The sequence below is a fragment of the Rosa chinensis genome, chromosome 2, assembly GCF_002994745.2.
Source record: "Rosa chinensis cultivar Old Blush chromosome 2, RchiOBHm-V2, whole genome shotgun sequence".
NCBI classification, from domain to species: Eukaryota; Viridiplantae; Streptophyta; class Magnoliopsida; order Rosales; family Rosaceae; genus Rosa; species Rosa chinensis.
This window is the reverse complement of record NC_037089.1, coordinates 19,038,312-19,110,400: the sequence shown is the minus strand read 5'-3', so window position 1 is coordinate 19,110,400 and position 72,089 is coordinate 19,038,312. Positions and strand designations below refer to the sequence as shown.

General features: G+C 46.1%; 1 protein-coding gene and 1 pseudogene across 1 annotated transcript; one reads left to right on the top strand and one right to left on the bottom strand.

The window, feature by feature from the left end:
• Window positions 1-14,758: 14,758 nt before the first annotated feature.
• Window positions 14,759-19,571, top strand: LOC112186013 (putative disease resistance protein RGA3). The gene is made up of 3 exons (XM_024324367.2): window positions 14,759-15,970; window positions 16,277-19,049; window positions 19,204-19,571. Exons 1-3 carry the CDS (start codon window positions 14,762-14,764, stop codon window positions 19,209-19,211), a joined length of 3,990 nt encoding a protein of 1,329 aa, XP_024180135.1. The 5' UTR covers window positions 14,759-14,761; the 3' UTR covers window positions 19,212-19,571.
• An 81-nt stretch (window positions 19,572-19,652) lies between these two features.
• Window positions 19,653-66,277, bottom strand: LOC112186014 (annotated as a pseudogene).
• Window positions 66,278-72,089: the final 5,812 nt, after the last annotated feature.

Below are 72,089 nucleotides of genomic sequence, written 5' to 3'. Positions count from 1 at the left end.
GCGTATTTAAAACAAAAATGGACTAGTGCATCAACGCTAGTCTTTTATCTTCTGTAGTGCAACTTGGCAACCTTTGGGCCGAACCCAAGGGTTTGCCACACAAAGCTATAGTAGAATTCCATACTCCATAGTCGTCGAGCTCAACTGCTGATTTCTTTCCAAGTCACAGAAGCTTCAGCTGCTCAAAATTGGTTCTACCCTTATATGAACAGAAAAATTCAGATTCTGTCCATTCTTTCTCAAAACGTAGCTGGTCAAGTCTTTGACGAGGGCAGTGATTTGGGTTGGTCATCGAAACTTGAAAGTACTAGGTTGGATATCATTTAAGCAGAGGAGGGTGAATAGGCTTAGATGAAAACTATGCTCAATTTTAATTTGAATAAAATTACCAAACTGTAGTAAGGGGGTTGCAGATGCCTATCAATCTCTGCGATCCAGATTTTGCGTTTTTAAATTCAACCGTGAAGAGAGCAACACATTAAACAAGCATAATGAAAATAAAGAAAACAAACAGAAGAAGTTTGCTGACGCAGTAAAACCCTCGAATCGAGGTAAACAATTGCGGGCCGTAACTCTTGAAGGCCAAGTGTAATGTCACTCACTAAGTGAATATGAACAAGAAAATCTGAACTTACAACCAACGCGAATAGCTCTGACCTCGGCTATTTCTCACTAGACTCCTCTACATGAACACCACCTTGTTTTTCTCCACCTTCAGAACTACTTCCATTCGTCTCTCTAACTTTGACACACAAACTATGCATGCCAGTTCCTCCCAACTGACCTCGTGGGGTTCTCGAACATGCAGATGATATAGAAAATTACAGAGTAGCACATGACCAAAGATGTAAACACAGAAAACCCACTTACAAAAAAATTTATATAAATAAGGACATGAGCCCAGACCCAAGAAGAATAGAGCAGGCCTAATAACTGATTCTTCATGTGCAATTACAAGTTAAAACAAGTTCTTATTAAAAATTACTACGATGCCATAGAGTAGACTCTCTCTCTCTCTCTCTCTCTCTCTCTCTCTCTCTCTCTCTCTCTCTCTCTCTCTCTCTCTCTCTCTCTCTCTCTCTCTCTCTCTCTCTCTCTCTCTCTCTCTCTCTCTCTCTCTCTCTCTCTCGGCCACCAGTATCGTTGAGCCTTCCACCTCTTTCCTCACCCAAGATCGTCTGGGAGCTCCGATTTCGTTACTACTGGTAACGGCTGGGCTTCAGGCTCGCGGCGTCGCCTCACCCAAGATCGTCTGGGACCTCCGATTTCATTACCACCGGTAGCTGCTGGGCTTCAGGCTCGTGGCGTCGCCTCACCCAAGGTCGTCTGGGACCTTCGATTTCATTACCACCGGTAGTGGCTGGGATTCAGGCTCGCGGCGACTTAGAGTAGCAAAGCGTGCGACACCGAGTTTCACAACACCAGCGGTTCTTAGATCTATTAAAAACTGGAATCAAATTCGATCCATTTGATGTGTTTATTGTATGGGTGTTTGGATGTTTATGGTGAACCTATGTATGTGTGTGTTTATGCATTCCAATTCGTACAAATTAGCTGGATTGGGTTGACTTTGAGTAAAGAAATTTGTGTTTTCATGGTTTGCTGAATTGGTATGAATTGATTTGGATTAGGTGTGTTTAGCGTATGTGAAGCAATATGAATTTATTGGGATTAGGTGTTCAATCTGGAACCTAGATGTGATTTGTTTTCTTGTTCCTCCATCAAAGTTATCGCTGACAATTCTCTAAAAGAAGCTTTTTTTGGATTTGGCAATAATTAGTAATTGATCTTTGCTTCTTTGGAACAGATTTGAAACATTTTGTATGATTTACAAGCTGGTTGCTTTTATTAACTAATTGAGACAAGTATGAACATGAGTACAAGCAATATGCAGTAGCAGAACACAAGCACAAGTGTAGTAGCAGAACTGGACAAGTATGAGTGCAGCGAGTGTAGTAGCAGGATTAGATCAGTTAGTAGTAGGATTAGACGATGACCAGTGCAGTAGCAGAACACGAGTGCAAGTGTAGTAGCAAGTGGACGAGTATATGTGCAGCGAGTGTAGTAGCAGGATTGGATGAGTGCAGTAGCAGAACATGAGTACAACTGTAGCAACATAACTGGACTAGTATGAATGCAGTAGCAGGATTGGAAGAGTGTAGTAGCAGAATTATGCAATGACAAGTGTAGTAGCAGAACACGAGTACGAGAGCAGTAGCAGAACTGGACAAGTATGAGTGCAGCGAGTGCAGTAGCAGGATTAAGCGATGATGAGTGCAGTAGCAGAACACGCATACGAGTGCGATAACAGAATTGGATGAGTATGAGTGCAGCAACAGGATTTGGAAAAAAAAAAAATTTGGATTAAAGAAAATAATTAAGATTTAGTTATCCATGCATGAAGGTTAAAATTGTAAATGTTTTATTGACACATGGCAACAAAGTAACATAAGGGATTATTCTTAGAGAAAAAAAAAAGTTACATATATAAAAGGATTGGAAGTGAAAAGAAGTAGTTAAGAGTAAAAAAGTAAATTAGCTCATGACATGTGGCAAGTGAAGATTAAATTGTCCTTATTTGTAAGATTTAATTCTTATAAAGGGATTAGAAGTCAAAAGAAGTAATTAAGGGTAAAAAAAGTAAGTTAACTTATGACATGTGACAAGTGGAAAACACATTGTCCTTATTTATAAGATTTAGTTCTTATATGTTTAATTCAATCTTTAAAGGATGTATTTGTTAAGTCATATTTTGTCAATAATTAATATGTAATTTGTTACACTAATAATTCTCAATGAAGCTCATGAGTTTTTCTATGAATAAAAAAACTCTCTCAACTAACAATGGATGCACAATATGATCTTAAGAAGCGTGGGAGAAAGAAAACTCTTTTCTCCTATGTGCAGTAAACATCCTAAGACATCAAGGGAATTTAAAACTCTAGACCTAATTGACTTCTATTAGGAAAGAAATATTCCTAAAAAATATCTAGGAAATAGAAACTAATTTTTATCCCTAAATAAAATGCTATGCATAACTAATCAAGTCAATCTTGCATATGATAACTCGTCCATAATTGCAAACTAACATTAATCACGCATGTATACCTTTTAGACTACTTCGGGATTGAAACACGTACAATCTTCAATCCATTCAAGCAATCACATAAGAAATTAACAAACATGTTATATGAGATGAAATTAACAAACATACTATATGAGATGGAATGAATGAATTACCTTTTCAGAGAATCATCTAGGATCAGTTGGGGTCTTGATCTTCATATCGTGATTCAATCGCTTTACTCTTTTCTTCAAATACTCATAGAGTTCTAACCTAAGTCTAAGACTCGTTGTTTTGTATAGGGAATGCCAATACACCAAATTTTTATGCTAACTATACTTGTGATGATGACGTTCTTTTTCGTTCTGGCAAGTGCTTGGTTCCTTCTTAAACTAATTGTCGCTCAAATGCTTTGGTTGGTTTGAACTGATCAGATTTAGATGATGAAGTTGAAATTGGTTTTTGGAATACAAAACCAATTGCATTGCTGTGCAGGTCTACATATGTGTATGTACATTGATATATTTTCCTTTGGAAATTTTTTAATAACGGTACACGACAAATAGTTGACTCAGAATTTCGGTACATTAAGTTTCAAACAATCATTTCAGTACATGAACTTGAAATCTCGACCCAAAATATATACATGCCGTTACATTCTCCGTTAGTCTTATGTAATTATTCATTTTTCAAAGGATAATTTTGTATTTGCTCTCTCTCTCTCTCTCTCTCTCTCTCTCTCTCTCTCTCTCTCTTTCTCTCTCTCGCTGAAACAAACTAGCTAGCAGCCTAGCACTTTTCATCTTCCCAACTTAGCATCGTCCCATTGGCCTGCAGCACCGCCCTGCCTGGGTCCCGATCCATAGTGCACTTCATCCCAAACGCCTCACTTCTCCCACACCACCGGTCTCAACACTCCACCCACAAATCCACCATGGTCAACACCAAACCTTAAGCCATACGCCAAATCGTCGCCAACCACCAACCAATGATCCATTAATCTCATCCCCTTTCCCCTTAACGGTGACATGTTCTTGCCCAGACCCAAGGATGATCTGGTCCCTCTCCGATCTAAAACCCATTCTCTTAAAAAAAAATAAAAAATAAAAAAATAAAAAAATTCCTACAGCAGCTCCGAGAAAGTGTCAAACTCTTCATCAAGTTCATCCGGGTCGACCGTATCCTCCTGGGAGAGCCAGAGGTCCATTCCAGCCAGTATCTTGGGCCTGAACTTGTAGCACCAAACCCCAATCAGAAACACATATAGAAACCCAATCGAGATTATCAAATTCGGTTACCAAACCAGAACCAAATACAACATGTGCACCAAAATCGTCGTCACCGAGTTCCTCCACCTCCGTATATCATCCAACCACTTCGCTAACTTGACCAACCATGCTAGCATTTCCACGATCCGAAACCAATTCTCTTTGCTCTTCCTCATGCTCCACGTGTACGAGTCAGCATCCAACATGTACCGCACTACCTCCGGCCCTAACAGAGGCTTGGAGCGCACGAGCCATGCGGCTACCATGGCCGGTTTTGCTATGCTTGAATGGGGGAGGAGGAGGGGGGAAGAGAGAGAGAGAGAGAGAGAGAGAGAGAGAGAGAGAGAGAGAGAGAGAGAGAGAGAGAGAGAGAGAGAGAGAGAGAGAGAGAGAGAGAGAGAGAGAGAGAGAGTTTGCGGGGTTTGAATGGGACGAAAGAAAGAGAATGATACTCTTTTTTTATTTTTTATTTTATTTAAATTTCTCTCTCTTCATTAATTTATAATATTAATAATCAATTAAGGGTTCTTGACCCAAAGCATCAAAATAAACAAAAAATGTCCACTTACCCTAGCAACAAATTTTTATTCTCAGTAACCCAAAATGAAGCAAAATGACAATTTAGCCTTAATCTAATTAATAAATTACACTTGATGCCACTCTTCTCTCTCCCCGATCTCTATCAGTCTCTCTCTCTCTCTCTCCCCCCTCCAAAATCCGATTCCGATTCCACTTCCTCGAAGAGCGCCTCTTCTCTAATTTGAATCAAATCTGGTGAGTCGAGGAGTGCCGCTGGAATTTTGATCCTCTGATCTTCGATGTGTCGAGGAGCTGCATTAGATGGCTTCAAAACCTTCCTCACTAGCGACGACCGTGATGTTAACGTAGTTGACTCCGCAGTCGCACGGCTCTTCTGTTCGTCGGCGATCTAGGATCCGAGTTCTGGCAGAGGCAGGAGCCAACCTCAATCACAAGGACGAGCCTCTTTAGCCTCAATTCCATGGTAGCCCACCGCAGAACAATAATCTCCTGCGAGATTTGGGTTCGATTTCAGGAAATTTTGAAGCGGGGATCCCCTGTCTCTTCATGTCTGGCCAGCTCGACCGTGGGCTAGTGGTGTGGTTTAGATATTCCCTGAGCCAGTCTCCTCCTTGAACAGCAAGAAGTTGTGGTCGGTTCTGAGAATCTGTTTGGAAGGAGAAGATGGAGAAAGAGAAACTGCAGCCGCCTAAATCATTTTTTTTACAGGTGAGAGAAGTCGACGGCGAGATCCGGAGGTGCTTCTAACCAGTGGTTTTTGTCCGTCTATTGGGGAGAAATAGGTGTCTATTGGAGGGCAATAGACATTTTTAAATTGATATAATCACTTCATTTTTTTCTTTAAACAAAGTTTTATTTGTCTAAATTTAGGGAGATTAGTTCATATTCTGGCAACCGAAAGTTTTATTGGGGATAATAGACATCTATTAGAGGGCAATAGACGTCTTCTGGGGGGCAATAGAAGTCTATTGAGGGGGCAATACATGGCTGATAGACGTCTATTGGGGGTAATAAACATTTCCGGTGAGGTTTTCAGAAAAGTCCGGTGGCCGGTGACCTGAATCTGGCGAAAGTTGGTCTGAATCCAGCAGCCTGTGACAGGATTCCTGCGGTTGGTGACCAGAATTTGGCTCCGGCGAAGTCTCGTATGGTTTTCTCTCTCTCTCTCTCTCTCTCTCTCTCTCTCTCTCTCTAAGTAACAAAGGGGTAAGGGCAAAATAGTATTAAAAAAAAAATCTTAATGAGATATTAAGGAAGATCTTCTTAGAGTGTTTTGGGTAAGAGGGAATTAAAAAAACTTAATGGGGTAAGTGGGAAAAAAAATATCTAAAAATGGGGTAAATGGACAAATACCCATCAATTAATACTAAATTAAGAAGTGACTGATTTGCCCCTTAAAGTTTGACGGAAATCACATTGACTAACGGATAATGTAATGGCGTGTAAGATTTCAAGTTCATGTACCAAAATGATTGTTTTGAAACTTAATGTACCGAAGTTCGGAGTCACCCATTTGTCGGGTACTGTTGTTAAAAATTTTCCTTTTGTTTAAGGAAAACTGAATTGGGAGAGAATTGAGTCGTGCTTTCATTGATAATAGGGGCCTCTTTATATAGAGGATTACAAGATATAGAATCAGAGTTGTACAAGGAAAGATAGTCGTACAATTAATCAGATATCTATGAATATCTCTTATTCTAAACCTTATTATAACTAGTTCAAGTAATCTAGAGTTTGGGCCATACACATATTCTAGATTTACTTGAACACTCCCCCTTGTAAACCCCCAAACGTGGTGCTCCTCTCGTTGCCTCATTAAAAACCTTGCCGAGTAACAAAAACCCTGTGGGACAAAAATAATCTTAGTCGAAGGGGAAAAAGAGCACAACACACCCTTCACGTTTCAAGACCATACATGTAGACATCTCCCCCTGATGACTACGGTCATGGGAGTTCGGATAACTTCCGCAAATGATGCTACCAACATGTTTCTCGAAAGTGGAATTTAGGCAATGACTTAGTGAGCAAGCCTGCCGCACTGTCCTCAAATTGAACCTAGTTCACTTTGATCTTGAGGAGAGTCTGTTATTGTTGATTATGCTCGGTGTTGTCGTTTTTGATGTAGCCTTGCTTCATTTGTTCAAAACAAGCAGCATTATCCTATACGCTTGTAGGCTCATCTGTGGTAGACTTCAAACCACAATTGTTCGAACATGCGTAATTATGGATCCAATTCATATACATTCATGAACCACTTTGTGAAGAGCAATAATCTCTGTATTGTTCGAAGATACAGCGACTAAGGTCTATTCTGTAGACCTCCAAGATATCACAGGCTTTACCCATGGTGAACACTTAAACAGTCTGGGAATGACCTTTGTGTGGGTCAGAGAGATACCCAATATCAGTAAAACCTTCCAAAACACATGTCGTTTTGGGATGAGGATAGTAGATGCAGGCAAGTGTTGGCGGCGTTCTTGGTGTGTGATGGGTCCAAATCCATCGTCTCTCTATAGAGATAGAACAAGCCTATATTAATCGTACATCGATCTCAAGTACCGAAGGATATTTTTTACACCAATCCAATGGTGTCGCGTTGGCGCAAAGCTATATCTAGCTAACAAATTCATGGAAAATGAGATGTCCCGTCTTGTGCATTGAGCTAAGTACAATAATATGCCTATTGTACTCAAGTAAGGCACTCCTGCCTCTAGCACATCTTCGTCATCATCCTTTGGACGAAGAGGATCCTTTTCAGGATCAAGACTACAGACGATCATGGGGGTGCTTGAAGGCTTGCCTTTGTCAAAATGCCTAAGCATCTATCAACACGATGCTGAAGTTCCAAACCGAGATATAATCGTGTTCTCCCAAAATCCTTCATCTCAAACTTAGATTTCAAGTGTTCAACGGTTTCCCTGAACTCTTTAAGGGCTTCCAATGAAGATCATGTCCAACATGAACCGCGATAGAATCTGAAACTTGTTATGGAAACGCGCGGGCTTATCCCTTCTCAATCAGGTAGTCACTTTAGTGAGCGTTTCAACCTTTTTGTAAACGCGCTCCGTGGTCTAGAGTCACTTGACTTGGGTAAATGATGTTCACCATGAACCCTCATGTATATTCCGTATCTAGATCCCCATAGAGATACGTAGTAACCACATTTGTAAGCTGCATATTCAGTTATTCTGAAACTACCAAACTGACAGGGTAGTGGAGTGCAATGACATCCATTACGAGAGAATATGTCTCATCGTAGTCGATTCTAGGACGTTTTGTAAGAAGTCTTGCGCCATAAGGTGAGATTACCATCTCTTTTTCTCAACACGCTTTCTAACGAAGACCCATTAGTCAATAGGTTTTATGTTAGGAGGTGTTGGCATCACTGGCTCAAAAACCTTCCTCTTCGTTAGAGAATCCAACTTAACATGGGTCACATCTTTCCATTTAGGCCAAATTTCTTTACGTTGGCATTCATTCATCAACGGAGCGTGGTTTGATATCACTGGACTCAACAAACTCATGCACAACGAAATGCGCAACTACATCATCAATTATGATGGAGTTTCTATCCCACGTCTCATGTACACTACTGTAATTTTCAAATAGCTATATATTCTCAGGAATAGGTTATGACGTTGAGGCATCCCCCAACGATAACCATAATCCGGAAGATTTTCATGAGACAGATTTTGAGTCTTGATGATCAAAGGATTGGAATGTGCCAAAGTATCATTCGAACCCACAGGCCTCCCACGCATCCTAGCTGGGGCCATGACCTGTAACGCCAGAGTGCCACTTTCTTTGGTATTGGTGCCATGCCTACCTCCGTGTAGGGTGGCTCTATGTCATCTCGTAGGGATGTCCTTCCTTGCAAGCATATTTGTAGCAGATGTGTGTGATCTAGTCACTTTAATAGGGATCGAGATGAGACATAGTGGGGACAGGCTACGACAATTCCTGTCGTTCCTGTTGAACATTCGTGTTCTTATCTCCCCCTAACGACGGGAAAACTGCCTCCTCAAAGTGACAACTCGCAAATCTAGCGGTAATGAGATCGCTTTGCAAGGGCATTAAGTGGCAGACGATTGTCTGAGTCTCAAATCGTAGTCGCCCATTGGTTTGTAAGGACCTGTCATAGTGTGCTCTGGCGGCGCAATTGGCACATAAATGGCTCACTCAAATGTACGTAAGTACAAAATACTTGTACCCAGTCACTAGCTGTAACGCAGAAATATATTGAGTGGTGGTGGGTCGTAAAAGAATTAGCATAGTTACATGCAATATTGCATCACTCCAAGCAGATATAAGGAGATTGGTGCGCATTACCAATGTCCTGACTATCATCATAGTCGATTCCGCGAGACCATTTGGGTGTGTTCATGAGAATATGATGTCCAACATCAGTCCCATTGCAATATCCATCGAAAGTCTTCGATGTAAACTCTCTAGCATATTCAAATCCAATTGACTGAATATGATGATTCGAGGAGTGAGCCCGTTATCATATGATATGTGCTAGGAGTGTAGCATAAGCAGCATTACAAGTGGACAATGGCACAACACGTGACCAGCGTTTTTGAGTGTCAACCAACATCATGAGATATTTAAACGTCCGCAAGTTGGTTGAATCAATCCATAGAATCCACATGGGTTCTATGTAAGGAAAAAAATGAGTATTTTCATATCCTTTGCATAGGACGGTCTCAGTCCTAATTTCCCTAAGGAAGGGGCTTTGTAAAACGAGCGAGAGGCTTTAGAAGCAACCAATGAGGATTTTGGTTGGGTATGAGAGTCTGAAATGCTATTTGAAGCAAAGTTGGTGATTGCAACATCACCTGGGGTGTCATCACCATGATGTACGCTATCCATGGTGTCATGGATAAGGACTATGCCAGCCCTAGGCTGGTGGTGGACGGCAGCGGCGGTGGTCACACTTAGTCCAGGAATCAACTTTTGATTCATGCTTCGTTTCACTCGAAAGAAAGGATGTCCATGTGAAGTCTTTAGTAGACGGATCATCATATCATGACTACGATGACCTATCTTGTCGTGACAAAGCCAATATGTGTCTAAATCTAAGAGATTTTCTCTCATAACTTTATTTGATTTAATAGCTCGAATAGTGACATAGAGTCCACTAGAGAGACACATAAACTTCTCTAAGATGCGCTTTTGTTCGCAATCATTAGAGGTATTGCAAAGGAACTCATTCCCGTTCTCTACATGCGTTTTTGCATGGAATCTGTTGGCTATTCATAGGTGCGATTTTCCCTAGGAGCGTAGAGAGTTTCTGTGACAGTAATCAAAGTGTCATTTAGGAATTTGGGCTATTCCATGTCCTTAAATTAATACTAATGACCCAGCCATCATAGTCATAAAGTAATATGCTCAGAATCTAAATTGAGTCATAATGAAAAGAACTTGAAATTTTATCCATAAGCCAACAGAGTACATCATTGTCCCTTAACCATTAGGAGAATCTAATCCAAATGCTAGCTAATGCAAAACAAAGGTAGTCGTTTGACTTCTTTCAGTAACTCCAAAATAAATATGACCAGGTGAGTAGAGAGAAGTCGGTGGAGCAAAGCTCGCTTAAGTACCACTTATCTCAAAACCTTCCTAGACTGATATACTCATTTTGAATGAGCCTATGTGAAGAAAAACTAAACCAATGACATTTACTACAAAGTATATGGCAATTGCCTATTACATCTCTTAAAAAAAATAAGGATTAAATATTGTTTAGTCCTTGAACTTTTACCCAAAAAACACTTCAGTCCTTCGCCTTCTAATTTCACACGTTTAGTCCTTGTACTCTTCAATTTTGGACCAATAGGTCCCTTCCGTTACTCTCCTTCCAAAATCGCCGTTAAATCGTTGACGTGGCATTTCTATAGCCTCAAAATGTCGATTATACCCCCGCTTCCTTTTTTTTAAAATTATTATTATTATTTTTTCTTATTTTAATTTTAATTTTTTTCTTCTTCTTTCTGTTTATTTCTTCTCCCTCCATCCTCGCGACCTCCACCACCCCTAACAAATCCCCACAGCTCTCTCCAACGTCCATCTCTAACCACCTCCCTCGATTGGCAACACTTGCAAACCCTTCTCAATGGCCGGAAAATCCGACGCCTCCATGTTGCCCCACCACTACTACACCTCTATCCTCCAAGCCCATTCTCCAACTTCAGATCGCCTCCTCTGCATCATTCGATCCGGCCAGCAGAAGAAGGCTGAGCGATGGTGATGGCGCCGTAGAAGGGGAACCCAGCTTGAAAAAAGGGCGCTGCAGAAGAGGAACTCAACTTGTGTAATTTTGGTTGCAGATCTGCAGCTATTTCTCACCTTGACCCAATGTCGTCGTCCACCCGATCTAGGGTTGCGATCTCCTTATCGAGCTTGTCCTCCACCGCCTTGGCTACCATCAGCCTCAGCCTCCTCCTCTGTATTTTGCTCAGAAATCGGTGATCGGAGGGGGAAGGAAAATAGCATTCGAAGAGTTGGGTATTAGGAATTATAGGGGATTTGATTTTGGGGTGGGTATATGGCTTGCCTTTGATTTTCTGTTTCTGAAACTTGTGATTTGGAGTTGGGGATGAACTTGTGGGGTTATATGGCTTGCGTTTGTTTTCTTTGTTTATGGGAGGTGATGATGCAGGTGGCGAATGGGGAGGGCAGTGTAGGGGATGCCGCAGAGGAAGATGTTGAGGGAAGGAGAGTCTCTGACCACCGAAACCAGGTTGGATCAGAAACAAGAGGAAGAAAGCAATTGCAAAATGGTGAATATAAGACATGACGAACAAGGTAATGGCGGGAAAGTGCGGAGGGGAAGGCGGACGTCGATGTAGATTGGGGAGGAGATTTCGTGGAGCTGGAAGAAGAAGAGAAAACAGAAAAGAAAAGAAAAATAGAGAAAGAAAAAATAAATATTAGAAAAAAAGTGAGGGGATAATCGACATTTTAGCGCAAATAGATTGACACGTTAGCTATTTAACCGAGATTTTGGAAAGAAAGTAACGGAAGGGACCTATTGGTCCAAAATTGAAGAGTACAAGGACTAAACGTGTGAAATTAGAAAGCGAAGGACTGAAGTGTTTTTTGGGTAAAAGTTCAAGGACTAAACAGTATTTAATCCAAAAAATAAAGACTTAAACATAATTGGCGATCTATTGATCCCAGCCAGATTTGTAGTCTTCAACCCTTAACTCTAGATCATCTTCTTGACCTTCTTGTTCCACATAGTGAGCTTCTCTTGCTTCACAATATGCTTCGTAGGCGGTGACAATTTCTTCACGAGCTCTACAAATGTGTGCCCAATGACCGGATACTCCACATCGAGAACATACATCTCTTTACTCAGACTCCATTGATTGAGGCGTTTTGAAAGCGTCATTTAGATGGCTCTTAATTAGTGTTGGTGGCGCCACCAACATGGCCAGAGGCCTTGCCTCCCTCTCTCTTTCCACGTTTACCTCTTCGGTTCTGTGTTCGTCTATTTTGGCGGTTACCTTCCCAAGTAGAGTGATTATATGGACCAGAACGTCTAGGAGTATCCCTAAGATTAGAGTTACACTTTTGGCGCCCTCTCTTAAGAGCGCAACTATAATTGGATTCTAGAATATACTCTGTTTCCACTAATCTCGAATTATAGTTCTTTACAAGGGTGTTGTCATGTTTTTCAGCGACATTCATAGCTCCAATGAGCTCATAAAACCTTGTGATCCGTCCTGCAATAACATCGATTCGATAGTTATTAGCAACCATCAATGCAGAGACAAGGAAGGTAGAGATAGTCTTCTTAATCAACATCGCATCTGTGATCTCTTTACCACAGAATTTCATTAAGGATTTAATGCGAAGTGCTTCTAAGTTATAGTCAAGAACTGACTTGAAATCACAGAAGCGGAGGCTATGCCATCTCACTTCTAGGTCAGGAAGCAGGAGTCACGGACATTGCCAAATCTTTCTTCGAGTGAGACCCACAGCCTTCTGGGCTCTTCGTCATTCATACACTCGTATTGGAGCGAATCATCCATATGACGAGTCATTAGGATGATGACTTTCACCTTATTTGCCTCTAAGGCTACTCTATTTGCTTCCAAAACTTGAGCTTGCTCAACAGTTAGCATGTCCTAGCTAGGCTCGAGAATTGTATCCAGGATTCCATCGGCCTTGAGATGCTGGCGGACATCACGAACCCACCTGTGATATCCAGAACCAGTTGTTCCCAATGGAGCAAAGTCCAATTTGTTCAGGTTACTCATCTTGAAAGAGAACATGAAAAAGGGTTAGTTTCGGAGCAAAAAAGCTACCACGAAAACATATAAAATTCCTGAGCATAATCGCTTCCAAGAAATTAGGAATTTTTGAGCGTAATCGCTTCAAAGAAATTCAATTCCAAGAGGTATTGGATTAGATCGAAACAATGACGTAAGTGGTCGATCATAGATTCTCTACAAACTCTAAGTTTGGAGATTTGAACAAGCTTCAAGCTTGGAGTGAGCACGAACCCCCGCAGTTCAGCTTAATTAGGTCTCCCCTATGATGAAGAAAGGGGGGTAGAAGAAGAGAGTTTGCAAGTCCCCGAGAAAAAGAAGAGAAAATAAATAAAAACTTCAAAAACGGAAACTTTTAGTAAAAAAATACCTCGAAATAGGTCGCTAGAAAATTTGATCGGAAAAAGTCGCTTGAAAGTGGTCAGAAAAGTCGCCGGAAAGTTGACCGGTGTTGACGTGGCGTTGGGGTCCATTGTTGAAGTGGCGTTGGGGTCTGTGCTGACGTGGCATGTGGGTCCCTGTGCTGAAGTGGCGAATCTGATGTCAGTGGGCCTTGACTCCTTCTGGCCAGTTGACTTCCCCTTTTTTTTTTTTCCTTCTTCTGCCGGTTCAAGATGCAGCAGCAGTCAGGTGGCCGGTTCATGTACTTTTAGGCTGGTTCTGGGAAAAAACCTTTCGGTTCCCGGATTCTGGGATCGAGACGATGCTTGTGGAAAAATTTGGTAGCAATTGGAGGTCTCAAAGGTGGTGGACCGGTGGAATATTTGCTGCGGGTGGTTTGGAGCTTCCGGTGGCCGGTTCGATAGGTTTCCGGCCAGTTCTTGGGGTGGCGCCGCCGGTTCTGGACTCTTGGGATGGAGGGCTTCTAGATGTGCGGCGGGGACCGAAAGGGTTTCAAGGTTTTGTATTCGGATTTAGGGTTTTGGCTATTAGGTTTTAGGGTTAGGGCGTCATGCTGATAACGTATTTAAGGAAAACTGAATTGGGAGAGAATTGAGTAGTACTTTCATTGATAATAGGGGCCTCTTTATATAGAGGATTACAAGATATAGAATCAGAGTTGTACAAGGAAATATAATAGTATAATTAATCAAGTAATAAAAACAACTAAGTCAAGTAATATAGAGTTTGGGTCAGACACATCTACTGGATTTACTTGAACACCTTTTACTTTATGGCATGAATCGGGTTTAGTTTTAGTTGAACCTGGATTAATAAAAACAACTCCAACCCCATTAGAACTTGCCTAACATTTTCATGAGTAGTGCTTGAGATCCCAAAAGCTTATACCAAATCTATGTACTAAATATGTGTGCATATCCAACAAAGTTTTTCATATGCATATTTTTGATTCATATATGTGCATATCAAACAAAGGAGGCTATGGAAAGGAGATTTTGATTGTGTTTTTGTTTCTTGAACCTAGGTACAAGTGGGTGGTCACCCGATGACGTGTTAAGAGATCTGACTACCTGAGGCGATTAGGCATTATGAGCCGTCCGTTCAATCTCGTTAGATTTTTAGGAGAGTCACCGTCACGCTTTGGGAAAAAACTTTTCAGTCAACGAGGTAGAAATGGAGGTTATGGTAAACTTGAAAGCAGGCGATAGATGCATCAACCTAGATACTATTGTCTTCTAGGTCAAGAAGAGGAGAGAAACAGTTGTTTTCTCTGTGATTGTCTCAAGATGCCAGAATCTCTCCTTATTTTTGTGGCCCAGGGAGTGCTGAAGAAGGTGGCTTTACTTGCGGCTCAAGAATTCATGCTTGCCTGGGGATTCAAAGCAGAACTAACCAGGCTCAGTCACTCATTATCCGTGATTCAGGATTTCTTATGTGGTGCTGTTGATCATCAACCAGAAGATCGGGGCATGGCAGTGGAAGACTGGGTGAAGAAGCTGAAAGACTTGGCTCATGAAGCCGATGAGGTATTGGACGAAATCAACTATGAAGTTCTCCGGCGTAAAGTAGAACTACAAAACCAAATGAAGAAAAAGGTACTCAACTTCCTTTCTGCCTCCAATCCCATTTTATTTCGTCTTAAAATGACACAAAAAATTAAGAACATCAACGCATCTTTGGTGGATCTCAAAAGTGAGGCAACTTTCATTGGACTAGTTTCAAAGAAGCACATAGATGCAATCCCTCAAGGATCACGGCTCGACAGAGAAACCGATTCATTCTTTGAGAAGGATGAAAAGATCATTGGAAGGGGGGAACATGTGTCAACGATAATTGAGTCCTTGATCAACCCGAACAATCATGAAAATCTTTCGGTTATGGCGATTGTGGGAATGCCAGGAATAGGAAAGACAACTCTGGCCAAGTCGATATTCAACCAACCTGGTATCAGTTCATATTTTGATAAGAGAATGTGGGTGAGCGTATCCAACACCTTTGAGGTCAATTCGATTTTAAGTCAGATCTTGGAACTACTTGATTCAACGAAGGCCGGTATAACAAGTAGGGAGGCATTGCTTCAAAACCTCCGAGAAAAGTTGACAGGTAAAAGACATTTTCTTGTACTCGATGATGTTTGGAATGAAGATCCTCAGAAGTGGAGCGTGTTGAAGAATTGTTTGTCAAAACTTGATTTTGCCCCGGGAAGCACCATTGTTGTCACTACCCGTAGTGCCAAAGTTGCATCCATTGCGGAAACACTTCCTAGATGCAATTTGCAAAAGCTAACAGAAGATGAATGCTGGACCATATTGAAAAATAGAGCATTTCTAGATGGTAGTGCTCCAATATCTGTTGATCTAGAAAGACTTGGAAGGGAAATTGCCAGAAAGTGTGCAGGAGTCCCATTAGTGGCAAAGGTACGTACCACTGTAATACCATTGTGTAGCTATCATACTTGATATTAATTTTGCCTTATATGTTTGAGATCTTTCTGAAAACTTATCCCAAATTAGCTCCTTATAAGGTGTAATTTTGCTGCTCACTCTATGAGTCTTTCATGATAACAACTTTATTAAAATAAACCTCCAAGAAAGTAGCAGAGAGTACTACAGCACTTTGCATCCAGTGAATATAGTGTTGATAGAGGCATAGAACCATTGTTGTTTTGTAGAAATAAGTCTTTATTTAGGTATTTAGGTATTCTAACCCTCGTATTCCAATAGGTTTCTGGAAGCATGTTGCGTTCTAAACATAGTAAAGCCGAATGGTTGTCAATTAAAGAAAGCAGAATATGGGACTTGCAAGAAGAAGAAGATAGAATCATGTCTGTCTTAAAGCTGAGCTTTGATAATTTGAAATCTACATCTTTAAAACAATGTTTTGCATATTGCTCGATATTTGTGAAAGATTTAGAAATAGAAAGAGATAACTTGATCCAACTGTGGATGGCTGAGGGATTGCTCCATCCTTCTCCGGATAATATTGATGCAGAGATGGAGGATGTAGGCAATGATCATTTCAACACTCTATTGGAAAGCTCCTTATTTCAAGATGCTACAAGGGATGACTATGGCCTTATTACCAAATGCAAGATGCATGATCTCGTGCACAATCTTGCGGAAGAAGTATTCAAATCTGAGTGCTTGATCCGGGACTTCAATGAGATAGATAGTGAACATACGATACGACATGTTGCAAAGATTCCTACTTCATCAGTAGAAAGATTGCCAGAAGGAAGTATTAGCAGATTCCGTTCACTGTTTTTGAATGACAAGGTCCGTAATAGCCTCTATGAAAGGCTTAGAGATTTACGCATCTTAAACTTATATGAGGCTAATATTCAGGAGTTACCAAGTTCAATTGGCAAGTTGAAACACTTGAGGTATTTAGACGTCTCCAAAACAAGAATCAAAGCACTCCCCACATCTATTGGCATGCTCTATAACCTTCAGACTTTAAGAGCAAGGCATTGTGCTCTTAAAGAGTTTCCGAAAGAAGTACAAAACTTGATCAACTTGCGACATCTTTACTTCAGTGGGTATAATGAAATTCCAGTTGGGATGGGGCGATTGACTCGTCTCCAAACAGTATCCTGCTTTACGGTGGGCAAAAAGAAGGGTCATAGATGTGAGGAGTTGGCTAGCTTGAATGAGTTGAAAGGCCAGTTAATTATATATAGTCTTGAGCATGTACGGGATAGGGAAGAAGCTGAGAAAGCAAAACTGAAGGAGAAGAAAAATTTGCGAAAGTTGAGATTTGTATGGACAGAAAGTAGGCAGATGAACAACAGTCATGAGGATGTACTTGAAGGCCTCCAACCGCATCCTAACTTGGAAAGCTTGGAGATCGATTGTTTCAGGGGTGATAATTTTCCATCATGGATGATGACTAGGTCGTTGCAGCTGAACAATTTGAAGAATATTCGCTTACGCAACTGCAACAGATGTGAAGAAGTCCCAATACTCGGACACCTATCAAATCTAAAGCATCTTGTCATTACTAATTTGAGGAACTTGAAATGTTTGGGAATTGAGTTTTATGGTAATTATTATGTTAGCGATGCAGCTGCTGCAAGTATGGAGCCAATTATATTATTTCCAGCATTGAAAACACTAAGTATTGGTAACTGCTATCAGCTAAGTGAATGGATGGAAGCATGGATGATGCCATCAGGAAAAGTAGTCGTTTTTCCTTGCCTTGAGGAACTATCTGTAACATATTGTCGCAAGTTGATAAACGCTCCAAGTCATTTTCCCTCTCTCAAGAAATTGATGATATCATACGTTGATGATGATAGGCCAGTAGCAAGTATAAGCGGCAACCTTACCACTCTCACTTCTCTCTTTCTGAATGATATTCCGGGGCTTACTACTCTGCCAGGAAGGATGTGGAAGAACAACAAGAATCTCACATCTTTATACATTGTAGGTTGTGCTAACTTGACTTGTATTGCTCCTAATGTAATTGGCTGTTGCGCATCTCTTCGGGTAGTGTATGTTAGTGGTTGTGAAAAGCTGAGGCATCTACCTGACGGTTTAGACACCCTCCCTCTCGAGGAGTTGAAGTTACTCAAATGTCCTAATTTGGAGTTCATTCCAATTAATCACGGCCTCACATCTCTGCGCACGTTGGAGGTAAAAAATTGTAATGGTTTGTCAAGACTACCGAGTGGGCTTCAATATTGCACGTCTGTTCAGGAACTCTCTATAGGGAGCTGCTCTAGTCTACCATCTCTTCCATTTGAAGAAGTCATGCCATCACTACGCGAATTGAAAGTGGTGCAATGTGAGGAACTATCAAGCCTACCTGCTCTAGAATGTTTTCGTGCTATTCGGCATTTGACAATAATAAAATGCCCTAAACTAGCATCCATTTCAAGATCCATCCGTGAATATGCTGCTACTTCGACTGATGCAAATCTACTACCTCAAGGCATACCAGAAATCTTCACCAGTTTAGAGGAGTTGTTTATAAGAGACTGCATTAGTCTACAATCTATACCAACTTTACAGGGCCTCACATCCCTCCGCCAGCTGGAGATTTCTAATTGTGGAAATGTAGAATGTCTGCCGGCAGGGCTCCACTGCCTCATAGGTTTGAAGGAATTGCGAATCGGTGGATTCTGCAAGGAGCTTGATTTCTTCCCCGATTTTCAGGTTCCATCACAACTTGAAAAATTAGAGCTATCTGGATGGCCTAAGCTCAAGTCTCTGCCTCACCAGATTCAAAACTTCAGTAGTTCACTAACATCTTTGGTTATTATATCCTTCAACGGAGTGGAGTCATTCCCAGAGTGGTTGGGAAACCTTGCATCTCTTGAGTACTTGCTCATTAAAAGTTGTGAGAAATTGATGTATCTACCTACACTTGAAGCTATGCGATGCCTCACCACATTAAGAGATCTAGTAATTCAAGATTGTCCCCTTCTAAAAGAAAATTGTGCAAAGGAAAGCGGACCAGAATGGCCAAAGATTTCTCACATTCCCCACATCTCAGGTAAATTAGTTTTCTCTTCCCCCACTACAGAGTGTAGTCAAGTCCAATTCTTTGTTAATGACAAAGCTGTCTTATGCATTTAAACCATTGCATTTGTTTTTCCTTTCTTTATCTCAGTATCAGGGCAAGTGACTAAACATCTTTTTTAAATTAGGAACCTGAGATAGACCATCGGAGCTATTGAGTGCCTCAACAAACTACCGCGGATGGTTCCGAAACTTCAGTAGTTCACTAACATCTTTGGTTTTTTTTTTTTTGGTGAAAAACATCTTTGGTTATTGAATCCTTTGAAGGAGTGGAGTTTTTCACATAGTGGTTGGGAAACCTTGCATGTCTCAAGTCCCTGTTCATTAAAAGTTGTGAGAAGTTGATGTATCCACCTACACTCGAAGCTATCGGCTGCCTTGCCACAGTAAGAGATCTAGTAATTCAAGATTTTGCCCTTCTCCTTTGCAATGAAATCTGGTGTTACTGTTTTTGAACATTTTGTTTTTAACATTAAAAAATCTGGTGTTACTAGTGTCTGTATCTCCACTTGGTTTACTACCTGTGAAAATTATCATCTAAATTCACAGATAAAGTGTCTGGAATCTGCGCCTTGAACAGTAGTTCTATATTAACAGTCTGGGCATCTGTTGAAAAATAAGCAAGAGAAATGAGGGTGGATTCTTAAATATTTTCATGACAGCTACTATCAGGTAGCTGCTATAAGTATATGACAATATATGAGAATCATGTCCTGTTTAGCCTATCAGCTTCATTGTATATGTTTACTAGTGTTGCTAGCTTTACGATTCACAATCTGAAGTCATGCATGCATGAAATAGTAGACATAATCGATATAGGCTGAAATGTCTGCTTTTATTTCCTGAGCACCTTTGACAACAGTTATGTTGCTGAGCTAGGGTTCCTTGTGGTTGGCAAATTTCCGTCATAAGTACATTTTTGGACATCTGGTGTCCTCACTATCCGCGGACCAACTGGCACCTTGTTCATTTTTGGTCGAATATCCTGTCAACATACAAGATTTCATTTTCAGAGAAAATGAAGTGCGCAGATCAATAATTCATGACAACAGTTACTGTTTACTGGATTAGTTCCTTGCTAGCTTGGTTTATTTAACATGGTGTATTCATTCATAGAAAAGTTGTTTGATCCAACAGAATTTAGCACCTATAGATAGCCTATTTGATCAAAGTAATAGTATGTTTTTGTTGGAATCTTGGCCAGAAAAAGATAACTGGTTAAAGATAGCTGTTGGGATTGCTAGGGTTGCAACAGCATTGGGAGCGTCGACTATTCCAGAAATTCTTCCCTCACATGGACAGCATGACAGCAGAAGGGAGCTCTGATTGTTACATGCATGGTAGGCAGATCCTAGATCAGCAACGAAGAAGACTGCAAACATGGTTACTGAAATATGGAGGGAAAAAAAAAAAAAAACCTGTTCTTTTGAGTATCCAAATTTGGAGAGGTAGTCGATGGCATTCAGTACTGCACGCTTGTAAGCAACAGTTGCATCTAGGTAATGCTGCTTCCCACTCTCATCAACACTGATGCCCTCAAATACCAACCATTCCGAGAATCTTGGCTCGACGGGACCTATTTGGCTATTTGAAAGAATGGATTCACATGAAGAGGAGTTGGCCCCGTCGGTGTAAGGTATTCTTTCATTCCATCCCTTATAATTTCACACATGTTTTAGGATATGAGAATTGAGAGAGATTGATGAGAGAATTGTATATTCCACTATTGATAATAGGAGCTCTATATATAGGGATTACAAAATACATATTCCACTACTTACTTTCTGTTACTCTGTCAACACAAATACATTGACTAACTTAGGCATCGGAGAAGAGAAGACCGCTCAACGCGGTCTCCCTCTGACGCTTTTTGTATTTTATTTGACAGATAGGGAAAACTGAGAATATAAGTAGCGGTCCGCCCACCGGACCAGCGTTAACAGAGATTTGGGCTACAGCTCAATCTTAGACATTAACACGTATATATAGGGATTACAAAGTACATATTCTAATGATACAAGGAAAACTATTCCGAAAAGGTCTACGAATTCTAGAGCCTTCTCTCCTATTACAATCATAGAACTAATCCTAGTTTGATAAGGCACACAAAAGTCGATTTCATTCAACACTCCCCCTTGTGCCGCTCAAACTTGGTGATGACGCTTTATCCGTTGCCTCGTTAAAAATCTTGCTCGAGTGAAAAACCCTGTGGGACAAAAACAAGCTTGAGGAGGAGAAAAAGAGTACAACACGTCATTCACTCTTCGAGATCGAACATGTAGACATCATATACCTCCCCCTGATTACTACAATCATGGTAGTTCGGATAACTTTCTCAATCCGATGCTCTTCACATATTTCTCGAAGGTGGATTTAGCTAACGACTTAGTGAATAAGTCTGCTACATTATCCTCTTATTGATTTGATTCACTTCAATCTTTAGAAGTGATTGTTGTTGCTGATTATAAAAGAATTTAGGCGATATATGCTTGGTGTTGTCGCCCTTGATGAAACCTAACTTCATTTGCTCAATACAAGCTGCATTATCCTCATAAATGCATGTAGGTTCATCCGTGGTAGACTTCAAACCACAACTTCCTCGAATATGTCTAATTACAGACCTTAGCCATATACATTCACACACGGCTTCATGTAGAGGAATAATCTCTGCATGATTTGAGGAAGTAGCAACAAGGGTCTGTTTTGTAGACCTCCAAGATATCGCAGTGCTTCCTATGGTAAAGACATAACCCTTTTGGGAGAGACCTTTGTAAGGGTCAGAGACGTACTGTACCTACATGTACGTTTGCAAGCATAATTAGCTATAATGAGCCACGCTCATTGTACCGCCAGAGGTACCGACTCTCACCAAGGGGGTGACCTGTGGAAACACAGCTAGGCGGGCTACCGCCCAAGCCCGGATCACCCCCAAATCACAGCTGACGCGCCGCCACGCGCAGCGCCAAGATAGCATCAGAAGCTCCAGACGCTGGGTATCGAAGCACATCAGTCCCACATCGAAAACAAGAAGAAGATCAACCTTCTCCTCACCTATAAAAGGTTCTCTCCTCTCTCCTCATTAATTACGCATTTACTACTCATTTATTGTTATGCTGCCTACATGCATTGACTGACTTAGGCATCGGAGAAGTGAAGACGGCGTGCGCTCTCCCTCTAACACCCTGTCTCTCGTGTGACAGCTAGCGGAGGCCATCAAATCCTCAAAGTAGAGGTCCGCCCACCGGACCCGCGTTAAATGAAATATCGGCTATCGCCGGACTTTGAGCATTAACATTGGCGTCGTCTGTGGGAACACTTGAACAAAAGGTCATCCCACCACAACCACCATGACTAACGATAGCAGGGGAAACGCTGAAGAGCAGGCAGATCAATCCGCCATTCCCCAACCCACCAACCCAGCGGTAGGCATCAACCGCGCGCTATTCACCACCCCGGTAAACCCCGGCGGTGAGACAAACCCAAGTATCAGCCGCCCGCCAGGCCAAGACCTCGCCTCTCTATATGAGCTGGCACTGGCGGATCTTCACAAAGCAAACAGAGAGTATGAACAAGAACGAAAAGAAAAGGCCGATGCCCAAAAGCAAGTGGCCACGCTTGTGTCACGCTTTGATGAGCTAAAGAGAACACTGGAAGTAATCGCCAAAACGGCACGAAGCGAGCAGTCACGGAGCACCAGGCACAGCCGACCTGGTACAGGAGCATTGATACCAGCACCAGTCGTGCATATGCAGGTCCCGCTGCGCCTACCAGAGCTAGCGGGAATGGGGCCGCCCCTTGTACCCCAGCTAATGTTGGAACAGGAGGCAGAGTCATCACTGCATACCCACCGCTCGAGACCTAGGGTAAGAACCGAGGGAAACCCACCTGCTCCCAGGAGAGGATCAGTTCAGCGGAGTACCCGGCTAGGCCCTACCGGCGATGCAACCGCTCAAATATTGGAAAGGATGCAGCAGTTGGAACAAAGGTTAATCCGGGCGGAATCAGGCACCCCAGCGCCAATCTCAAATCCACTTTTCGCATCCAGGCCAGGACCATTTACTGCTGCAATTTTGCTGGCTGTCAGACCGACGTACGTAAAGACTCCAAAAATGTCACATTACAGCGGTAAGACTGACCCCTTCGTCCATATGAACACCTTCAAGAAGGTCACCAACAATAAGGGATTCGATGATGCCACCCTGTGCCACTTGTTCAGCGAAACGCTGGACAATGAGGCAATGAATTGGTTCTTCAAGTGCCCACAGGGATCCATTGACTCATTCCAGGCATTGTCACACGCTTTCCTTTCTCGGTTCATCCTATTGTCCGCCGGGCACCACAATACAAGCCAACTGTTCAACGTCAAGCAGGGTACGGAGGAAACACTGAAGGCATTCATCACAAGGTGGCGGGCGGCATCATCTCAGTGTCGTGATCTTGATAAAACAATGGCTTCGGCGACTTTTAAGCAAGGACTCCTCAAAGGGCCATTCCTCTATCACCTCAACTACAATCATCCAAATGTGGTATACGACCACCTCATGAGTGAGGCGGTCATTCATGCCCAAGCAGAATTCATCACATATGGAGAGACCCCACCGCCACCAGCAGCATTGGCAAAGTCGGTACAACCCTCCTCCAATCAACAGGCGACCACTAACAAAACCCCCAATTCACCGCCAACTGATAAAAAGAGGGAGTGGCAGCAGGGCCAGCACCAGAACAAGCGACAGAAGGACCAACACTACAAGGGAAACCGCCTATCCCATGGGGACAACCGCAACAAACATACGGAATCCTCTCAGCGGTATGCAGTATTTACAGTCCTCACGGCCTCGTATGAAGAAATATACAATCAGTGCAAGGATCAGATCCCACCGCCGCCCTCGGGAAAATACCCAAAAACAGGAAAGCCAAGAAACACCGGCAGGTGGTGCAAATACCACGAGGACAGCGGTCACAATACCAACAGCTGCAACGCTCTCAAAATGGCCATTGAGACCTTGTACCGTGATGGTAAGCTTGAGCAATTCAAGGTGCGCCAACCGCCACCTGTGATCACCGACATTGAGCCCATGGGCCGCATCAACACCATCGACGAAGGTGCTCCAATCACCAACATGTCTCACAAAGCTAGAAAGCGTTATGCACGGGCTAATCACCCAAAGGAAGTCTGTAACATCTGCTACGAAAGATCCGCCAAGCTCCCAAAGTCCCATTACCTTCTCAGAGGAGGAGGAGCGCGGAGTGCATTTGCCCCATGACGATCCTTTCTTGATCGACGCCATCCTCGGAAAAATGTCAGTGGGTAGAACCCTGGTTGATAGCGGATCCGCTGTCAACGTCATATTCAGTGGCTGCTACAACGACCTTAAGCGGAACAGAAAACTACTCCAAGATCATGAACCACTGCTCAGCTTCTCTGGTGACGTCACGCAACCGCTGGGTTCTGACTATATGCGGCTAGTTATCGGTACTAGTCCATGTATGGCTGAAATACATATGGAGTTCATAATTGTCGATTGTTTCAGCTCATATAACGCAATCATTGGTCGGCCAGCGCTCAATAAACTCAAGTGCATCATCGCTAGATACATGCTGCTCATGAAGTTCCCCACCCCCAACGGCACAGGCTGTGTCAGGGGAAGTCAACAGTTGGCACGCGAGTGTTATTCAACTACTATAGCACAATCAACCCGCCGCCATGAGATCCTAGCGGCAGGCAGTCAGGCACCACCACCAAATATCTTTGAGGACCCCAGGGATGACGAAAAGAAGTACGTAAAGAAGGAGCCGGTCAACCCAGAAACATCATTAAGGGTCGTCAGCATCTCTGACGAGCACCCTGAGCGGACAGTTCGCATAGGCGCTCAATTAGACCCAGAGCTGGCGACGGAGCTCACTTAGTTCCTACGAGACAACTCTATGGTCTTTGCCTGGTCATATGCAGACATGCTAAGTATCTTCCCTGAAATCATCACACATAAGTTGAGCATCAAACCATCCTTCTACCCTGTCAAGCAGAAGCGCAGAGCCTTCGACGAAGACAAATACCGTGCTATAGGAGAAGAGGTTGCCAAGCTACAGGGTATTGGGTTAATCCGCCAGGTCATCTATCCCCAGTGGATCTCCAACCTAGTTATGGTAAAAAAGCCTAGCGGCAAGGGGCAAATGTGTGTCGACTTCAAAAATCTTAACAAAGCATGCCCGAAAGGCAGCTTCCCACTATCCCGCATTGATCAATTGGTTGATGCAACCGCTGGACACGAGCTCCTCAGCATGATGGACGCGTTCTCTTGCTATAATCAGATTAGGATGCATCCCGACAACCAAGAGTGCACCACCTTTACCACCGACAAAGGCCTGTATTGTTACAATGTGATGCCTTTCGGTCTGAAGAACGCAGGGGCAACTTATCAGCGACTGATGAACGCCATGTTCGCAGAACATCTGGGCAAGATAATCGAGGTCTACGTAGACGACATGTTGGTCAAGAGTTTAAAGGCCAGCGGACATGTGGCAAACCTAAAAATCATAATAACCATCCTCTTGGCCTACGGTATGCGCCTCACCCCAGAAAAATGTTTCTTTGGCGTTACCGCCAGAAAATTTCTGGGGTATATTGTCAGTGAACGGGGCATCGAGGCTAACCCTGACAAGGTGCAAGCCATCCTCGACTTGAAGGACCCAGAATGGAAGGTGCACGTCTAATGCCTCCAAGGTAAGCTAACCGCCCTGTCTCGATTCATCTCCAGACTGACCGACTGGTACGCCCTATTTTTCAAAGTCCTTAAAATAACCCACAAGAAGGTCATTGATTGGAACCTGGAGTGCCAGGCGGCGTTCCAGGGCCTGAAGGAGTACCTGGCGGCAGTTCCACTACTTTCCATTCCTGTGCAAGGCGAGACACTATACATATACCTAGCGGTATCGCAATCAGCGGTAAGCTGCGCCATCGTCTGGCGGGAGAACCAGGACGAACTCCCAGTATTCTATGCCGGCCGAGGCATGAACGGAGCAGAAACTAGGTACCCACCCTTGGAACAACTCGCTCTCGCACTAATCGTTGCCGCCAGACGCCTCCGCCAATACTTCCAGGCCCACACAATCCATGTGTTAACCAATCAACCACTGAGACAAGTAATGCAGAACCCTGAACATTCGGGCCGCCTCAGCAAGTGGGCCATTGAGCTCAGCGAATTTGACATTGATTACAAACCAAGAACCGCCATGAAAGGCCAGGCGGTGGCAGACTTCATTGCTGAGCTCATCGAGCGTCAGCCCGAATCCAAGATAGATGTACCGCCTGGAACGGAAATAGTGACCGCCGAGGAGCCGGCTCCTCAACAATCAGACTGGAACCTACACGTAGATGGCTCCGCTAGCGCCAAGGCCAGCGGCGCCGGAATCATCTTAACAGGACCAGGGGGACTTAGCGTCGAATACGCATTGAAATTCAACTTCAAGGCCTCAAACAATATGGCGGAACATGAAGCACTCATTGCCGGCCTACTCCTCGCCATCGATTCAGGGGCAGATAGTGTCAACATCTTCAGTGACTCTCAGTTGGTCGTTAACCAGGTCAACAACAGTTTTCAGGCGAAGGACCAGTAGTTAGCGGCATACTTGGAATACGTCAAGACACTGCTCAATAAATTCAAGTTCCACACCATCACACAAATCCCCAGGGAAAAGAACACCAAGGCTAATTCACTGGCAAGACTGGTAACCGCCCAGCCACACCAGAGTCCGACGGACACAAGGGTAGAGTGTCTAGACAAGCCAAGTATCACAAAAACCCTGGTGGAGATCTTCAACATTGAGGCCAATCCTAGCTGGATGGACGAAATTATTCAGTACAAACGCAACGGGACATTACCAGAGGATAAGATCAAAGCGCGACAGCTCCAGCGGAGAGCAACCAGCTATAACATCCAGAACGGAAAACTTTACCGCCAGGGCTTCACTCACCCCAACCTCCGCTGCCTAACCCCAGAGGAGGGAAAGGTCGTGCTGGCAACAATACATGGCGGGGAATGTGGAAACCACTCGGGCGCCAGATCCTTGGCCAATCGCACAATGCGACAGGGCTACTTCTGGCCTACACTCGGTGACGATGCCCGGCAAATATCAAAATCTTGTCACAAATGCCAATAATATGCTGATCTTCCGCATACGCTGGCGGAACCACTGTCGATCATCATCGGTCCATGGATTCACTCCACGTGGGGCCTTGACCTGATGGGAAAATTCCAAACCGCAAAGGGTTAGTTCAAATACATCATTGTTGCTATCGACTACAACAGCAAGTGGATAGAGGCGGAGCCCCTGACGGCAATAACTACCGCCAAGGTAATTCACTTCCTCTAGAAGAACATCTACTGCCGCTACGGTGTCCCACGTACAATCATCACAGATAACGGCACACAGTTCAATAACAAGGAACTCATCTCTTTCACTGCCAACCTGGGTACCAAGATGCGTTTTGCATCCGTCGCTCACCCCCAAACCAACGGCCAGGTCGAAGCGGTGAACAAGATAATCAAGAAGCTATTACAGAAGAAGCTCGACAAGGCTAGAGGTTTGTGGGTGGAGAAGCTCCCGGAAGTTCTATGGGCCATCAGAACAACCCCAACTTCCGCCACTGGTGAAACCCCTTTTTGTATGATGTTCGAAACTGAGGCCGTCCTGCCTATCGAGGTAACCCAACCAATCGCTAGGGTTGAAGGCTACTGCCCCGACACCAACAGCGACGGCGTCAACCTTGACAGGGATCTCGTAGAGGAAAAGCGAGACGCAGCCCATTTACACAACCTTCAGAACAAGCAACGGGTCTCGCGTTTCTAACACGCCAGGGTCAGAGCCCGCAACCTCCAACTGGGGGACTGGGTAATGAAAGAAGTCATACCACCGCCAACAAAACTCCGCCCAACTTGGGAAGGTCCATACAAAATTGTAGAAGTCGTTAGCCCAGACACCTTCTACTTAATGGACAAGGATGGCGTCACTACGACCCACCCTTGGAATACCGAGCACCTTCGGTATTACTACAAATAGTCATGCCGCTACCCAAGAGCATCTTGACTTAGCTAAATTTTTGTTCAATATTTAGCTAAAGGAAGCTACCCAACTGGTACGACCCCACTTTTGTAAACGCTGTTCAGACAGCTATCAATGAAACGAGGAATTATTCAAACCATTGTGTTCCCAAGTCTAGCACTAGGGGCAACTGGCAACGCCAGTCAGCGGACCACATCCGCTACATTGTGCACTTGGACCAATTTTAATTCCTTTAATGTTTCTTTCGTGGCCAAAAGCAAAATTGTCAAAACTCTAGCGGAACAAACATCATAGAAAGAAAAACCAAATGCCGAAATTTCATTAAACTTTAGGACTGTTCATTACATCAGTTAAATACGCCTTAGCGGCTACAAAGTGGGCACTTCCATCTTCAAGGGTTGGCAAGGTTGGCTTGGCTGCCTTCGGCATTTCCACCCTCTGCGCCCGGCGGCGGTTGTTGGCGGCTTGTCTGGTCAGATCCGCGGGCTATAGGACTGGGGGTCTCTATGGTACCATCCGCCTGGGTATGAGCCGCCAAAAACCCGGCACGGGACGCCTCTGACTGGGTAGGGGTCCGCTGGGAGTTATCCGCTGGACAAGCGCCACTTTCCCCGCTACCCGAGCTTGTACCATCAATCTGAGAGGGGCCATCACCCTTTGCCGACGAAGCTTCCCTGGCTGGAGGCACGACAGGCATGGACGCCTTCGCCCAGTCAATGGCGCCCTTCTGCTGCAGCATTTCCACATTGGGCAGAGCACCGGCCTTCACTGCTTTGGTCAGCGCGTTCTTGTACTTCGTCGATTGCTTGTATGACTCAACATCAGCGGCAGCAGCGCGGCTCCCCTCAGCCTCCAGGCGAGCGACTTCACCTTCTAGCCGCTTAACCTCGGCCTGTCTGGCGGCGGACTCCCGCTGAAGGATCTCAACCTTCTTGTCCTTGGCGGCCACCCGATCTTGCAGCAGGGACATCTCTTGCCCCAATTGGGCCAACTGTTCGGTCCATGCCAGGTCCCGCTCAACGGCAACAGCCAACTTGCCACGAGCATCTGCTGCATCACAGTCAGCCTTCGTCAAGCGTCGCTCTACGTCAGCCAACCTTTCCTGGGCCTCCCCCAAGTCCCTCTACAGCCCCGCCACCTCCTCCCTGAGCTCCCGCTCAACCAAGGGCTGTTTTGACGCCGCCAGGAACATCTCATGTAACCCGACAGAGATGTGCCCAAATGCCGTGCTAAAGGGCGATTGGTTGACGGCCGTCGACCGTACAATCCCCTCCAAGCCTCCGAACCCCAGCCGCTCACAGAGGTGATACAGGAACTCTCGTTCACCGTCATTCAGGAACTCGGCGTAAGCGGCAAATGAGTCCAGGTCGCTCGTACCAGCCGCTTTCACCACGTCAGCAGGAGCCTCGGGCGGAGCCTGCCTTGCCTTCTTCGGCTGCTCGCGGGCCCCAGTTTTCTCCACGGCATCCTCCTCTTCCCCGCCGGAGTCGGGTTGACTACGTTTTCGCTGAAGTGCTCGCGTACTTCCAGCGACTGCAGGCTGTGAACCCCGCGTCGGTGGCTCCAACCCCGCTACCGTGACACCCTTCGCTGGGCGCACTGTTTTCTTCCGCACCCCGCGCCGTATGGCCGGCACTCTCTCTTTCCGCGGCGCTGCCTCGCTCACCGCGCTGGTCCCCTCCTGAATAGCAGGCAGCCCGTCACCGCCAAGATGAGAGTGGTGCGGCATTGACAGCACCACTGGAACCTCAGACGGGCTTAACGCCAGCGTCTCCGGGTTCACCACCGTCTTTTGAGCCGCCAGCCCAGAGGCGTACGTGGATTCTAGGAAGTTGTCAATTTCAGTGCAGTCCATGGCTTTCGCGAAGGCGTCCCGGCTCGCTTTGTTCCCCGGCGGATTTTCTACAAAAAACACAACAAAACCGTCAGCATGGAGCAATCTCTTTAAGGGTACGGCATGGCGGAGAGTGCTTACCAACGGCACGAGTCAGTTGTTGATCAACCAACAACTCCCAGCCCGTAAGGAGACGAAAGTCCAGCAAGTTACACAAAAGGTCTTTGTCAGTACAGGATACAAGGCTGTGTAAAAACAAAAAAAAAAAACAAGAAAAGGAGAAACCCCGCCAGTCATGTTCAGCGGAGACGGCAAACGACCTCGGATGGGCTGAAACTCCGACTTAATTCTAAACGTCGGCTCCCCCTCGTTAGACCCCGCTTGGTACTCCCACCCCGTCGTGGCAACGCAGAAGGTACCCCGCCAGTAGGACATGGAATCCCTCAAGTTCTCAATCAACTTGGGCGCTCCTTGACGGCTACTCAGGTTTACCTGCCCTCTGCAACCTTGGCGTTTCACGTACACCAGTTCGTAGAAGTGCAGCACCTTCGCAACAGTTGGTCCCTCGCAACCTGACAACCGCCATAGCGAGTTCAATGCTAGCATCAACCGCCACATGTTGGGGCAGATTTGCCCAAAGGCCACGCCAAACTCGCACACCAAAATTTGAAGGTTTGGTACCAGCGGGAAGGTCACTCCCTGGCGGAATATCGCCTCGTGCACGGCGGCATGGCCCGCTGGCAGGATCGAGGCCTTCTCCTCCACCGTCGGCGGACGCAGCTTCACCACTCCGGGCAACCGGAACATCTGCTTCAGCCGGTTGACGGCAACTGCAGTCATCCTACCTCCCGCCTCATCAACGGGGGTGCCGTCCTCGAACACCCACGCCGACTTAGTATCCTCTCCCGCTACATCTCCCCCCCCCAGCGGAACCGCTGGCTGCACTATTGCTTTCTAAACGCTCTACGTGCATATTGTGGGCAGCGGCATCCTCCCCCGCCCTAGAACTCTCTGGACGCGGTGCATGACCCATAACTACGTCCCACGGTATGGTCTGTAGCGGCTCAACCTCTAGCGGTTCTGGTAGTGAGGTTCCTGCACGGGCAGACAAACGCAACGAGTTAATAAAATTTCTATCCGCCGCGCTGAACGACACTTCAGATCCGGAATCCTCACTGCTTGAAATCTCTATAACGTCGGCCATCCCAAAACCCTAAAACCCAAATCAGTTAGCTCACACAAGATCTAACCTAGCCCTATATCAGTTAGTACCCAAGAACATCAAGAACAGTTACCCAGAAAATACCAAAACAAGAACAAACACTCAAACCCAGATTCGACCATCTAGCAAATCCCTAAAAGTCCCAACTCTGTCAAACATAGCAACCCATCCCCAAACCCACTCTCACACCCTCACAGCACGTCAACGAAGAACATATCACAGAAATACCCAAAACCCAAAAATTTGCCATGACAGACATCCAATGAAATAGGGATATAAGTCAGAATACCAACCTCAACGATGGAGTCTCTTATAGGAGTGTGAGCACTTGTCTTCGGGGCCGGAGATCGTCGGTTCTTCCACGTATGATAACTCGGCAATATCGCCTCAGCCTTCTTCTCCGATCTCAAACGCAGAGAGCTTGAAGACGACGAGTACAGTTCAAAGTTTAGAGCAAAGTGTGAAATATGCTAACTTCCCCCCCTTTTATGTCAACGTCAAACAGTCATACGCCGTCCATTGAAAAACGACATCAAATGTCAGCCGTACACGTGTCCCACGACTCCAGTTACTCTCCATCATTACTCAACATTAATGGCGAGGAGACGGCTAGGCGGAGGAGACACGCCTCCGCACGCTAACCCTCTAGGGGTTCGCCACGTGTCAACCACTATCAGACGAAGCGTCTAGTAGAAGCCACCACTTTTGGGAAGAAGGTGCCAATCGTCGGCAGTATCCGCTGAGCGAAACCCTGCTAGCGAAACTTCTCCCTTGTCACTATCCAAGTGTTGAAGTCCGCTGAGCGAAACCCCGCTAGCGGAACTTCTCCCTTGCCGCTTTTCAAGTGTGGAAGTCCGCTGAGCGAAACCCCGCTAGCGGAACTTCTCCCTTGCCGCTTTCCAAGTGTCGAAGTCCGCTGAGCGAAACCCCGCTAGCGGAACTTCTCCCTTGTCGCTTTCAAAGTGTCGAAGTCTGCCGAGCGAAACCTCGCTAGCGGACCTTCTCGTCACTTTCCGAGTGTCGAAGTCCGCTGAGCGAAACCCTGCTAGCGGACCTTCTCTTCACTTTCCGTGTTGAAGTCCGCTGAGCGAGACCCTGCCAGCGGGAGTTCTCCCTTAGCACCCTACGACTGTCAAGGTCTCCGCTGGGCGAATCCCCGTTAGCAGAACTTCCACTCATTAATTTGCAACAGGCACCCTTTGCTCCGCGCAACACTGCCAGCAGAGCTCCCTCCATCTTGCAAACCCCGTGCTTTGCTGAGTGCAACTCCACTCAACAAACTACCGCCAAACATGTCTACGCAACTCTGTTTCCTGCTACAACCAGCGAGAGGTATCCGCCAGCCGCGAATCTTAAGGCTACGCCTCACTCTGACAACGACCGCCACACGGCATTACGGTCAGATCGTCCCTATGGGACACTGGGACTAGTCAAACAGTCTACGACGACCCTGATCAGGTACGTTGACCCCCATCACTTGGGTACTAAGATTGGGCTCGCTACCCAACACCCTCTGCTCCGCGCAGCTTCCCCTCAACAAACAATTTGCCGACCATCCGGAGGTCCGTCTTGGCTAGGGAGTGGGGGACTCCCTGGCGGGCCTAGCAAGGGCCCACCCGAAAGGGTATAAAGCGTTCGCTCAGTAAATCCATGGTTGATAACGCACTGACGCTAATTATGCTTTTGCAAGTCTAAGCGGAGATAACGCTTCACACCGCCGATCAACTCCCCAACCAAGATTGCCCTCCTTGACTGGGGACTTGGGGGACTTGTACCTACATGTACGTTTGCAAGCATAATTAGCTATAATGAGCCACACTCATTGTACCGCCAGAGGTACCGACTCTCACCAAGGGGGTGACCTGAGGATACACAGCCAGGCGGGCTACCGGCCGAGCTCGGATCACCCCCAAATCACAGCTGACGCGCCGCGCCAAGATAGCATCAAAAGCTCCAGACGCTGGGTATCGAAGCACATCAGTCCCACATCGAAAACAAGAAGAAGATCAACCTTCTCCTCACCTATAAAAGGTTCTCTCCTCTCTCCTCATTAATTACGCATTTACTACTCATTTATTGTTATGCTGCCTACATGCATTGACTGACTTAGGCATCGGAGAAGTGAAGACCGCCCAACGCGGTCTCCCTCTGACGCCCTATCTCTCGTGTGACAGCTAGCGGAGGCCATCAAATCCTCAGAGTAGCGGTCCGCCCACCGGACCCGCGTTAAACGAAAGATCAACTACCGCCGGACTTTGAGCATTAACAGGTACGCTGCATTAGCAAAACCCATCAAAACATCATTATCATTTTGATGGAGGGAAGGAGGAGGACGTTGGCCCCCTTGGACGACGGTGGCGCCGGCGGCGGTAGCATGGCCGACGGTCATGTTATGGACCGCGGAAATTTGCCTCTTGGGGTCCTATCCCAATTTTCCGTCATTCCTCTTCTCCCTGTAGGGATAAAATAGGCCCATATCAATTGTACATTTTATGTATCGAAAGATCGTCTTTACATCAATCTAATGACGACGTGTTGGTGCAGAGTTATGTCGAGCTAACAAGTGCACTGCGAATGAGATGTCTGGTCTTGTGCATTAATTGAGCTAAGTACAACAATGCGCCTATTGCACTTAGATAGGGAACTTCGGCCTCTAATAACTCTTCATCCTCATCCTTTTGACGAAACAAATTTTTTCCGGGCTCAAGACTACGACCAATCATGGGAGTACTCACAGGGTTTGCTTTATCTTCATTAAAGCATCTTAGAATTTTTTGAGTATATGTAGACTGATGGATCAAAATCCCATCACTACGGTGCTCGAGTTCTAAACCGAGACAAAACCGTGTTTTTCCTAGATCTTTCATCTCAAATTCGGATTTCAAGTACTTACCAGTTTCCTTCAACTCATCTAGAGTTCCAATTAGGTTCATGTGATCAACATGAACTACTACAATTGCAAATCCGGAACTTGTTCTTTTAATGAACACGCATGTGCATATTTCATTGTTAACATATCCCTTCCCAATCAAGTAGTCACTTAGACGGTTATACTACATCTGTCCAGATTGTTTTAATCCATATAGTGAGCGTTTTAATCTTATTGAAAATGCGCTCCGTGGTTTAGAGCCACTTGATTTGGGTAACTGAAGTCCATCTGGAACCTTTATATGTATCTCTGAATTTAGATCCCCATAGAGATATGATGTAACCACATCCATAAGCTACATGTCAAGTTTTTCAGAAACTACCAAATTGACAAGGTAGCTAAACGTTATAACATCCATTACGGGAGAATACGTCTCCTCGTAATTGATTCTAGGGCGTTGTGAGAAACCTTGAGCCACGAGGCGGGCTTTATATCTAACCACCTCATTTTTGTCATTACGCTTTCTAACAAAGACCCATTTATAGCCAACAGGCTTTACATCTCGAGGTGTCTACATTATAGGCCCAAATACCAGTCTCTTTGCTAGTGAATCTAATTCAGCCTAGATCACATATTTCCATTTAGGCCAATCCGCTCTTCATTGACATTCTTCGACAGAGCGAGGTTCGATATCATCATATTCTATAATTCCTTTTAGAACATGATATGCAAATGCATCATCAATAGCAATAGAATTTATATCCATCATCTCATGTACACTAGTGTAATTCATGGAGATCTCCCTATTATCTGGAATTGGATCTGACATTGGAGCGTCCCCCAATGATATCTCTTGGACATGACCATAATCCGGAATATTCTCATGAGATGGATTATTCACATCGATGATTAATGGATTATTTTGTGTCAAACACGCTTTCTTTCTTGGGCGAGAATCCATCGAACCTTTGGGACTCCCCCACTTCCTGGCAAGAGCCATGGCCTTTAGCCATTGCGTCACCCATATAGGGGACGTTGGCGCCATGCTCAGAGTCCCTTGAGATGGCGTCATGTCCTCTAATTTTAGGGACCTCAAACCTTACAAGCACCTTTGTAGCATGTATGTGTGATCTCGTCACTTTAGCGATATCAGAAAACGTATCAGGCATCGATTTTGCTACGTTCTAAGATCAAGAATTCTCCGCACTTCAATTTCGGACTGTGCGGTTTGGGGATCAAGATGAGACAAAGTGGGGACAAACCACAACAATTCATGTTGTTCCTATTGAACATTTATATTCTTATCTACCCCTAACAATAGGAAAACTGTCTCATCAAAGTGACAATCCGCAAATCAAGCGGTAAAGAGATCGTCTGTCAAGGGTTCTAAGTAGCAGACAATAGTTGGAGAGTCATATCCAACATAAATGCCTAATTGTCTTTGAGGACCCATTTTAGTGCGTTGTGGCGGCACAATTGGCACATAAACTGCACACCCAAATAAGCGTAAGTGTGAGACATCAGGTTCATACCCAGTCACCATTTGGGATGCAGAAAAGGGTTGAGTGGCAGTGGGCCTTAGATGAATAAGCACAGTTGAATTCAATATTACATAGCTCCAAGCAGAAATATGGAGATTGGTGCGCATAACCAATGCTCTAGTAACCATTTGTAGTCATTTAATGGCTGCTTCTGCGAGACCATTTTGGGTGTGAACATGAGGAACTGGATGTTCAACTTCAATCCCCATGGACATGCAATAATCATTAAAAGTTTTTGATGTAAACTCCCCAGCGTTGTCTAATCTTATAGACTTAATAGGATGATCAGGGTGGTGAGCCCTTAACTTAATAATTTAGGCTAGGAGTTTAGCAAATGCAGCGTTCCTAGTGGACAAAAGCATGACATGTGACAAGCGTGTCGATGCATCAACCAACACCATAAAATATTGAAATGGTCCTCAAGGTGGTTGAATAGGTCCACAAATATCACCTTGGATTCATTGCAAGAATGGTATGTTTTCTTTAGTGTCCTTTGTATAAGATGGTCTCGATCCTAATTTTGCTGAAGAGCAAGCTTTGCAGAACGAATGATGGGCTTTAGAAGCAACCAATGAGGATTTTGGTTGAGTCATAAAGCCATAATGGACTTTAGAAGTAGAAATTGGAGTCGAATGAGCATATGTGGAGTCAATGCCACATTTGGGCAGCAGGGGGATGGTGGTGCCAGCCATTGATGGCCGGACATGGAGGGGGACGGCGCCGTGAGGCGCAGGTGCTCTTTCTCTATCCAAATTTTGAGTTTTACTTCTTTTCGTTCTGAAAAATGGATGTCCATGTGAAGTCTTTAAGATACGGATCATCATATCACGACTTGGATGTCCCAAACGGTCATGCCAAAGCCTATATGTGTTGAAATCCCATAAATCATCTCTCATAACATGATTGGATTCAATGATTTGAATAGTGGTTGCATACAACCCACTAGATCGACACATAAGTTTCTCTAAGACTCTTTTATGTCCGTAGTCATTAGAGTTGATGCAAAGGAACTCTTGTCCATTCTCACAATGTGTTTCCACATGAAAACCATAAGCTCTTATATCTTTGAAGCTCAAAAGGGTTCTTTCGGCCCTAGGAGCATAGAGAGCCTCAGTGACATTAATGATTGTGCCATGTGGCAACAAGAATTGAGCTGATCCTTGACCATGAATCAATTTAGATGACCCTGCCATCATAGTCACTGAAGATCGAGTAGGCGTCATCTCAAGAAATAACTGCCTATTTTGAAGTATGGTGTACATAGTAGCACTATCTGCGAGGCATTTTAGCTCTCCGGGAAACATACTTGAATGAATAAAGTTCGAATCAAAATCGACACTTTATTTCAATGAAAGCCAATGATTACGTCAAAGTTTCTAAATCAAAATTTAATCCAAAAAAATGACAATCAAGCTTAGACAAGTAGTAGTTATTTAATCCTTTCAGTAACTCCAATTTGGTTGTGACCATGTAAGGTAAGGCGAGATTTTGGTGGAGATCTGCTCACTTTTAAAACCGTTCTCTCAGTTCAAACCTTTCCTGGACATCACAATTAATTTTAGATGAGCCTACTTTGGAAAGAAGTATAACCACTTGTCTTTGTTGATAGTTTCCAAATTTTGGATTTGGATTGAAACAATGACGTTTATATAGTCAAATTTTGATGCTCACGAACACTGTTAGTCCGTAAAAATCGATGCTTACGAACGCTCTTAGTTTGTATCTAGCGTGAATTCCCACGATTCCGCTTTTAGAAAATCGAACCCAAGTTACAGAAAGGTGGGATGTAAAAGAATGGAGGTTCCAAGTCCCAGAGAAAAATAATTTAAATTAAAATTAAATTCAAAAGTGGGAACTTTAATATAAAACTTACTTAGTAATTTGAAGCTTGAAAACCTTGATACACGCGTGTGTTGATGCAGGCGTTTAAAGGTCTTTAGGATTGCTGATTTTTTTTTTATCCTTTCTACAGGATTGCAAGGCTGCTTTCGATCCTAATTCCGAAGTAGGTGGCGCAAGGCCGCTAACTGGCTACGATTACCAACGGAACGGGTCAGTGGTTGACCGAGAATGGCTGGATTACTTGGATGAAGGCTGGCCAGCAAGTCTAGCAGAGATGGTTGCAAGGGCAGGAGGGCTAGCATGGGCTAGGTGCTTGGCAAGGCTAACGTTGGAGAATTTTCTAGTTTTGGATTTTTGATCTCAAGGTTAGGGCTCGTGCTGATAACGTGTTTTAGGATATGAGAATTGAGAGAAATTGATGAGAGAATTGTATATTCCACTATTGATAATAGGAGCCCTATTGTACTTACATGAGCATTTGCCAAGCATAATTAATTAGCTATAATGAGCCACGCTAATGCTACGTATCGCCAGCGGTACCAACAACTACCAACGGTGTGACCTACGGAAGCACAGCCAAGCAGGCTATCACCTGAGTCCCGGCTTATTCCCAGATTACCGCTGACACTTCGCGCCAAAATCACCTCGCTAAAGCATTAGAAGCTGGGAACTGAAGCATATCAGTCCCACATAGAAAACAAGGAAGAGGTCAGCCTCTTCCCCACCTATAAAAGGTTCACTCCTCTCTCCTCATTAATTATGCATTTACTACTTACCTACTATTACTCTGTCAACACAAATACATTGACTAACTTAGTCATTGGAGAAGAGAAGACCGCCCAACGCGGTCTCCCTTTGACGCCCTTTGTATTTTATTTGACATATAGCGGAAACTGAGAACATCACAATTAGCGGTCCGTCCACCAGACTAGCGTTAACCGAGATTTGGGCTACCGCTCAATTTTAGACATTAACATTGGCGCCTTCTGTGGGAATCCTTAAGCAAAAGGCCATCCCACCACAACAATTACCATGACTAACGGTAGCGGGGGAAAAGCTGAAGAACAGGCGGACCAATCCTTCAACCCCCATCCCACCAACCCCGCGGCTAACGTTAACCCAGCAGGTAATGTTAACCGTGCATTATTCACTACTCCAGTCAACCCTAGCGTGGAACCCCAGGGTACGCCCCAGGTCCCGTCAACTCAAACTGCAGCAGAGGCCTGACCAGGCAGCATTCACCCATCAGGCCAGGACCTCGCCTCTATGTATGAGCTGGCATTGGCGGACCTCCACAAGGCAAATAAGGAGCGCGAACAAGAGTGCAGCGAAAAGGCTGAGGCCCAAAAGAAAGTGGCCACGCTAATGTCAAGATTCGATGAACTGAAGAAGGCGCTGGAGGCAAACGCTAACCTAGCGCAGGGCGAGCAATCTCAAAGTACCAGGTGTAGTCGACCCAACACCAACAGATTGCTACCCGTACCAATCATACAGATGCAGGTGCCGCTGAACCCATCAGAGCTGCTGAGAATGGGTCCACCTCCCCCACCTCGAATAATGATAGAACAAGAGGCAAAATCCCAACCGCACACCAACCGCTCAGCAGCTAGGGATAAAACTGAAGGTAATCCACCTGTCCCCAGGCGGGAGCTGGTGCAGCGGAACCTCCAACTAGGGTCCGCTGGCGATGCAACCGCCTTAATCTTGGAAAGGATGCAGCAATTAGAGCAAAGGCCAATCCGGGCAGAGGCAGGCACCCCAACGCTAATACCAAATCCACTATTTGCATCCAGGCCAGGGCCATTCACCTCCAGGATCCTGCAGGCTGTCCGACTAGCATATGCAAAGACGCAAAAAATGCCACATTACAGTGGCATGACTGACCCTTTTGTCCATATGGACACCTTCAAAAAAGTCACTAATAATAAGAGATTTGATGACGTCACCCGCTGCCACTTGTTCAGCGAAAAGTTAGATAGTGAGGCAATGAGCTGGTTCTTTGAGGTCCCACCGGGATCCATCGACTCATTCCACGCGCTATCAAAAGCTTTCCTATCATGGTTCATCCTGTTGGCCGTCGGACATCACAACACCAGTCAGTTGTTCAACGTTAGGCAGGGCGTAGAGGAAACATTGAAGGCATTTGTCACCAGGTGGCGAGCGGCGGCGTCTCAGTGCCGCGACCTTGATAAAACAATGGCACTGCCAGCCTTTAAGTAAGGACTCCTAAAGGGACCGTTTCTCTATCATCTCAATTACAATCATCCAAACGCCGTGTATGACCACGTCATGAGCAAGGCAGTCATCCACGCACAGGAGGAGTTCATCACATACAGATAAACCCCGCCACCATGACCAACACCAGCAAAGTCCACTTAACCCTCCTCCAACCAGCATGAGACCACTAACAAAACCTCTGCTACCCCGGCAACTGATTAGAAGAGAGAGTGGCAACAGGGCAACCATCAGAGCAAGCGGCAAAAGGAGTAGCATTACCACAAGGGCAACCGCTCATCCCACGGGGATAACCGTAACAAACAGAAGGAGTCCTCCCAACGGTACGCAGTGTTTATAGTCCTCACAGCCTTGTATGAAGAAATATACGACTAGTGCAAAGACCAAATCCCACCGCCACCCCCAAGAAAGTACCCAAGGGTGTGAAAACCAAGAAACACCGGCAAGTGGTGCGAATACCACGAAGACAGCGGTCACAAAACCAACAACTGAAACACTTTCAAAATGGAAATTGAGACTTTGTATCGTGATGGCAGGTTGGACCAGTTCAAGGTACGTCAACCACCTCCAGTGGTCGCCAACATTGAGTCGATGCGCCGCATCAACACCATCGACGACGGTGCTCCGATCACTAACATGTCGCTTAGGGCAAGAAAGGGCTATGAATGCGCCAACCACCCTAAAGAAATTTGCAACATCACCTATGAGAGATCCGCTAAACTCCTAAAATCTGGTTGGGAACCCATTACCTTCTCGAAGGAAGAAAAGCATAGAGTACATCTACTCCACGACGATCCATTCTTGATCGACGCCATGTTCGATAAGTGGTCTGTGGGAAGGGTCCTCGCTGACAGTGGATCTGCTATCAATGTCATCTTCAATGGCTGCTACAACCAACTACAGCGGAATAAGAAATTACTTCAAGATCATAAGCCCCTACTCAGCTTCTCCAGTAACGTCACATAACCACTAGGTTCTGACTACATACGCCTAGTCATCGGCGCTAGCCCATGCACAGTGGAGATACATACAGAGTTCATCGTTGTCGACTGCCTCAGTTCATATAATGCAATCATTGGTCGACCGACGCTCAACAAACTAAAGTGCATCATAGCGGGATACATGCTTCTCATGAAGTTGCCTACACCCAAAGGGACAAGCTGTGTGAAGGGAAGTCAACAGCTGGCACGAGAATTTTATTCAACAACTGTGGCGCGGTTAATGCGCAGCCATGAGATCCTAACGGTGGGAAACTGGGTGCCGTTGACGGATGCAATTGAAGATCCCAGGGACGACGAGGAGAAATATGTAAAAAAGGAGCTTGTCGACCCATAAACATCCTTAAAAGTTATCAGCATCTCTGACGAGCACCCTGAGCGAACAGTCCGTATCGGTGCTCAGCTAGCCCCAGAGATAGCGGCAACGCTCACTCAATTTCTACGAGACAACGCCGCTGTCTTTGCATGGTCATACGCTGATATGCCGGGCATCTCCCCTGAAATTATCAAGCACAAATTGAGCATCAAACCGTCTTTCTATCCGATCAAGCAGAGGCGAAGGGCCTTTGATGAGGAAAGATATCGTGCAATCGGGAAAGAGGTCGCCAAGCTCTAGGGCACTGGGTTCATCCGCCAAGTCAATTATCCGAAGTGGATTTCCAACTTGGTCATGGTTAAAAAACCTAGCGGAAAGTGGCGAGTGTGTGTAGACTTCAAGGGTCTCAACAAGTCATTCCCCAAGGATAACTTCCCACTACATCACATTGACCAACTGGTTGATGCTACATGATGGACGCTTTCTAAGGATACAACCAAATTAAGATGCATCCTAGCGATCAAGAATGCACCACCTTCACAACCGACAAGGGCCTATACTGCTATAATGTCATGCCCTTTGGGTTGAAGAACGCGGGGACAACATACCAGCGGTTCATGAACGTCATGTTCGTGGAACATCTTGGCAAAATAATAGAGGTCTACGTGGACGACATGCTAGTCAAGAGCATCAAGGCTAGCGGACACGTGGCAAACCTCCAAATCATATTGGCCATCCTCTTGGCCTACTGATTTGGTGCTTCAATGCAACTTACGCGCAATAAGGGCACGGTCATCAAAGAAATGAGAAATATTTAAACCCGAAATTATCGTACCACGAGGATTGAAAAGCTAACTTCAATTATTGGTTATGCCAATTACTAAGTCACCAACAATTGACAAATAAACCTAGAAAACAAAATAGCACCAAGCTATTTACATGCCCGGCTCGAAACAACCAAGCCTAAAATTGGTCAAGAGAACCACAAATAAATGCGAAAGCTCACAACCAAGTGGTATGGACAATGAAAGTGGTTTGTGAAGGTTGATTTTGTTTGCGAAAAAATAAAATTGACAATTGAAAATTAAAATTACGATTAAAAATTAAGATAATAGAAACTAATCAAGATATGGAAATTAGGTCACTAGGGTATCCTCCTAGCCAAATCTAATGCATAAATATGCTCCGACAATGGTCATTCAATTCATAATGGCATCAAGAACCGTACCCAAGGCTTTTCAAGGCTCATGGGTCATTAGATTCCTTAAAGGGTATTCCTACTCCGGATCAAGGGTCGTAGAAACTTAATTGGGACAATTTAGAGCCTTGTTAGGGCCTCTAGTTGCACCAAAAGGTGAAGAGTCCTAGAACCAAGGTTCTCAAGCTAGCCAATACGGCAATCAAAATTGGTATTGTAACTAACCATGTTCTAAACAAGTGTCCTAGCTATAAATTAGAGAAATGATTAGGTCCCCTAATTTGTTCTAGACATGCTCATCTACACATTCAAGAGTTAATCAAGTTTCTAAGCATGCATCTAAGCCAAATATTATAGAATAGAACATATGCCAAACAAGAAATTGAAAACCATTAAATTAAAACATATATATTACATTAAATCCTTGCTAGGGCTCAAACCCTAGCTTCCTAAATAAACTACTCACAACCCATCAATAAATCAACAAAAATATACATCAATTAAAGAGGTAAAGGTGAAGAGGAGTGAGAAGCAACAAGAACAAGTCACAAATTGCTATGGAGCAAGTATGACAAGCCTTAATTTATGATTTCCCACTTTTACCCAATCTTAAATATTGATGCTCCTTGAAATCCCTTGAAAAATTGATGAGGATTTGATGTGGAGTAGTGAAGATTAAAAGAAAATATATAGTGGGTATGGTGGTGTGGTGTTTTGGAGAAGAAGAGAGGATGTAAAGGTGGTGTGCGGCCACTGTTGGTAGGCATGCATATATAGGGATAATTAGGTCTGGGTCGTGGTCTCTACGGGTTGTGAGAGAAAGAGTGGCTGATGGTTAATTAAGTGAAAGCCACGTGTCAAGTGGCTAAGGGGTTGAAGGGTGGAGGGCTGCACGTGCTATGTATAATCTGAGAGGAAGAGAATGGAAAGCAAGGTGCACGTGCTGCACCATTTCTTGATTAATCAAGTTAATTAATCATTTGATTAATTAACCTAATTAATAAACATGCATTCTTTTTGCTAACATCTTTTCTTCTCACTCTTCTTCATGCACTTCCACAAATGATATCAGACGCAATTGGATCTCGCTCTCTTGATGGCTTTGACTATGGTTGACCCGTGTCGGCTATTTTGTTTTTTCTTTTCAGAAACTTCAAATTGCTCCATTTTTGCACAACTTCTTCCGAAATTCACAACTCCGCTTATTTACTACAAAATAAATAAAATTTGATTAATTACAGAATAATTAACTTGAAAATTAAATAATTTCTAGTGTTTTAGATATAATTACATGCATAAAAATGCGTGTAATCACCTACGGTATGCGCCTTAACCCAGAAAAATATTTCTTTGGCGTTACCGCTAGCAAATTTCTGGGTTATATCGTTAGCGAAGGAGGCATAAAGGCTAACCCTGACAAAGTACAAGCCATCCTCAACATGAAGTCTCCTGTATGGAAAGTACACGTTCAGAGCCTCCAGGGCAAGCTCACTGCCCTTTCTCGGTTATTTCCAAGCTTATCGAGAGATGTCTCCCATTTTTCAAGGTTCTAAAGAGGACCCACAAGAAAATAATTGACTGGACCCCAGATTGTGAAGTGGCGTTCCAAAGCTTCAAAGAATACTTGGCGGCAGTCCCACTTCTCTCTATTCTTATACAAGGTGAGGTACTTTACATATACTTAGCAGTATCCCTATTAGCGGTAAGTTGCGTCATTGTACAGTGGGAAGGACAAGACGAGCTCCCAGTATTCCCAGTATTCTACGCTGGCAGAGGCATGAATGGGGCAGAAACAAGATACACCCCCCTGAAGCAACTCGCTTTTGCACTCATTGTCGCGGCTAGACGTCTCCGCCAATACTTTCAAGCTCATACAATCCATGTCTTGACAAACCAACCGCTGAAACAAGTAATGCAGAACCCTAAACATTCCGAGCGCCTCAGCAAATGGGCCATTGAGCTCAGCGAATTCGACATTGACTACAAGCCAAGAACCGCTATGAAAGGCCAGGCGGTGGCGGACTTCATCGCTAAGCTCACAGAGCGACAAGGCAAACCCAACCTCAGAGCAGAAGAGGCCAACACAACAATAGTAACCGCTGAGGAGCCAGCGCCTAAACAGTAGTCAGACTGGAATCTCCATGCTGATGACTCTGCTTGTGCTAAGGCATGTGGCGCTGACGTTATCCTAAAGGGACCAGCAGGAATGAACGTGGTGTACGCATTGAAATTCAATTTCACAGCCTCGAACAACATGGCGGAGTATGAAGCACTCATCGCAAGCTTACTCCTTGCCATCGACTCAGGAGCTGACAGTGTCAACATATTCAGCGACTCCCAGCTAGTCGTCAACCAGGTCAACGACAGCTTCCAGGCCAAAGACCAACAGCTAGCTAGGTGTTAATGCTTAAAGTCCGGCGGTAGCCGATCTTTCGTTTAACGCGGGTCCGGTGGGCGGACTGCTACTCTGAGGATTTGATGGCCTCCGCTAGCTGTCACACGAGAGACAGGGCGTCAGAGGGAGACCGCATTGGGCGGTCTTCACTTCTCCGATGCCTAAGTCAGTTAATGCATATAGGCAGCATAACAATAAATGAGTAGTAAATGCATAATTAATGAGGAGAGAGGAGAGAACCTTTTATAGGTGAGGAGAAGGTTGATCTTCTTCTTGTTTTCGATGTGGGACTGATATGCTTCGATTCCCAGCGTCTGGAGCTTCTGATGCTACCTTGGCGCGGCGCATGGCGGCGAGTCAGCTGTGATCTGGGGGCGATCCCGGGCTCGGGCGGTAGCCCGCCTGGCTGTGTCTCCGCAGGTCACCCCCTTGGTGAGAGTCGGTACCTTTGGCGGTACAATGAGCGTGGCTCATTATAGCTAATCATGCTTGCAAACGTACATGTAAGTACACTAGGATAAGTCAAAACTCTCCTAAGGAAATTCAAATTTCACACCATCACACAGATCCCCAGAGAAAAGAATGCCAAGGCTGATTCATTGGCAAGATTAGCAACTGCTCAACCACACCAAAGTCCAGTGGACACAAGGGTGGAATGCCTTGACAGGCCAAGCATCACCAAAACCCTACCGGAAATCTTTAACATTGAAGTCAACCCCAACTGGATGGATGAAATCATCGAGTACAAGCTCAATGGAACGTTGCCAACAGACAAGGTCGAAGCGCGGTAACTCAAGCAGAGAGCAACTCGCTATAACATACAAAATGGCAAGCTTTACCGCCAGGGATTCACCCATCCTAACCTCCGGTGTTTGACTCCAGAAGAAGGAAAGGCCGTTCTAGCAATGATACACGCTGGGGAATGTGGAAACCACTCCGGTGCTAGATCTCTGGCCAATCGCACAACGCGACAAGGCTACTTCTGACCCTCGCTCGGCGACGACGCCAGGAAGGTTTCCAGGTCTTGCCACAAATGTCAACAGTACGCTGACCTCCCCCATGCCCCGGCGGAACCCCTTTCAATAATCATCGGCCCATGGATTCACTCCATGTGAGGCTTAGACCTACTTGGCAAATTCCCAACTGCTTGGGGATAGTTCAAATACATGATTGTCGCCATAGACTACAACAGCAAATGGATAGAATCGGAGTCGCTGACAGCCATAACTACGGCCAAGGTAACTCACTTCCTCTGGAAGAACATCTATTGCCATTACGGCATCCCCCATACCATCATCACAGACAACGGAACACAGTTCAACAACAAGGAACTCATATCTTTCACAGCCAACTTGGGCACAAATATGAGCTTTGCATTTGCCGCTCATCCCCAAACAAACGTCCAGTCGAAACGACAAACAAGATAATCAAGAAACTGCTAAAAAAGAAACTCGACAACACCAAGGGTTTGGGGGCAGAGAAGCATTTGGAAGTTCTGTGGGCCATCATGACAACCCTAACATCCGCTACCGGTGAAACACCATTCTGCATGATGTTTGGGACTGAGGCCGTACTGCCCATCGAGGTCACCCAACCTACCACCAGGGTTGAGGGCTACTGCCCCGAGACAAATAGCGAAGGCATCAACCTCGACAAGGACCTCCTCGAGGAGAAACGCCACAAGGCCAATTTGCACAACTTGCAAAACAAGCAGAGGGTATCGTGTTTCTACAACGCCAGAGTAAAAGCCCCAAACCTCCAACTTGGAGACTGGGTCATGAAGGAAGTCATTCCACAGCCAACGGCACTCCGTCCCACTTAGGAAGGACCATACAAAATAGTGGAAGTCGTCAGCCCCGGTACCTTCTACTTAATGGACAAGGATGGCGTCACAACAACCCACCCTTGGAATACCGAACACCTCCGGTATTATTACGAATAGTTAGGCCGCTATCCAAGGGCATCCTGACTTAGCTAAATTTTTGTTCAATATTTAGCTAAGGGAAGCTACCTAACCAGTACAACCCCTATTTTGTAAACGCTGATCTTTCAGCTATACAAAGAAACAAGGAATTATTCAAACAATTGTTCCCCATAGCGCAAGTTAAACTAGTATCGCCAACAACACTCAGCGGATAATGTCTGCTACAGCGTGCACTTGGAACAATTTTAATTCCTTTAATGTTTCATTGATTAACAAAAGCACAAGTCAAAACTCTAGTGGTATATCAACATTCAAACAACAGTCATGACATCAACAACAATCCCACACTTAGCAAAATTTCAGACGAAAACAACAAATACTTCATATATTTAGGATCGGGACTCGCCGCCCAAAAATATTGTCAAATTACATAACGAAATGCCTCAGCGGCAATAATAATAAAAAAAAGAGCTTCAAGGCTTGGACGATCTTCATGGATTGTCAGGAGCGGCACCAGCATCTTCACCAACCACCGGCGGGTGTGGAATGAACAGGTGGCTAGTTTGATCCGAACCACGAGCGGTAAGGCTCGGTGTCACCACGGTGCTATCCGCCTGAGTGTGGGCCCCCATGCACTCGGCACGCGACACTTCAGACTAAGTGGGCGGTGGTGTGCTCTAAGATTCTTCCGTCGGACCATGCTCACTCTCTCCACTGCCAGAGCGTACACCTCTAGTGTGATCAGAGGCAGGCCCACCTGCTGGTACGGGCTGCTACCTTGACGTACTGGTAGGTTGGGGAGCCTTGTCCTAATTGATCACACCCTTCTGGTTCAACATCTCAAAATTAGCCGCAGCACCAGCCTTCGCCGCCTCCATCAAAGCTTACTTATACTCTAGAGATTGTTTGTAGGCCTCAATGGTAGCGGCATTAGCATGGGTCCTCTCCACTTCCAGCTTGCAACCTTGCCCTCCAGCTTCTTCGGCTCCGCAACCTTGCCGGCAACCTGGCGCTGAAGATTCTCCACGCGCCGACCCTTGGAGCCCACTTGCTCTTGTAGCAGAGCGATATCGCACTCCAACTACGCCACCCTGGCGTTCCGCTCAACATCCTTGTCGATAGCGATAGTTAGTGTACATACATGTGCATTTGCAAGCATAATTAGCTATAATGAGCCACGCTCATTGTACCGCCAGGGGTACCAATGCCCACCATATGAGTGACTGGCGTAAAGACAGCTAGCAGGGTTACCGCCTGAGCCCCGGATCAACCCCAAAGCACCGCCGACGCGCCACCACGCCCCGTGTCAAGTTAGCATCAGAAGCTACTGAAACTGGGAACTGAAGCACATCAGTCCCACATCGAAAACAAGGAGAAGATCATCCTCTTCCTCACCTATAAAAGGTCCTCTCCTCTCTCCTCATTAATTACGCATTTACTACTCATTATTGTTATGCTGCCTATATGCATTGACTGACTTAGGCATCGGAGAGTTGAAGACCGCCCAACGCGGTCTCCCTCTAACGCCCTGTCTTGTGTTTGGCAGCTAGCAGTAATCCTCAGATCGGCAGAGTAGCGGTCCGCCTGTCGGGCCAGCGTTAGACCAAGGTTTGGCTACCGCCAGACTTTTGAGCATTAACATTGGCGCCGTCTGTGGGAAACCTTGAACAAAAAGTCATCCCATCACAATTACCATGACTAACGGTAGCGGGGGAAATGTCGAGGAGCAGGTAGACCAGTCCGCCGTTCCCCAACCCGCCCACCCAGCGGTAAGCATCAACCGAGCACTATTCAGCACCCCGGTCAACCCTGGCGGTGAAACAAATCCAAGCAGCAGCCGCCCCCCAGGTCAGGACCTCACCGCCTTGTATGAGCTGGCGCTGGCGGACCTCCACAAAGCAAACAGAGAGCGCGAGCAGGAACGCAAGGAAAAGGCTGAGGCCCAAGAGCAGGTGGCCACGCTGATGACACGTTTCGACGAGCTAAAGCGGGCGCTGGACGCAAACGCCAACCCAGCAAGAAGTGAGCAGTCACACAGCACCAGACACAGCCGGCCTACCGCTGGTATAGGATCCATTGTGCAAATGCAGGTACCGCTAAACCCACCTGAGCTGGCAGAAATGGGACCACCCCCTGTCCCCCAACTGTTGGAGCAGGAGGCGGAGTCATCGCTGCGCACCCACCGCTCGAGGACTAGAGCAAGGACTGAGGGCAATCTACCCATTCCCGGGCGAGGGTCAGTTCCGCGGAGCGCCCGAGCAGGCCCCGCTGGCAGCGCAACCGCCCAAATTTTGGAGAGGATGCAGCAGTTAGAACAGAGGCTAATCCTGGCGGAGGCAGGCACCCCGGCGCCAGCCCCAAACCCACTCTTCGCGTCCAGGCCAGGACCATTCACCGCTACAATTTTGCAAGCCGTCAGACCAGCGTTTGCAAAGACTCTAAAAATGTCACATTATAGCGGTAAGACCGATCCCTTCGTCCACATGGACACGTTCAAGAAGGTCACCAACAACAAGGGATTTGATGACGCCACCCTATGCCACTTGTTCAGCGAAACGCTGGATAGTGAGGCAATGAGTTGGTTTTTCGAGTGTCCGCCAGGGTCCATCGGCTCATTCCAGGCGTTATCTCATGCTTTCCTCTCTCGATTCATCTTGTTGTCCGCCGGTCATCACAACACGAGCCAGTTGTTTGGCGTCTGGCAGGGAGAGGACGAATCATTGAAGGCATTCGTCACAAGATGGCGGGCGGCAGCATCTCAGTGCCGCGATCTCGACAAAACAATGGCTTCGGCGGCTTTCAAGCAGGGACTCCTCAAGGGACCATTCCTCTATCACCTCAACTACAATCATCCAAATGCGGCGTATGATCACCTTGTGAGTGAGGCGGTCATTCATGCCCAGGCAGAGTTTATCACATATGGAGAAACCCCACCGCCACCAGCAACACCAACAAAATCATCTCAACCCTCCTCCAGCCATCAGGAGACCGCCAGCAAAGCCCCCACTGCACCGCCAGCTGACAAGAAGAGGGAGTGGCAACAGGGCAGTTATCAAAGCAAGAGGCAGAAAGACAACCACTACAAGGGCAACCGCCCATCCCATAGGGACAATCGCAACAAGCAGACGGAGTCCTCTCAGCGGTATGCAGTATTCACGGTCCTCACAGCCTCGTACGAGGAAATTTACAATCAGTGCAAGGATCAGATACCACCGCCACCCTCACCGAAATTCCCCAAAAAGGGCAAGCCAAGAAACACCGGCATGTGGTGCAAATACCACGAGGACAGCGGTCACAATACCAACAGTTGCAACGCTCTCAAAACGGCCATTGAGACCCTGTACCGTGACGGCAAGATGGATCAGTTCAGGGTGCGCCAACCGCCACCTGTGATTGCCAACATTGAGCCACTGGGCCGCATCAACACCATCGATGGCGGGGCTTTAATCACCAACATGTCTCACAGGGCAAGAAAGCGTTACGCACGCGCCAATCACCCAAAGGAAGTCTGTAACATCCGCTACGAGAGATCCGCCAAACTCCCAAAGTCTGGTTGGGAGCCCATCACCTTCTCAGAGGAGGAGGAGCGCGGAGTACATCTACCCCATGACGACCCATTTCTGATCGATGCCATTCTCGACAGATGGTCAGTGGGAAGAATCCTGGTGGATAGCGGATCTGCTGTCAATGTCATATTCAACGGTTGTTACAACGACCTTAAGCGGAACAAGAAACTACTACAAGACCATGAGCCATTGCTTAGCTTCTCCGGCGATATCACTCAACCGCTGGGTTCTGACTACATGCGGTTAACCATCGGCTCCAGTCCATGTATGGCGGAGGTACATACTGAATTTATAATTGTGGATTGTTTCAGTTCGTATAACGCCATCATAGGACGGCCGGCACTCAACAAGCTCAAGTGCATCATCGCCGGATACATGCTTCTCATGAAGTTCCCCACACCCAACGGCACGGGCTGTGTCAAGGGAAGTCAGCAATTGGCACGAGAGTGCTACTCAACCACCATTGCGCGGTCAACCCGCCGCCACGAAATCCTAACGGTAGGAAATCAGGCACCACCACCAGATATCTTCGAGGATCCTAGGGATGAGGAGAAGAAATATGTGAAGAAGGAACCGGTCAATCCGGAAACATCGTTGAAGGTCATCAGCATCTCCGACGAGCACCCAGAGCGGACGGTCCGCATAGGAGCTCAGTTAGACCCAGAGGTGGCGGCAGAACTCACTCAATTCCTACGGGACAACGCCGCCGTCTTCGCATGGTCATATGCAGACATGCCAGGTATCTCTCCTGAAATCATCACACACAAGCTAACCATCAAGCCATCCTTCTATCCTATCAAGCAGAAGCGAAGGGCCTTTGACGAGGAGAAATACCGCGCCATAGGAGAGGAGGTCGCCAAGCTCCAGGGCATGGGATTCATCCTCCAGGTAGTCTATCCCCAGTGGATCTCCAACCTGGTCATGGTCAAGAAGCCTAGCGGCAAGTGGCAGATGTGTGTCGACTTTAAAAATCTCAACAAGGCGTGCCCAAAGGACAGTTTCCCTCTACCACGCATTGATCAGCTGGTTGACGCAACCGCCGGGCATGAACTCCTCAGCATGATGGACGCTTTCTCCGGCTACAATCAGATCAAGATGCATCCCAGCGATCAGGAGTGTACCACCTTCACCACCGACAAAGGCCTGTACTGCTACAATGTTATGCCTTTCGGTCTGAAGAACGCTGGTGCAACTTATCAGCGGCTGATGAATGCTATGTTCGCTGAACATTTGGGCAAGATAATCGAAGTCTACGTGGACGACATGTTGGTCAAGAGTATAAAGGCCAGCGGACATGTGGCAAACCTCAAGATCATAGTTACCATCCTCCTGGCCTATGGCATGCGCCTCAACCCAGAAAAATGCTTCTTTGGCGTCATCGCCAGCAAATTTCTGGGTTATATCGTCAGTGAACGAGGAATCGAGGCTAACCCGGACAAGGTACAGGCCATACTCGACCTGGCGGACCCTGAGTATAAGGTACATGTCCAGTGCCTCCAAGGCAAGTTAACCGCCCTTTCTCGATTCATCTCCAGGCTCACTGACAGGTGTGCCCCATTTTTCAAACTCCTCAAAACGACTCACAAGAAAGTCATCAACTGGAACCCAGAATGTCAGACGGCGTTTCAGGGCTTGAAGGATTACCTAGCAGCAGTCCCACTACTCTCTATCCCTGTGCAAGGAGAGACACTGTTCATATACCTAGCGGTATCGGTATCGGTATCAGCGGTGAGTTGCGCCATTGTCCGGCGGGAGGGACAGGACGAGCTCCCAGTTTTCTACGCCGGCAGAGGCATGAACGGGGCAGAAACAAGATATCCACCCTTGGAGCAGCTAGCTCTCGCACTCATCGTTGCCGCCAGGCGCCTCCGCCAATATTTTCAAGCACACACAATCCATGTGCTAACTAATCAACCGCTGAGACAGGTGATGCGGAACCCTGAACATTCAGGGGGCCTCAGCAAGTGGGCCATCGAGCTCAGTGAATTTGACATAGATTACAAGCCAAGAACTGCCATGAAGGGCCAGGCGGTAGCGGACTTCATCGCTGAGCTCACCGAGCGTCAGCCCAATCCCGGCACGGAGGCTGAGCCCGGGACGGAAATGGTAACCGCTGAGGAGCCAGCTCCCCTACAGTCAGATTGGAACCTGCATGTGGACGGCTCCGCCAGCGCCAAGGCCAGCGGCGCCGAAGTCATTCTGACAGGACCAGGGGGGCTGAACGTGGAATACGCATTGAAATTCAACTTCAAGGCCTCCAACAATATGGCGGAGTATGAAGCACTCATTGCCGGCTTACTCCTCGCCATCGATTCAGGGGCTGACAGTGTCAACATCTTCAGTGATTCCCAGTTGGTCGTTAACCAGGTCAATGACAGCTTCCAGGCCAAGGACCAACAGTTAGCGGCATACTTGGGGTACGTTAAGACACTCCTCAAGAAATTCAAATTTCATAACATCACACAAATCCCCAGGGAAAAGAACGCCAAGGCTGATTCACTGGCAAGACTGGCAACCGCCCAGCCACATCAGAGTCCAGCGGACACAAGAGTGGAGTGTCTTGACAAGCCAAGTATCACAAAAACCCTGGCGGAGATCTTCAACATTGAGGTCAATACCAGCTGGATGGACGAAGTCATTGAGTACAAGCGCAACGGCACATTGCCGGAAGACAAAGTTAAGGCGCGACAACTCAAGCGGAGGGCAACCCGCTACAACATCCAGAACGGCAAGCTGTACCGCCAGGGATTTACCCATCCCAACCTCCGCTGCCTAACCCCAGAGGAGGGAAAGGTCGTTCTGGCGGCAATTCATAGCGGAGAATGCGGAAACCACTCAGGCGCCAGATCCTTAGCCAATCGCACAATGCGGCAAGGCTATTTTTGGCCTACTCTCGGCGATGATGCCCGCCAGGTATCGAGATCATGCCACAAATGCCAACAATTTGCTGATCTCCCACATACACCGGCGGAACCACTATCGGTCATCATCGCTCCATGGATTCACTCAACTTGGGGCCTGGATCTGATGGGAAAATTTTGAACCGCCAAGGGCCAGTTCAAATACATCATAGTTGCTATCGACTACAACAGCAAGTGGATAGAGGCGGAGCCACTAACGGCAATAACTACCGCCAAGGTAATTCACTTCCTCTGGAAGAACATCTACTGCCGTTACGGTGTCCCACACACAATAATCACAGACAACGGCACACCGTTCAACAACAAGGAGCTCATCTCTTTCACCGCCAACTTGGGTACCAAGATGAGTTTTGCATCTGTCGCCCACCCCCAGACCAACGGTCAGGTCGAAGCAGCAAACAAGATAATCAAAAAGCTGCTGAAGAAAAAACTCGACAAAGCAAAGGGTCTATGGGCGGAGAAACTCCCGGAAGTTCTATGGGCCATCAGAACAACCCCAACTTCCGCAACTGGTGAAACTCCTTTTTGCATGATGTTCGGAACGGAGGCTGTCCTGCCTATTGAGGTTACTCAACCTACCGCCAGAGTCGAGGGCTACCGCCCAGAAACCAACACTGACGGCATCAACCTGGACAAGGACCTCCTGGAGGAAAAGCAACACAAGGCCCACTTATGCAACCTGCAAAACAAGCAGCGGGTATCGCGTTTCTACAACGCCAGAGTCAAAGCCCGGAACCTCCAACTGGGGGACTGGGTAATGAAGGAAGTCATTCCACCGCCAACAAAGCTTCGCCCAACTTGGGAAGGTCCATACAAAATTGTGGAAGTCGTTAGCCCAGGCACCTTCTACTTAATGGACAAGGATGGCGTCACAACGACCCACCCTTGGAATACCGAACACCTTCGGTATTATTACAAATAGTCATGCCGCTACCCAAAGGCATCTTGACTTAGCTAAATTTTTGTTCAATATTTAGCTAAGGGAAGCTACCCAACGGGTACTACCCCTCTTTTGTAAACGCTGATCAGTCAGCTATCAATGAAACGAGGAATTATTCAAACCATTGTTACCAAGTCTAGCACTGAGGGCAACTGGCAACGCCAGGAATCGTCAGCGGACCACGTCCGCTACGTTGTGCACTTGGACCAATTTTAATTCCTTTAATGTTTCATTGCTTGGCAAAAGAAAAATCTCTAAGTCAAAACTCTAGCGGTACAAACATATCATGACAAACATCAAACTTTGAAATTTCATTTCAGGGCTGAGACTCCCCACCCAAAGTTGTTCATTACTTCAAAATGTCGAAACTCAGCCAACAAAAAAAAAAACAACACATGTAGGAGCTCAGCTCTTCGGGTTGGCTTCAACATCTCCACCTTCCGCAGGCGGCCGTGGTTGTGCGCGGCTTGTCTGGTCAGACCCTCCGGCGGTAGGACTTGGAGTCTCTATGGTGCCATCCGGCCGAGTGTGTGCCGCCAGGAAACCAGCACGGGACACCTCCGACTGGGTAGGCAGAGGAGTCTGCTGAGAACCATCTGCTGGCTGTGCACCACTTTCCCCGCTTCCCGAGCGAACACCTTCAGGCTGGACAGGAACCGCAGCTTTCACCGGCGGAGCATTTTGGACTGGCAGAACAGGTGGCTAGAACGCCTTCGCAAAGTCAATGGCGCCCCTCTGCTTCAGCATCTCCACGTTGGCTAGGGCGCCGGCCTTCGCCGATTCAGTCATCGCCTTTTTGTACTCCGCCGACTGTTTGAATTTCTCCACAGCGGCGGCAGCGGCACGGGTCCCTTCGTCCCGCAGGCGAGCTGCCTCAGCCTCCAGTTTCGTCACCGCTGCTTGCTTGGCGGCAGACTCCCGCTGCAGGATATCAATCTTTTTCTCCTTAGCGGCCACCCGCTCCTGCAGCAGAGACATGTCTTGTTCCATCCTGGAGATGTGGTTGTTCCGTTCCACGTCCCGCCGGATTGCCACTTCCAACTTGCCGCAAGCATCCGCAGCGTCGCAATCCGCCTTCGTCAGGCGCCGCTCCACATCCGCCAGCCTGTCCTTGGCGTCCCCCAGCTCCCTCTCGAGACCGCTGATCTCGTCCCTGAGCTGCCGCTCAACCCCGGGCTGCTTCTGCGCCGCCATGAACATCTCATGCAGCCCAACCGAAAGGTGACCAAAAGCTGAACTGAAGGGTGACCCGTCAATCGCCGTTGGGCGGGAAATCCCCGCCAGACCACCAAACCCCAGTATCTCGCAGAGGTGGTAGAGAAATCCCCGTTCATTGTCAGTCATGAACTCGGCATAGGCGGCAAACGAGTCCAGGTCACTCGCAGGCGCCTCTTCTGCAGCGGCCACTGGCGCCTTCAGCGGAGCTTGGCGGGCCTTCTTTTGCTGGCGGACCCCGATAACCTCAGCATCATCATCATCATCCTCCTCGTCGGAGTCATTCTGCCGACGCTTCCGCAACAACCGCGTCTGTCCAGCGGCCGCAGGCCTTGGCCCCCGTTGCTGTTGACCCACCGTAGCGGCAGCCCCCGCCGGCCGCACCACCTTCTGTGGCCCACGTCGCACGTTGGGCACTCTCTCTGTCTGCGGCGCGGCGCCAGACCCCTTCTTTCCACCCCCCACATTGGCACCCGTCTGAACAACGGGTAGGCCGTCGGCGCCAAGGTGGGAGTGCAGCGGCATTGGCAGCACCACCGAAACCTCGGATGGGCTCACCGCCAGCGTCACCGGGTCTATCACTGTCTTTTGAGCCGCATCCCCTGAGGCATACATGGCCTCCAAAAAGTTGTCAATCTCCGCGCGGTCCATGGCTTTGGCAAAGGCGTCACGGCTCCTAGCGTTACCTGGCGGCGTCTCTAAACAAACAGAAAGCAACTCAGTCAACCACAGGGCCAAATTAACTAAGTGTACAAGGTAGCGGAGATTTCTTACCAACGGCGCGAGTCAATCGTTGATCGACCAACAGCTCCTAACCGGTAAGTAGGCGAAAGTCCAACAAATTGCGATTCCGCCAGCAACCTTTGATGAGCGCCACACGGCACTCTTCTTCACGAGTCAGGTTGTAGCGCAAGCCCACTGCAAAACAAGGATAAACGTTAGCAAGGTTCAAGACTAAGCACAACGTAAACCGCCAGCAATATTCAGCGGAGACCGACAAACCACCTCGGATAGGTTGGAACTCTGACTTAATCCTAAACGCCGGTTCCCCGTCATTGGATTCCGCCTGATATTCCCACCCCGTCGTGGCAACGCAAAAGGTGTCCCGCCAATACGACATAGAATCCCTCAGGTTCTCTATCAACTTGGGGGCTCCCTGGCGGCGACTTAGGTTCACTTGACCTCCGCAGCCCTGACGCTTCACATACGTCAGCTCATAGAAATGCAACACCTCCGCCACGGTTGGTCCCTCACAGCCGGACAACCGCCACAGCGAAGTCATCGCCAACATCAATCGCCACATGTTGGGGCAGACTTGCCCAAAGGCTAGGCCGAACTCGCACACCAAGATCTGAAGACTGGGCACGAGCGGTAGTGTCACTCCCTGGCGGAATATTGCCTCATGCACAGCGGCAAACCCCTTGGGAAGAATTGAAGCCTTTTCATCCACCGTCGGTGGACGCAGTTTAACCGCGCCAGGCAACCGAAACATCCGCTTTATCCGGTTCACATTGGCAACGGTCATCCGCCCTCCCGCCTCGTCAACAGGAATCCCATCCGGAAGAACCCATGCCGATTCGGTATCCTCCCCTGTCGCATCTCCCCCGTCAGCGGAGCCACTGGCAGCGCTGTTACTTGCCAACCGCTCCTCACGCATATTCTGAGCAGCGGCGGCCTCCCTGGCCCTAGAACTCTCGGGGCGCGAAGCACGACCCATTACTACTTCCCAGGGTATGGTTTGTAGCGGCTCGATGTCTAGCGGTTCTGGCAGTGAGGTTCCTGCACGGGCAGACGGACGCAACGAGTCAATAAAATTCCTATCCGCCGCGCTGAACGACACGTCAGACCCGGAATCCTCACTGCTCGAAATCTCTACGACGCTAGCCATCCCAAACCCTAAAACCCAAACCGGTCAGTTTACACAAGATCTAGCCTTTACCTATATTCGTTTAGTGCAAAAACATCAAGAACAATTACCCAGAAAAATACCAAAACAAGAACAAACGTACACTCAACCCAGATTCGACCATCTAGCAAAACCCAAAACCCCAACTCTCTGTCAAACACCATAACCTCCCTCAAATCTCTCTCTACACCCTCAGAGAACACCAAAGAAGCAAGATCACACCATTAACAGAAGTAGCAAAACCCAGAAACCACCATTGCAGATTCAATGAAACAGGAAAAGGATTCGAAATACCAACCTCACGTCGAAGCTGTGGCGTGCAACTCGTCTTCACTGACAGATATTTCGTCCTCTCGAGTCCGACAGCTCCACGCAAACCGGGGAATCTTCTTCGCAATTCACAGACGAACAAGGCTCGAAGCAGGCGACTCAGATTTGAAGATTTTCCAGAAGTGTCGAAACTCGCTGAGTTCCCCCCCTTTTATGTCAACATCAAGCAATCCTGAGCCGTCCGCTAGAAAACGACATCACGTAGCAACCGTACACGTGTCCCACGTCTTCACTAACTCCTCGGATTAACCGAGGCGTCGCCTCGGTTACGAGATCGATCATTACTCGCATTAATGACGAGAAGACGACTAGGCTTAGGAGACAAGCCTCCAGACGCTAACCCTCTAGGAGTTGGCCACGTGTCAACCGTCGTCTCCTTTAGCTTCCAAGGGAAGTAACCACTTGAGAAGAAAACCCCCAACCATTGGAAGTCTCCGCTGAGCGAAACCCCGCCAGCGGATCTTCACTTGTCATTCTCCAAGTGAGCGAAACCCTCCAGCGGATCTTCACTTGTCATCCTCCAAGTGGAGTCTCCGCTGAGCGAAACCCCGCCAGCAGATTTTCTCACTTGTCATCTCCCAGGTGACAGTCCATTGAGCGAAACCCCGCCAGCGGAACTTCTCTTGTCACCATCGAAGTCTCCAACGGAACTTCTCTCGTCATTCGGTAAACGGGGCGTCCTCCGCTACACAGCACACCGCTAGCGGACCCCCTTTCTCATCTGACAAGCTGCGTACTTTATTCAGCGCAATACCGCTCAATAAAATACCACCAAGCACGTCTACTTGACGCTGCTTCCTGCTACATCTAGCGGGGGACTTCCGCCAGCGGCGGATCCCGAGGCCATGCCTCTCTGACAACTCCGCCACGCGGAGTTACGGTCAGAATGTCCCTACGGGACACGAGGACTAGTCAACAGTCTACGACAGCCCTGATCAGGTACGTTGACCCCCGTCACTTGGGTGCTAAGATTGGGCTCGCAACCCAACACCCTCTGCTCCGTGCAGCGCTGCTCCATGCAGCTCCCCTCAACAAACAATAATAGCGACCATCCGGAGGTCCATCTTAGCCGGGGAGTGGGGGACTCCCTGGGGGGCCTAGCAGGGGCCCACCCGAAAGGGCACAAAGCGTTTGCTCAGTAAATCCATGGTTGACGACGCACTGACGCTAATTATGCTTCTGCAAAGTCTAGCGGGAGAAACGCTTCAAACCGCCGATCAACTCCCCAACCAAGATTGCCCTCCTTGACTGGGGATTTGGGGGACTTGTACATACATGTGTATTTGCAAGCATAATTAGCTATAATGAGCCACGCTCATTGTACCGCCAGGGGTACCAACGCCCACCATATGAGTGACTGGCGTAAAGACAGCTAGCCGGGTTACCGCCTGAGCCCCGGATCAACCCCAAAGCACCGCCGACGCGCCACCACGCGCCGTGTCAAGTTAGCATCAGAAGCTACTGAAACTGGGAACTGAAGCACATCAGTCCCACATCGAAAACAAGGAGAAGATCATCCTCTTCCTCACCTATAAAAGGTCCTCTCCTCTCTCCTCATTAATTACGCATTTACTACTCATTATTGTTATGCTGCCTATATGCATTGACTGACTTAGGCATCGGAGAGTTGAAGACCGCCCAACGCGGTCTCCCTCTAACGCCCTGTCTTGTGTTTGGCAGCTAGTAGTAATCCTCAGATCGGCAGAGTAGCGGTCCGCCTGCCGGGCCAGCGTTAGACCAAGGTTTGGCTACCGCCAGACTTTTGAGCATTAACAGTTAGCTTCCCACACACATCCGCCAGATCCACCTCAGCCTTGGCGTGGAGGCCTTCGGTTTCCTCCAGCCTCTTTGACGTCTGCTCCCACTCTTGCCGGAGGCCTTCAACTTCCTCCTTCAGCTGTTGCTCAGAGGGTGACGACTTCGACGCCGCTATAAACAGCTCGTGGAGCCCAACGGACAGGTGGCCAAAGGCCGAGCTGAATGACGACCCTTAGAGGACCGTAGGGCTCACTATCCCATCCATCCCGCCGAACCCAAGCTGTTCTCAAAGATGGAACAAAAACTCCCGCTCTGGATAGGTCAGGAACTCCCCATATGCAGCAAACGAGTCCAGACCTCTTGCTGGCAAAGCTTCCCTGGTGACAATCACTATCACCAGCTGCGAGGCCTGTTTAACCTTTTTTGTTGGTGGGCCCCGATGGTCTCCGCATCATCGGCCTCATCTTCCCAATCGATGTCGTTCTGCGACCGCTTCCTCAGCGTGGCACCAATGGCACCAGCAGCGGTAGGCCTCGGGGGTCCCTGCGGTTCCAACCCCGCAATGGTAGCAGGCTCCTTCCTCTGCACTATCTTCTCCTTCTGGGACCCTTGCCGCTGGGCAGGCACTCTCTCCTTCGTCATCTCGGGAGCGGCATGGGCCCTGCTCTCGCCAGCAGGCCCACGCTCGGTGCGAGACTCCGCCTGCATTACGGTCGGACTGGAGGTGCCAAGATGTGAATGATGAGGCATCGGCATCACCCTCGCAGTCTCCGATTGGCTCACCACAAGTGTTTGTGGGTCAACAACAGTTTGCTGAGCGTTGAGCCCAGCGGCATACATGCCCTCGATAAAGTTATTCAGCTCTGCACGATCCATTGCCTTGTCGAATGCGTCACGGAACCGCACAGGGCAAGTTAGCCTGGAACAGGTTTAATATATATATATATATATATATATATATATATATATATATATATATATATATATAAGGGATAATGACCATTTACACAATTTTAGAATAAAAATTGCCCACTTACCCAGACACTATAAGAGATCATTTCCCTAGTACCCAATTAATTATTTTTTTAATTCCTTTTTATTTATATTTGGGACATTTTTGCCCTCTCCTTCTTTGTCACTTAGAGAGAGAAGTCATTGGAGATCTTGCCGGACTTTGGTGACCAGTGGCTGGCCGCGGACTCTGGTGACCGGATTCCGATGATCGAACTCTGGTGACTGGAATCCGGATACCGGACTGGTGACCGGATTCGGGCTTTTGAATTTATTCCCCCTAATAATACCCAGTAACCATATTATTGCCGGCCAATAATCATATTATTGCCCCCCAATAAACATATTATTGCCCCCCAATAACAAGTTCATTGGGGATCAATACTTAGTGAAAAATGAAGATGTTTTAAATTTTGAATGTTTTAGTAGGTTTATCCAAATAAATAATCTTATTATTGCCCCCAATAATCTTATTATTGCTCTAATAATCATTTTATTGCCCCCCCCCCCCCCAAGTAATATTATTATTACCTCACAATAATCTTATTATTGCCAACCAAATTATAATAAAAAAGGGAAAATGTCCTTTTTCTCAGTGAATGGCGAGTCTCACTCTATGGCTCTCTCACTTTTAGTAGTAGAGGAGAGATTGAAATAAGCTTGTAGTCCTTCACATGGAGACACGTGCTCCGGGTTTGCATATGTAATTAATGTACTGGCTTTACTGACCAAATCATTCATTTGTGTCAATGCATCTACTGTACCCTCCTATAGGAGATAACACATCCAGCTTCAGATTCCTACTACTTTCTGGCGACAACCCAAGAAGGAAACTCGTAATCCCTACAAAGTTAGCACCAAGAGCGACCAATGAAGCTGACCCTAACCCAACTAGGAGCCGCCGCCCGAACCTGGATGCCAGCAGAGCAAACTGCTCTGCCGGACCTCTCTACCCTGATCGTTACCACTTGCAAGGCCGATTTCCAGCTGCTAGAGAATTCTGGGCATGGAGAGGTTCAGCGTGGTGGAGAAGTCGGCATACGATTGTGATGTCTGTCACTCTCGACGGGTTCCTATCCGACCTGAATTCCCACATCAGGACCAGCTCCTCCAGGAGCTTCCAAAACCAGGGTTTGGTGACCTATACCAGTGCGAGCAGTAGCGACGCCGAGTTTTTGTTTTCGAGGGGCGAGTTCTAGACTAGGCAACTCGCCGGGACAGTGGAGTTTTATCAGAAGCTTTAATCGTCAGAAGCTTTGACAGTGGGATCGAGGTCGACGAAGATTGGGCTTGGGACGTGCTTGCAGGCATCAGTCTCGGAGAAGAAGGTGTTGAAGGCGTCGTCGCTCAGCATCTGGCCGTCCTGCTGAAGAGAGAGAGAGAAATCGGTGAGGGGAGGGAGGAGAGAGAGATAGTGTAATTTATTAATTAAAATGAGGGCAATACTGTCAATAGATGTTAGATTGGGTAAATGGGATTAAAAAAAAATTTAGTGGAGTAAGTGGGCAATTTTGAAGCTAAATTTGGGTAAGTGGTCACAGTCCCTATATATAATAGCAAATCTGGCGAAGAACAGCTACCAGGAAGACGGGTTTGTTTCAGATCTGCCAATAACTCCCAGCCTGTCGGCAGTTAGAGGTCAAACAGATTGTGATTTTGCCAACACCCTTTGATCCTTGCCACACTGCACTGCTCCTCGCGCATCAACGTAAACCGCAATCCCGCTATACTCAAATAAGCTAGAGAAGTACAGGGAAGGCAATTAAGAAGTCACGACAGGAGGGCTAGCGGGGCTAGCGACAACCTCGAATAGGCTGGAACTCAAACTTAATCCTAGATTCACTTGCCCGCTACAACCCTGGAGCTTTACGTATACGAGCTCATAAAAATGAAGCACCTCGGCCACCGTCGGGCCTTCGCATCTAGACAACTGCCAAAGCGAGTTCAGCGCCATCAACATCCTCCACATGTTAGGGCAAATTTGCCTGAAGGCAAGGTCAAACTCACACAATAGGATCTGAAGGTTGGGCAGTAGCGGAAAGGTGACACCTTGGCAGAGCATGGCCTCATGCACAGCGGCATACCCAGCCGGTAGAAACGACACCTTCTCATCTTTCTTCGGTGAACGAAGCTTCACCACGCCAGGCAAGCGGAACACCCTCTTCATCTTGGGGATGGCGGACGGAGGCATTGGCCCTCCCGCCTTGTTAACTTGAGTGCCGTCTCGAAGAACCCATGCTGACTCCTCTTTGACGACATCGCCCCCATGAGCGGAACCACTCTAGCACTGTGGCTAGCCAGCGTATCCTCCCGTTGCTTGCGCTCAGCGGTTTCCTCTCTCGCCGCTGATGTTTCTAGGCGACCAGCATGAGCCATCGCTACGTCCCACGGTATAGTTTGTATGGGTTGGATATTTAGCGGTTCCGACAGTGAGGTTCTGCAAGGGAGACGGACTCAACGAATCAATAAAAACCCTATCGAAACCGCTAAGCGACACGTTAGACCTAAAATCCTCACTACTCGAGATCTCTATGATGCTAGCCATCGAAAACACCCTAAAACCCAAGTTAGTTAGTTCTGAAACGATCTAAACTAACCCTATGTCAGTTTTCATCCAAGAACACCATGAACAGTTACCCAGAAACCTAGAAATAACTAAAACAAGAAAACAACATATGCATACCCAAAACCCAGATTCGACCATATAGCAAATACACAAACACCAACTCTCTGCAACAAACACCCAAACCCACCCCTAAAAAACATTTCTAAACCCTTAGACACATCGTGGAATAGCAGCAATTGCTTCGAATACCAAAAGTATCAACTGACAGAAACAACGACCAAACAAATAATCAGAGGGCTAAGATAACCAACCTAAGAGATGGGAACTCTGGTGCGCTTGAGGATGCTCTTCTTCTCTTCAAGAGGTCTCCATCCTCCAAGATCAATAACCTCACACGATTTGCAGATCCCTCTCCTCAACTCTCAGAGCAAAGCTTGAAGACGTCTACAAAATTGGTTCAAAGTGCAGAAAGTGTTAAACCACTTGGTTTCCCTCTCTTTTATGTCAACATCAACTAGATCCAGGCCATCCGCTAAAAAATGACATCACACGACAGCCATACACGTGCCCCATAATCGCACTTACTCTCCAGATTAACCGAGGCGTCACCTCAGTTATAAAATTGGTAATTACTCGCATTAATGGCTAAGATACGGGCATGCTGAGGAGAAGTTATGCCACACGCTAACCCAATGCATGATGGCCACGTGTCGGACGCTGTCAGAAGAAGCGTCTATCCAAAGTAACGGTCAAAGAGCAGGTATACCAAACGTCGAGACAGTCTCCGCTAAGCGCAACAACGCTAGTTGAACTTCGCCCCTTTATCTTGTAAGTGAGATAGTCTCCACTAGCGGAACTTCTCCCCTTCACTAACGGAGACCTATCTTAGCTGGAGAGTGGGGGGCTCTCTGGGGGGGGGCTAGCAGGGGCCCACCCGTAAGGGTATAATGCGTTTGCTCATAACAAATCCATGGTTGACAACACATTGATTCTAATTATGCTTTTGCAAGTCTAGCAGAAGTAACGCTTCAAACATCTAGGCAACTCCCCAACCAAGATTGTCCTCCTTGATTGTCGTCTTGGGGGACTTGTACTTACATGAGCATTTACCAAGCATAATTAGCTATAATGAGCCACTCTCATGCTACCGCCAGCGGTACCAACAACCACTAACAGTGTGACCTACGGAAGCACAACCAAGCAGGCCATCACCTGAGCCCAGGCTCACTCCCAGATCACCGCTGACGCGCCGCGCCAAAATCACCTCACTAAAGCATCAGAAGCTGGGAACTGAAGCATATCAGTCCCACATCAAAAACAAGGAAGAGGTCAGCCTCTTCCCCACCTATAAAAGGTTCACTCCTCTCTTCTCATTAATTACGCATTTACTACTTACCTACTGTTACTCTGTCAACACAAATACATTGACTAACTTAGGCATCAGAGAAGAGAAAACCGCCCAACGCGGTCTCCCTTTGACGCCCTTTGTATTTTATTTGACAGATAGCGGAAACTGAGAACATCACAAGTAACGGTCCGCCCACCGGACCAATATTAACCGAGATTTGGGATACCGCTTAATCTTAGACATTAAGACCTATATATATGGATTACAAAGTACATATTCTAATGATACAAGGAAAACTATTCCGAATAGGTCTAGGAATTCTAGAGCCTTCTCTCCTATTACAATCATAGAACTAATCCTAACTTGATAAGGCACACAAAACTCGATTTCCTTCAACAACACCTAATAACAAGAAATTAATTCTTAGAAGGGGAAAGCTACATTTGATTAATAAACATATAGAAATTTACACCTAAACATATATAAATGGCTCGCTGTGTTTTTTTTTATAAATTCGATGTGAATGTTGAAAGATAGCTACAAAGAGATGTTAAGATGATGTGTGAAATTTACTTGAGCTCCAGGAAACCACTAATCTCAATCGCACCACAGAATGAGATTTCACCATCTTCCTGGGAAAAGTGCATGTCACCAGTGCTAAGATTTTCTCCTTACTAAGATTCTTGATGTCGCAGTTGCCACCATTTTCTCTTCCTAAAATTGTTCTTGCAGCCTCTAATGCTATCTTTTCCCATTTGGGTGTGCCCTCTTTGATCGATGTAGCATAACAATGACACGTTAGTTATGCAGCTCGCAATTCTCTTATAGGAATTTAGTCTTGTTGGAGGTTCGTCATTGTTAGTTTGCTTCCCTCACTAGTTTTCAAAGTAACATACCCCTCCAAGGACGCAACCTTTTGTTGATGGTAGGATAGCCAAGGGCTGTTGGTGCACAACCTCACATAGTTTCAGATACTTGACTCCATTTTCTCAAGTTCTCTCTCCCTCTTATTCCATTTGTTCAAGAGTTCCATTGATGGTGCTATTCCAACTATTTCAGGGTGTGTTAAACCCGGGAATCTCACTCCTACGATGCATATACAAGTATTTAAGTAGCAAAAGTTATAATAGTATGTCTGTCTTATAGGCCTAGCAAAACATTAGGGTAGAGAGTAGGAAAAGGAAATAGGGTGAGATCAAATTCACCTGGTATTTGAGGAGAGTAGGCATATATCCCTTCACCATACCAAATAGCTTTGGTTGCACCAGGAAAATGATCAGTCAGAAAACCCCCTCCATTTTCTCTGTCGAATGTTCTTGTGAAACTCCATTCATCTCCTGGAAGAGGACCCATGTTGCATATCTCAACTACCAGAAGATCAGTCGGCTGTGCTGGAATTCCATCATCTGAAATCCTAATTGGTTCGCTGAGATAATGAACTTGGAACGATTTCAAACATTATCAACATCTGACATCATATAATATGTTAAGAGTTTGAGCTTCAATTTGTTAATGAACACACCACAATCAGTTAACACAACTTGGATGTTTGATTGAAAAACTGCAGTAGCAGTTTGAAGCATGAACTGATGAACAAAAACTCAGTAAACTTATGTGCTTCGATTTTGGATCAAGTTCAACTTTTTTTTACATCAGCTATCCCTTCCCTTATATAGGGTACAAAAGTTAACCTACAAAATATCTAGATGAGCATATTAAACTAGATTAAACAAATAAATATCTAGCTTGATTTTAAGTGGAGAAAACAATGTAGTAAGTGGCATAAAATATCTTTCACTGTTGCAGTTTCCTAGTTGGAGTAGGAAAGCATTAATTCCAACATAATAACCATTTGATATTCTTGTTCTACTAATAGACGAAGATTATACATAACATAGTATCTTGTGATTAGGACAATTTTTTCATTGGTTTTAAAATTGAAGGTTATAGTTATTTTTGATAAAAAGGATAGAACCATGTAACTTACAGTTGAGAGGTCTATGTTTTTTTACGTCTACTGCAGAGTCATCATCGTTAATAGCACCTCCAGTCCAGTCTACCATCTCTGCTCTAAATAACTCACCTGTTTTGACCTCAGCCACTGGGGGTATGTCGGGGTGCCAACGGCTATGAAGAGGTAGCTTTCACTACTATGGTTTGCTGCACAAGTCTATCGGAACTACAAATCTTGGAGTCCCAAGAGCCATGGATGAATTAGTGGAAAAACATGAAGCTTAGGGATGTATGATCTGTAGTACTTCATTATGACCAGCATCTATAGAAGAAGAGTATAAACAACTACAAAAGATTAGGGAAAAAACATGTACAAACGAATGAAACAAACATATAGAGGGCAACAATACAATAGTTCACAGACATATGTAGGCCAAATTCAAGTATTGAAACATATTCCATCACCATCAAACTACAAACCAAAAGGTATAAACAAAAACAAGTCTTTCAACATCTATAGAAAAAAAAAACTGAAAGCGATTCATAAATCGTTGGACAAGTTATGGTCAAGTCACAAATTAGCTTCTTAGCTATTGAATCATACTCAAATATAGCTTCTTAGCTATTTAATTCAGGGCCCAGCAATTCACCACAAACACCCAACATGAAATAATGAACACCCATCAAACACAAACACTATATTAACCATGAAGCAAACAAATAACCAAAAACCAACCCAAATATAGAGAAAAATCAAAACGAATGCATAATAGTAAATAAGATTACCTCTTAGAGAATAAAGACTCTTCACTGAAATTTTTGAAGATGATGAAACTGAAGGAAAATATAAAAACCCTAAATTGGAGAAAAGAGATATGGAAAATAGATAAATAAATTTAACATAGATCTAAGACTTCAAACATTTTTAGGTGAAGAGATTTGGGTTAGACCCAGTGGAGAGAGGAGGGAAGAGATTTGAACAAAAACAAAGAAAGTTGGGACATTTGATATAAATTTTAGAAAACATTGAGGATAATATTGGTAATTTGCAAAATTTTATTTAATCTTCCATTTCCTCCATTCACCGTTTGGGACTTTACTGTGAGGCTCTGAGCTACTTTTCATTTCCTATGGAGGGCAGGGCTTCTACCCAAAAGCACAAAACAAAACAGTTTCGTCTCATTAGATGCGCTTTTAGATCAAAAGCAATTTTCAAAAGCTATATGAAACTGGACCTAAGTTTCGTAGCAAAGGGGAATGTCAAACCAAATCATTTGGACCCATGGGCAAGGGAAAAGCATTAGTAAGAATCACTTTAGCAGTTAGGCCATTGACTTGCCAAGAAGTTCACTTTCAGATCAGGATACAAGTAACTAATGACTTTCTCGACCAAATTCAAGCAACTTCCCATTGTTAATATCTTACTGCACCGGCTTCACTATATAAATATATAGAGGATCAATAGAAGATGTCCTTACTTTAAGAATTTGAGGATTTTTGTTATTTTACACAACTATGTGACTTAATTCAATTATCTCAGCCATTGATCCTTTAGATTCTTATGCAAGAATGATGTCCACAAAAAATCAACTGTTAATGTCTAAGATTTGGGCGGTAGCCTAATCTTGGTTAATGCAGGTCCGATAGGCGGACCGCTACTTGTGGTATTCTCAGAGCTTCCGCTATCTGTCAAATAAAATACAAAGTGGCGTTAGAGGGAGACCGCGATGGGCGGTCTTCTCTTCTCCGATGCCTAAGTTAATCAATGTATTTATGTTGACAGAATAACAGTAGGTAAATAGCAAATGCGTAATTAATGAGAAGAGAGGAGTGGACCTTTTATAGGTGAAGAAGAGGCTGACCTCTTCTTTGTTTTCGATGTGGGATTGATATGCTTCAGTTTCCAGCTTCTGATGGTTCAGCGAAGTGATCTTGGCGCGGCGCGTGAGAGGTGATCTGGGGTGAGCCGGGGCTCCTCTGATAGCTGGTATTGCTGTGTTTCCGTAGGTCACACCCTTGGTGGTTATTTGTACCACTAGCAGTATCATGAGCGTAGCTCATTATAGCTAATTATGCTTGACAAATACCTATGTAAGTACAAGTCCCCCAAGGTCCCAATCAAGGAGGGCAGTCTTGGTTGGGGAGTTGCATAACGGTTCAAAGTGTTACTTCTGCTAGACTTGCAACATCGAAATTAGCGTCAATGAGTTGTCAACCATGGATTTGTTCTAAGCAAATGCTTGATATCCTTTCGGGTGGGCCCCTGCTAGGCCCCCCAGGGAGTCTCCTACTCCCAAGCTAAGATGGGCCTCTGTTTGGGCGGCATATTGTTTGATGAGGGGGATCCGCTCTGAGCAGAGGGTGTTGGCTAGCGAGCCCAATCTTTAAGCCTCGACTAGCGGGGCTCAACATGCCTGATTAGGCCAGTCGAAGACTGTTGACGAGTCCCCTTGTCCAGGAGGAGCATAGCTTGACTACAATGCTGCGTGGCGGTCATTGTCCTCTTTTGAGGAGTTGCCTCGGAGCCGCCGTTGGCCTAAATTTCTCTGCTGAGAGTAAGCGGTGAGAAGTGTCGCGGGGACCCTTATGCCTGAGAGATGGGAATCTGCTAGTAGTGTTGCGCCTAGCGGAGACTTTCTCGCTTGCAAGATGAAAAGTGAGAAGTTCCGCTAGCGGTGTTGCGCGTAGCGGAGACTCGCTTGCAAGGTGAAAGTGAGAAGTTCCACTAGCGATGTTGCGCTTAGCGGAGACTGTCTTGCTTGCAAGATGAAAAGTGAGAAGTTCCGCTAGTGGTGTTGCGCATAGCGGAGCCTCTCGACGATTGGTATGCTTTCCCACTGATGGTTACTTCGGATAGACGCTTTGCCTGACAGCGCTCGACATGCGGCCATCATGTATTGGGTTAGCGTGCGGGATAACGTTTCCTCAGCATGCCAGCATCCTTGCCATTAATGCGAGTAATTATCGATTTTGTAACCGAGGCGACACTTCGGTTAATCCGGAGAGTAAGTGTGATCGTGGGGCACGTGTACGGCTGTCGTTTGACCTAAATTGGAGAACTTCTTTTTGGGTGGTGGAAGTATGATGTCTTTGTGATTATTCCAGATTTCCTTATAGGAAGCGGTCAGGGTGGTGAGTACCTTGTACCATGGTGGTTGTGTCGGCTTTGTGTATGGGGCGTCATAGCCCCGATTATTGTTATATTGTTGCTTACGATTTTCCAGGCTCTTACCGTAGCCATATGATCCCCTGCTCTGGCTATGTCCCCCACAGTCTAACTGGTAGTCCAGCTAGTTGTCATGGTGTCACTATTGGGAGTGTGTCCTGGCTCCCCTTATGTTCTTACTTGTTCCAGTGTCGGTGTTTCCAAATGTGTGGAGCTCTACCTGCGCGTGTCGAATAGCTGCATCCATTAGGTTGTCATAATCCATGGGTTGATTTGCATTGATTTGGTAGAGGAACAATCCTAGCTGGTGAGCCTGCCAAAAAGCTGTTTGGGCTAGGTTTCTATCAAAGTTAGGGCATTTTGTAGCGGAGGACTGCCAACGGGTTACAAAAGACTTGAGGCTTTCTCCTTCCTGTTGTTTTACCTAGAATAACTGGGCAGTGTTGTGGAAGCTGCTAGATCTGAGGATGAACCTGGTGACAAACTTATTGGCTAACTGCTTGAATGTGTCGATGGAGTTAGCAGGGAGATTTAAGAACCAACTCATGGCTTCATCGAAAAGTGTCTCCTCAAAGACGTGGTAGGCCATGGCGTCCATGTAGTGAGTGCCGTTGAGTTGGGATCGAAATATCAAATGGTAGTATGGGTCGGTCTTTCCCTTGTTTCGGTCAATTTTGAATGGTTTAGATCTCGGTAGAGGATTTTCTGCCTAGACCCGGGGAGTGAAAGATCCTGGTTTCTCCTCGAAGGCTGCTAATATTGTGCACCAAGAGCCCTGCTATTCCACCAACTCGAGCCGTGACTGCACTCCATGTAACATCTCATTCATCTTTAAAAGTAATCTAGTGTTTAATTCGGGTCCTGGGGTCTGGTTGGTGACCAAGGACGTGTCGTCAATGATTGATTGGGGTGTTGGTGGTGGCCGGAGGTGTTGCATGTTAGGGAACAACGACGCATTCAAGTATACTAGATGGGGTACCTGCCCATTAGTGATAACTGTGGATGAGTCCACGGGAGTGGTGGCCGTTGCAAGAGTGGTAGTGGCTCCCTCTGAGGTGACAGGTGTTGTTGGTGTAATGGCTGGGGTGGCAACGTAGGATAAGGTGGGAAAATGGGTGTTTATTGTTGCTCTTTCGAGGGCTAAGTTCTACTCAATTCGCCGTTGCAGAGTGGCCTGCAGCAATCTGTTCTAGGCTTGTAGTTCGGCGAGGCGATTTTGAGCGGCGAGATGCTGTTTGTGCTCATGGGCCACTCGCTCTCTTAAGTCGTTTACATAGTGGCGCATGAGTTCGTATGCTGCTGCTGGGTCCGGGACTGGTCTGTCGGAGCTGTCAGTGATCGCAGAGCTTGTGTTTCCTAGGGACACACTACTACACAAAGTGAATCAGACAACAATCAAAAGCCTGTTGTCTGAATGAAAATAGAGATGTTGTAAACTGGCCTGCTGTCTGATCTCCCCCATCAGACAACATTCTTTTTTAACTGTCTCTCTGGTCATTCACACAACATTTGTACCTAAATATGTGTTGTCTAAATTTACCAAATTTCAATTCATGACAGTAGTCTGTTGTCGGGTATGAACTCAGACAACAGCTTACTGCCGGGGTGTTGAGTGAAATTCACCAAGCACAACAATCTTTCCGACCAGTGTTGTCTCCTAAATATCTTCAACGACAATAATGTACGAACCCTGATATGTGAAGTAAACATCAAACAAGCATTTTTGATTACCAGATGTTGTGTCAAATGCATTACAAATATCAATTTGCTCGAAATGGTGTTGTCTTGAATGAACCGCTGACTACACTTTTGATTACCTTATGTTGTCTGCATTTTATCTAAGATAACAATTATATGGATTCCGGTGTTGTTTGAAATTCAATTAATATGACTATCTCTTGGATGCATGTGTTGTACCGGATGAATTTCAGACCACACATTTTATTTTTCTTGTTGTTTGAATTAACGTTATATAACAAGTTTGAGGGTGCCAATATTGTCTTAATGTTATTTAAGATAACATTGACGTTGATGCATTTGTTGTCTTGAATGAACCTCAGACCACACTTTGCTGGATGCCAATGTTGTCTGAATAGTTTTAAGCTGACAAGTTGCTAAATAATGTTGTCTGAATTTTTGTTGTGAAATTTTAATTAAAACTCGCGAGCGCACGAATCGTCGTTAGTATAGTTGTAAGTACGAGGTCGTTCCAACTGAGGATTAATAATTAATTTAAACCCTAACTCAATTAATCCAAACACAAAATCATAAAAACACAATGAACAAGTAAGTTAAAGAAAGTATTGTTCTCAGATTGTTGAATAAAGAAATATTGTGAAACAAACAAACAAAAATAAAGTTTATAAGTTGAAAAGCAAAGATGATAAAACCTAGGGTTTCATAATCAACCACTAACAATCCTATTTATGTTTCGATGCAATTAACAAATTCTTTTGTTTCATGACAATTCCCGTATCTAAGTCCAGGTACGGCAATTAGACCATAGTTTTCCTTAAGTGTATGATTCTCTCCAGGTACGGCAAAGGTTGTATATCCTAACATGCAGTTTATCCAGGTACGGCATAAATTTAACACATATGACTCATTACATTCTATAAAACAAGAGAATCATGCAAACCATTACTTCAGGTACGACAATAATGTAATTCACAACTTTTTAATCACAAGAAGCTAGTTTGAATTATATTGCAGGTACGCCTCAAATTCATCTTCTAATTACTAGATGCAAAGCCCTAAGGTGATCAATCAAAGAACTTAAACATAAAGCATCAATTCAAATAGTGACTAAGAATTCATCATAAAGAAACTATAAATCCATCAACAAATCATCAAAGTACATAAACAATCATGATAGGGCATCATCTTAACCCTAGAAAAAG

Bases quoted from the DNA above. Each gene is read 5' to 3' on its own strand.
- LOC112186013 (XM_024324367.2), top strand. From the start codon at position 14,762: ATGCATCAACCTAGATACTATTGTCTTCTAGGTCAAGAAGAGGAGAGA. The intron at 15,971-16,276 runs GTACGTACCACT...GTATTCCAATAG, and splicing joins GAGTCCCATTAGTGGCAAAG to GTTTCTGGAAGCATGTTGCG.